The sequence below is a fragment of the Neophocaena asiaeorientalis genome, unplaced genomic scaffold (assembly GCF_003031525.2).
Source record: "Neophocaena asiaeorientalis asiaeorientalis breed wild unplaced genomic scaffold, Neophocaena_asiaeorientalis_V1.1 scaffold124, whole genome shotgun sequence".
NCBI lineage: Eukaryota > Metazoa > Chordata > Mammalia > Artiodactyla > Phocoenidae > Neophocaena > Neophocaena asiaeorientalis.
The window spans coordinates 11,724,250-11,777,160 of NW_020174135.1; the positions used below are offsets into that span (position 1 = coordinate 11,724,250).

General features: G+C 41.4%; 2 protein-coding genes across 5 annotated transcripts; both read right to left on the reverse strand.

The window, feature by feature from the left end:
• Nucleotides 1-9,122: 9,122 nt before the first annotated feature.
• On the reverse strand, nt 9,123-24,881 carry LOC112406161 (serpin B8). Of its 2 annotated transcripts, XM_024754874.1 has the most exons (7): nt 24,550-24,777; nt 19,207-19,384; nt 17,798-17,935; nt 15,463-15,580; nt 13,396-13,538; nt 11,261-11,413; nt 9,123-9,649 (listed from the first exon to the last, which is right to left on the reverse strand). In XM_024754874.1, the coding sequence occupies exons 2-7, from the start codon at nt 19,372-19,374 to the stop codon at nt 9,245-9,247; spliced, it is 1,125 nt and encodes a 374-aa protein (XP_024610642.1). In that variant the 5' UTR covers nt 19,375-19,384; nt 24,550-24,777; the 3' UTR covers nt 9,123-9,244. The 2 variants fall into 2 exon arrangements, with proteins under 2 accessions (XP_024610642.1, XP_024610643.1); XM_024754875.1 differs by lacking the exon at nt 17,798-17,935 and having other exon boundaries at nt 24,550-24,881.
• A 5,794-nt stretch (nt 24,882-30,675) lies between these two features.
• Nucleotides 30,676-49,385, reverse strand: LOC112406163 (serpin B10). 3 transcript variants are annotated; one of them, XM_024754877.1, is made up of 8 exons: nt 49,307-49,385; nt 45,674-45,850; nt 43,475-43,543; nt 42,683-42,820; nt 40,698-40,815; nt 36,387-36,529; nt 33,456-33,611; nt 30,676-31,372 (listed from the first exon to the last, which is right to left on the reverse strand). In XM_024754877.1, exons 2-8 carry the CDS (start codon nt 45,839-45,841, stop codon nt 30,968-30,970), a joined length of 1,197 nt encoding a protein of 398 aa, XP_024610645.1. In that variant the 5' UTR covers nt 45,842-45,850; nt 49,307-49,385; the 3' UTR covers nt 30,676-30,967. The 3 variants fall into 3 exon arrangements, with proteins under 3 accessions (XP_024610645.1, XP_024610647.1, XP_024610646.1); XM_024754879.1 differs by having other exon boundaries at nt 45,769-45,850; nt 49,307-49,351; XM_024754878.1 differs by lacking the exon at nt 45,674-45,850 and having other exon boundaries at nt 49,307-49,361.
• Nucleotides 49,386-52,911: the final 3,526 nt, after the last annotated feature.

The window sequence follows — 52,911 nt, forward strand, 5'->3', positions numbered from 1 at the left end:
TCTTAGACTACTTAAAATAAGGGTGGCATTTAGATTATTCCCAAAATCCCTCCCTATTCAAATACTGAATCTCTCTGACTTTCCAGTAAACCCCTTCTTATTCACTTATCACCTTTAGCAGTAATAAAGCTTATTTATCCCTTCCATTCATCACTGTTAATATTTCTCTCTGATGTCTACCTGAAGGTAAGGAGATCATCCTCACTTCAGCCTCCCTTGAAAGCAGAAGTCTCAGAGATTCTGAGTTTTCTAGAACAAATCTGATTTCAGATCAGAAAAAATCTAATGTCAAACCAGAACAAACCTGATTTCAACCAGAAAAAAAACCAAAAAAACAAAACTGTTTTCCAACCTGTTGTCTCTGAAAACAGAAGTCTCAGAGATTCTGGGTTTTCTAGAACAAATCTGATTTCAGATCAGAACAAATCTAATTTCAAACCAGAACAAACCTGATTCCAACCAGAAAAAAAAAAAATCTGATTTCCAACCTGTTGTCTCTGAAAACACATTTGCATTGTGCCTTGATTTAGGATTTATGGGGAAACCGGTCTCAGTAGAGACAACTAGAAAGCTTTGTTTAAGTACCTTCTGTAAAGCTTTGTGACCCATTGGATACACAAGGCCTCTCCCAGCTGAAGGACTTTCTGGCCAGCTTCAGTCACCAGCTGTGCTTCTCAGGAAGGATAACCAGGTCAGCTGGCCCCAAACCCAGGACTCCCAGGCCTTACCTGGAAGAGGCTTAGAGGGTCTGTGAGTATAAATAATCTTACTTCGAAACGGCAGCCCTAAAGCAACGTGAGCCACTGAGCCCTGCGGCAGCTTTTTCCTCCAAATCTTGGTCCTCTAATCAAATGTCTCTCTCTTTATGAAGAAGAGAAGAGATTGCCTGGAGACCTTGGCTAACCCTTAGCAGGCGTGCCTAAAGCCCTGTCTCTAACACAGTCAGCAGCCCTGAAGAACCATTAGCAAAAGCCTTCATTCTAATGAGAGAAACTTCAAAGGCCCCAGATGAGGGAAGAAGTGATCCTGGGAAATGTTGAAACGGCAAATAGCAATATTGCCGCTGACAAAAGATGAAGATGAAACAAATGTTAGAACAGAAAACATGGTTTTATTTTGCCGGGCTCTCACTGGAAACTATCATCAAAGTCTTTAACTGAAATGAAAAAAATGTCGATATAACAAGCCCACTAGAGCCAACTCGGATTTCTAACAACAAAAGTCATCTCTGAAATAACAAAGCTTACAAATTAATGAAAAATCTCAATGCAGAAAGTCAGGCGTATGGCCCCAAATAGCCTTGTGCTACACATTCGTTAGGCAACATTAGGGCTGGAGGCCACTGAGGGGTCAGCTGGGTAAACCCCTTCGTGTTACAAAAGAGGAGACTTGGAACACAAAAAAAGTGAAGTACCTTGTTCGAGGTCTTAGAACTAGTTAGTGACTTCTGAATTGTTAGCAACTGCCTTCTCTACATCCGTGAGACCAATCACTTCTCCCTTCAAATCCGACTTTGCCCAGTTATTGAGGCAGCCCTAATCAGGGCTGAAGTTCAAGTTCACCAGCTGCTGGGGCCTAGTATTTGTCCTCCTGTCTTAGGTCCATTCTGTGTTACGCTCAGTAAGCCATAGACTTGCTGGGACCCGCCTCCCTACCACCCCACAGCTGCTGAGCCAGAGGTCCGTGTGCAGACCTATGCCCTCTGCAGTCAGGTCTGTCTGACGTATGACATGGACCACAGGGACCATGACTGTAAATTCCGAAAAAATATTGGGCAAAAAGGATGGAGGGCTGGCGAAGGCATGGTGCATCCTGGAAATTGAAACCCACAGAGTTAAATATTAGGGATAAGGGAAAAGATAGAAAACCCAAAAGATGAAATAAATGATTTTTTTTCTAACGCTGCTTAGTATGAGAGGTCCCGAGGATCAGTCAATAGGTGAAACATTCAAACAATTCAGTCTTTTAGAATCTGCAAAAGATTTGCAGCTGTGTAGCTTAATCTGCCTTTCAGATATACAGATAGCACATTTTTCAAGAATAAGTAAACTTTTAAAAAGTATATATATAGTAAAAGTCATGGAGCCTATAGAGATGAACCTTCAGATCAAAAGGGAAAAAGCAGCATGGAAAATACTCAGAGAACGACAATCTAAGAACAATCTCTTATAGAATCTAAAGATAATGTATGGAATCTGACACATGCAATAGAAATCAAGTCAATGTGTTGCTTATGAAATGTGATTCTTCTCTCACTATCCAGGAGAGAAGAGTCTGGTATGAAAAGTGAGAGAGCTGGCATAAGGAAGGATTGCTGAAAGGACTCTCAACCCACACTCTCTGCTCAGGTCCCCTGAGTTCCCAGCCACTTCTCTGACCTTTCATCCATCTGACACTCTCTTCTGAGCTCCACACCCAGCTGTGAAGCTACCTTCTTGAAATAACGTACACTTTGCCCTCTGTATCCATGGGTTCCAAATCCATGGATTCAACCAACCACGGATTGAATTCCAGGAATATGGAGGGCAAACTGTAAGTACATGTTGCAAGAATCTCAATGCTAACCAGTTCAAAGTGGGACCCTTGGTTCCCATCACACCTAAAACTCCCTACCCCTGCTCCCCCTTCAGCTTTTCCCCACTGCAGGAAAAGCACCTCCTTCCATTCGTTTGTTCATCCCAAACCCTTCAGTAACTTAACTTGCCCTCACCACTCCCACACATACCCTGGTACATTCGGTACATTCTGTTTCACACTGAGACCCGTGGTTCCTTTTTAAAATGTGTCTCTAACGCATTCCCTTTTCTAAGCATATTCCTCTACTACTGTAATGTCATCAGCCCTCATCTCTTGCCAGGACTATTAAAATAATCCTCGTATTGGACGTCTTGTTTCTACTTTTGCTCTATTTTATTTTTCTCCATACAGCAGTCCAATTAATCTTTGGAAACTGCAAATTTAAGTGCTTCCTTCTTCAACTTAAAGCCCTTTAATAGGTGCCAACAGCATTAATAGTTAAATGTAAATTTTTTGTGTGACACACGCACCCTTCACGACTGACCTTGTCTCTCTTCAGCCTCCTTTGCACGCCCCCGCCCGGCTCACAACTTCCCTCCCACACTCGTACCGTTTCAGTTCTCCTTCAATAAGCATCTTTTAATATCAGGAGTTTGTATGTGCTGTTTCTTCGTCCTGGTACACCTTCCTCATTAACAGCCTGGTTACTCCCACTCAAAATTTAGATCTTAAATGGTACTTCTTCAAAGAGGTCGTCCCTCATTGCCAATCTAAGTAAGTCTCCCAGGTGACTCCCTCATGGCAGCCTTTATTTTGCTTCTTTTCCTAATACTTAGCATAGTTCATCATTATATCGTTTTGCATCCTTTTGGTTCACCTTTATGAGCTTCACTCCACAAGACGTAATGGCACAAGATGACTGTCCATAAATAGCAATCTTCTGGCATACAGTAAACATGGAACATGTGTTGCCTGCTTTCCCCCTAAATATCCTATTTTGATGACTGTATAGAAGGGGAAAAAAGAAATATACCAATGAAAATAAGAAGGATGAGAGGGAGTTCAATGGTGGGCATGAGGTTCTGGTTGATTTCTGGAAGTCATAATGTATATGGCAGGATATCAATGGATGAATCAAAGTGAAGGAACAAGCAGCTTGGCACACGTAAAGGAGAATGCTCGGGTACTGGTGGGCATCAGAATTCCCAGACAGGCTCGGGATTCTGAGTCAGCAGACCCTGAGGGAGAGAGGGCAGAAGGGAGATGGAACTCCAGTGGCTCCAACTGGCTCCATGCCTCCCATCTATCTCCCTGTTGGCAGAGTGATGGGCAATCCAGAATTGCTCCCTAGGGAAAAATAAAACTCTGAACTCTTTTGGTAAAGAAAATTTTAAAATCTGGCCAGAGAGAGAAGGTGCTTTTAATATGGAGACTAGAACCTGAGAGTAGAATTTATCCTACTCTGAAATTTGAAAGTTAAAGAAGGAGGAAAGGGAGTGGAGGCAGGTGGGGAAAGAGGTAGGCACGCCAGGCTTTTCTACCTGCACGCCCTCTGGTACAGAATGCAGGTTACACACTGCTCCATTAAAAGCAGGCTTCTCGGTTAAGCATACTTTTTGACAGAGAGGCCTATTGAATAAGAGCCCTACCTATACACATAGACAACAGTAGAGGCGACATAGACGAGCTGCCTACATCAATCCTGAAAATTATTCATTACTGGATAGGAGTCGACAATCAAAATGCACAAGGAACCTTGAAGAACATCTTTGGTTTACTATAGAGGGAACGGTACTGACACTCAGAAGAGCTGATCTGGAAGAAACAATTTAGACAAGAACGTGAACAATTCCCATTAGGTATTTTTAGCTAATTCAAGAGCTTATTACACACGCTCACACAGACACAGACACACAGACCGATACGACAGAAAGGAATGAACGAAAGGCAAGAAAATATGTTTCTGAAATTTAAAACATTATTGCCCAAAAAATCAATAGAAGGACTTGGAGAAAAAAAATCGGGAAATAGCTCAGGATTTGAAAATAGAAAAGAGAGAAAAGTTGGCTGTAGATGATCAATTCAGAGGGTCTGACACTTGATGGCCATACGTTTCGGACAGTGAGATAGGAAGGGAAGAAAGAAATAAATTGTACCACGTGTCATCAATTCTAAAATGACCTCCCCTCTAAAATGCATTATTACTTCATGTATTGCTAAGGAAATAAAAGCTGTGCCAATTGAATTATGATACAATGCTTTGTTTCACTTGAATTTTTATTTATAAATATGTAAAGAGTTCCTTTAGGTGTGTTTAGATATATATTTTGTTGTCTTCTTCATATGTAAAATGCAGTATTTTCAAAATAAATTGCAAAATAACTTAAAACCATATTCAGAATCTGGTTCTTTTAAATGTTTATGGGGCTTAAAACCGTAGATGTTCATTTTTTCATCACAGTATTCTTTATTCTGCCAGCAAGAACTCTGGTATGTGGGCATTACCAAACGTGAGCAGACAGCCCTATTGTCTGGAATTTTCTTCCAAGCTACTGACACTCCTTCTGCAAGTTTTGATGTTAGCGTGTGATAGGGAATCCTATAACACAGGGTTATAGGGTTGTCCTTTCTTAGGTCCTATAAATTATGGATTATGGTCATTGCTTTGCAAGAAAATTGGGAATTTCACTCATTCTTCCAAACCTAGATATTCACTTCTCTAACATCAAACTCCACATCACCATTTCACTTCAGTAATTTTTGGCATTTACAGTAATTTTTTATGGCCAAATAATAATATAATCTTTAAAAATTAATGGCAACTATACTCGACACACATAGCATCAACAATAACTTGAAGTGAAAAAAATAAAGACACCTATGACTAAAAACAAACATATATGGACAATGAAAATTACATCTAGACATATCTTACTTTCAGAGGTGTGAAGATGTACAAAAATGGGTCTTATTATGAAGTACAGTATACTGGTGATATTTTTTATCAGATTTCTATTATTTTTTCTATGTTCATCTGTCCAGTATTGAAAGAGGCATGTTGAAATTTAAATTTTATCTTCATTATGAATCATACCCTTTCTATATCAAAAGACAGCATTTCTCCATTTTAATTCACTTCCTTAAAGTCCACCTTTTCTGCTATTAATAGTTTGACTCCTGCTGTCCCTTTATTTAAATTTCCCTGATATATCTTTGCTCATTTGATGTCACTTTGTTTGAGGTATGCTAATTGAAAACCACATTTGACCAAACACCGTTTTTCATTTTCAATCTAAAAGATTTTTATCTTTTAATAAGGAAGTCACTTTTAGTTCCATTATTAAATTTACAATATTTAGTCTTATTTCTCTTAGCTGGTTTTAGTCCTCATTGCATCACATTATACTATGATTTCTCCATTCTTTTGTTAAATTTTTTTTATCGTGAAAGTTATCACTGATACAACACAATGGATATACATATATTTAAAGATTAATAGTAAGTTGAGTAAGCATCTAATATCCACTATCCAACTTAAGAAACAGAGTATCAGGGATAATTTTGAAGCTTCCTGTTGATCTGATTACATTCTTTCCCTGCCCTGGATTTCGTACTATCCTGTATTTTGTGTTAGCAATTCCTTTGCTTTTTCTCTATAGCTTTACTAAATAGATGTAGCTCTAAACAACACAATGACCAGTTTGCTTATTATTTAACTTTGTGCAAATGCAATTGACACTTGTTATTTTTACTCTGCATTTGTTTTATGCTGATAGCTGTGATTAATTCATTTTCCCTAATATATGGTGTTCTGTACAAATTTGTACAACCTTGTACATTGTGTTCTGTATGAAAGGTGCTGACAGTGTGAATGGTGCCCCAGAGCTGAGTAAGGGGATAACCCTGATTCTTTTGTATGAATACAACATAATTTATTCATTTTAATAATTCAGCATTTTTTCCTAGGGTTTCTTTTAGCATTTTTTCTTGCTGTGATGAAATAGTATTGCTATGAGCATTATTTCACATGTCTCTTGAACATACAGTTTCTCTAGGGTTTCTAACTAGGAGTGGACTATCTGGTAATAGTGTATACAAATACATGCATTAATAAACTGTCTTTCTCTTGCTAATTTTTTGTTAAAGAGCCTCAGCTGAAAACCTAAGGTGATGGCTAAAGTTTCCCTTCCCTACAAAAGCATAAGATGGACTGGACCACCATTGCTGACTTTGAAACTGGAAGAAAGCCACCAAAAAAGGCCCCCAGCTGACAGGCAACAAGAAAACAGGGACCTCATTCCTACCACCACGCGGAGCTCAGTGCTGCCAGTCACCTGAATGTCTCTGGAAATGGATCCTCCCTCAAAACCCCCAAAGGAGGCAGCCCTGCCGACACCCTGACCTTGACACTATAAGACCGGGGTAAGCCACTGACCTACAGAATTGCGAGACGGAGATCCTTTACTCAAGCCACTGGGATGGTGGTTAAGTGTCAGCAGTAAAAACCAGCACAGTGGCTGAGCTTGGCTTGTGATAGTTCTGTTGATCCAAATGCTTTTAAATAACCTGATCAATGTTATTTTAAATTAATTGTTTTCTCTAGTTGTGTTAGTCTTTAACTGGCAGGAGGAGGCCATGAACTGAGACGTATCACAGCGCAGTTATGGCCAAAACAGGTTTGGTGGAACGCAGACTCGTCATCAGTCTTCCAAGCAACGTATTATAGTAACTGTCCCTAGTTCATCTCTGTGTTTCCTAGCTGCTTTGCCCTTGTTGTTTATTCTAGGATGGACAGCTATGGAACAAAATTTGGCCAACTTAAGACTATGGTTTTGGGGTTGAGGGGTGGAGCTCTGCTTCAAGTGCTGTGGGGAAGGAAGGAAGCTGACACACTGAGAAACGATAAAACCAGAGATGAAGAAAGAGCCTAAGGCACTTGGGTCCATAGTTCTAGTTATTCCTCAAGCACTTTTCTTAACTTGATACTGGATAATAAATTGCTTTTTTCTAAGTTAGACAGAAATGTGTTTCTGTCATTTGCCAATGGCAAGAATCAGTGTTGAATGCTGTATTCATTTCCTGTTGATGCTGTAACAAACTGTTATAAACTTAGTGACCTAAAACACCACAGATTCACCATCTCAAAGCTCTGCTAGTCAGAAGTCTAACACAAGTCTCTGGGCTAAAACCAAGGTGCCTGCAGGGCTGCATCCCTCTCTCAGGGCTCTGTGGCAGAATCCATTTCCGTGTCCTTTCCAGCTTCTCCATCCACGTCCCTTGACGGGGCCCCTTTCCTCCATCCTCAAAAGCCAGCAACATTGAATCTCTCTCTGCTCTCCCTCCATGGTCACATCCCCCTCTGACCTCTAATTTCTATTTTAGTTTGCTTTCTTTTATGAATGAGATTGAGCATCTTGTCATGTGTTTACTGACCTTTTCTGTTTCCTCTTTTGTGAAGTATCCATTTCATGTCAGTTTTTCTACTGGATTGTTTGCCATTTTCTTACAGATTCTTTCATGGCAACATTTAACCACTAAAGGATTTATCCTATAGTGGTTAAATTTGTTAAACTATCATCTCCTGGTTTGTGCTTATATTTTTATAATCTGTATGGTGTATTTTAAACTTAAAGTACCTGTATTTTAATGTAGTTGATTTTGTCCATTGTTTACCTTAACTGTTATGCTTTTTATATATTGATTAAGAAATCCTTCTTTGGGAATTCCCTGGTGGTCCAGCGGTTAGGAATCCATGCTTTCACTGACAAGGGCGTGGGTTCAATCCCTGGTCGGGGAACTAAGATCCTGCGAGCCTTGCAGCATGGCCAAAAAAAAAAATCCTTCCTTTCCCTAAAGTCATACAATATTCTGCTATATTTTCTTGTAAAGCATATAAAATTTTCATTTCTTGTTAAGTGTTTACTATCTCAATAATTGTTTTCTTCTTTTAAATAAGGAATTTTTCCCAGCACACTGTATTGGGCTGTCATTTTCCTATTGATCTCTAATACCAATTCTTTTCTATTTCACATTTCATATATGAATAAGTATGCTTCTGGGCTCTTCTGTACTATTAATCTGTTTGTCTATCCCTGTGTAAACACCACACTGTATTACCAGGGCTTTATGACAAGCTTCAATATCTAGTAGAGCAGAGCTCTGCAACTTGATCTTTTTCTTTAGAAATGTGTTATAAATTTTGGCCTTTTGCTTATTCATATAAATTTTTAAATAAACTTGTCAAGTTCCATAGAAGCATTGCTAGAATTTGGATTAGAATTACATTACATCAATAGGACAAGTGGGGGAGAACTGACAATTTTTTAACTCAAGGTCTATTCGTGATATGAAATATGTCCATTTATTTTGGTCATCGTTAATGACTGTCTAGCACTTTATAATTTTCAGCGTAACAGTCTTGCTTATCTTTTGTTAATTATCATTCCTAAGAACATTATATTTTTAGTGCAGAATTAATTACATTTTCTAACTATTGCATTTTAGATGCATAAAAATGCAATTGACTCTTGTCTAATAATGATATTGTGTACTACTATAGCAGGTATTGCTCTTTATCAACCTATTAAATCCTCTCAACAACTCTGTGAGGGGGTCCTGTTATCATAATTACACTTTATTTTGGCATTCAAACCACCGCATCAATTTGGTCACAGGGAATTTGAAGTAAGGCAGGGTAGGCAGAGTGACGTACAACGACTGCACCTCTTTATGGAGAAGAGAACTTGCCACAGAACAAAATGCTGTTGGTTTCATGGTGCCTGATGAAGAAAAGGAAAGGGTGGTCTGCACAAAATCTTGGCTCAGTTCTGCTGCACCGGGAGTTCCTGACCACCGCGGTGGCCGCAGCTGCCTCCGTGCCCTCCTCGTTGACCTCTACAAAGCACTTGTGCACGACCTTGGACATGGGCACGTTCTTCTTGGCTGACATTCCAGAAAAGTCGGCCTTGGCTTCCTCAAAAGCATCAGTCATTCCTAAACTTCGAAGAAAAGCCTCCAAGTCATAACTCTCCTCCAGCTTTAATCTGGGAAGAAAAACTTGAACTTTATCCTTAGTCAGCTTTTCTGGATTTGTCCAGGCTCTGAACTTCTCATATGTAAGTGCCTTTTCCACCTGAAATAATGAAGAGTTAAATCTTAAAAGCTAGATGACAAGAGCCTGGTACCCATCCATCCCCCCACTCATTAACACCTCCACACACACGCGTGACCTGCAGCTAGATGGTGAGATCTAGTCCAAGACAATGTAAGGGATATTTCCTCTTATAAACACACCCGGATTTCCCCTCAAATTCTTGCATTTTCCTTGTTTTATGGACACAAGAGAAGAACAGTTAGAAAACACCTGAGACAAAGATAGGGTTTTATTTTTAACTATCTGTACCAAATTCATTTCAAGCGTTTTTTTAGTTTAGAAAATTCTCATAACCAATTGATTGTATTCATGCGAAACACTTTACCATGAGTTTGAGAACTTGTTCGACAAAAGGGAGACAAAGCATGGCTCAGAACTCTGATGGATGAAAAATGGGGAAATCAGGGATCATCTGAACGGGAAGGAAGACATGGATTCTGGGAAGGGGAGAGCAGCAATGGGGAATTCCACAGGACGATTGCTTCTGGCATCCTTGTTTGCCCTCTGCCTGCCCTGGAGTTTCAAAACCTACAAGACCCAGAACTCATTCTGTTTATCCACAGGGAAGAAATAAAGGAGGAAGAGGGGGCTTCCACTTGCGTCCCCACTTCCCTTCACCACCTGGAGTCCAGGTGAGTTCTCCTCTCCCGTGACAGCCGGGTTTGGATGTCAGCTCTATTCCTAGACTCTCCTAATTTTCTTCTCAAGTCGCCGTGACAGAGCTCATCCTTGACTTATGCCAGGACCTTCCTGATTCCATGGAGAAGCCAGGGAGATCAGGCAGGCCCTAGCCTCACAGCGGTGTGCTGGTGTGCAGGCGGTGGGCTGGAGCTGGCTTGTATCTCCGGTGAGAGTCAATTGTTAAACCCTCGGGAGCCTAAATTCAGCCACGGTGGGGGTATTTACACCACAGGAATCACTAAATATCATAATGCTTCCCCTCCACCCCAGAGAGCCAGATAACGAGCATACTATCACTCTTGTGCCTCCCACCCTACAAAGTTACTTTCCCCCATCCTGAACCCCCACTTTCCGTCACGGGAAGATGTCTTCCTCGTGTCTGAGATAAATTCCTCACCTGTACTTTAGACGCTTGCTCCTCAAGTTGGTCTATGACCAACGGCATCTGCATCACTTGGAATCTTGTTAGAAATGCACAATCTCAGGCCATAACTGCCCCCAGATCAAAGTCTGCATTTTAACAAGATCCCATTAGGTTCATACGCACATTAATGTTTGAGGAACACGGCCCAGATCCATTCTTATCCTTTTCCTGTCCTTTTGTTCAGTAATTATTGGGCTCTCAACTAGACCCTCCCTTCAAAATAAATAATAATGTTCTTATATTTTTGGAAGTCTCTCTTCTAAGCTTCATCAAAATTTGTCAATACCAGCAATTCCACTCCTAGTTGTACCCTCAACGGGAAATGCATACACATGTTCACCCAAAGACATGCAGCGGTGTTCACTTAGCACTCCTTAAAATAATCCTAAATTGGAAATTCCTCAAATGCTATCTGGTGGATGGACTTTTAAAAATGAGCTTAGCCTGGATCCATGGACACTCAGACTCATTGCCAAGGGGCTTACCACGGCGAGATCTGTGTTGTCATCAGGCAGTAAAATGAGCATGCCCAGCACCCCCTCCACGTAGGGCAGCTCCAGGACCTGGGCGTGCACCTCCTCCACATACCCCATTTTCAGTTTAGCTTGCTTGAACATCATCTGCACTGTCGTCTTCTCCTAATAAGAATACAACATGCAAATCAAATTACTGAGAAATAAGCGCAGTGCACTAAAAGGTATGTCTGGTCTGCAGAGTCCCTAGGTACATACTATTTCTATGCACTTACGCTGATTGATGTAAAGTCTTCATTGTTACACATTAGCGTGGAGTCTAACATTCTGTTGCCCCAGCAGATCAAGTATTATGAGGCGGGAGAGAATCAATTGATGGATATAGAGAGACACAAAACTATATTATTCTCAGAAGAAATTGTGGGGTTTTTTCTCTTTTGGGAAGATGGGTAGAGAAGCACTCCCAGGGACCTTTTAATTAAAAAATTATTTCTCGGGCTTCCCTGGTGGCGCAGTGGTTGAGAATCTGCCTGCCAATGCAGGGGACACGGGTTCGAGCCCTGGTCTGGGAAAATCCCACATGCCGTGGAACAACTAAGCCCGCGCACCACAGCTACTGAGCCTGCGCGTCTGGAGCCTGTGCTCCGCAACAAGAGAAGGCCGCGACAGTGAGACGCCCGCACAGCGCGATGAAGAGTGACCCCCGCTCACCGCAACTAGAGAAAGCCCTCGCACAGAAACGAAGACCCAACACAGCCAAAAATAAATTCATTAAAAAAATATATATCTAAAAAAAAAAATTATTTTTCCAAGTTAAGGGGAAATTTAACTAATATTCAGGTCTTTAGGCAGAAAGATCTGGTTGGAAAAGGTATATAGGCCAGAGGGAGTTATACTTTTTTTTTTCCCAATAAATTATTTATTTTTGGCTGCGTTGGGTCTTTGTTGCTGCGCGCGGGCTTTCTCTGGTTGCGGCGAGCGGGGGCTACTACTCTTTGTTGTAGTGCGCGGGCTTCTCATTGCGGTGGCTTCTCTTGTTGTGGAGCACGGGCTCTGGGCACGCGGGCTCAGTAGTTGTGGCTCACGGGCTTCGTTGCTCTGCAGCATGTGGGATCTTCCTGGACCAGGGCTCGAACCCATGTCTGCTGCATTGGCAGGCGGATTCTTAACCACTGCGCCACCAGGGAAGCCCCGGGAGTTATACTTCTATTCTGAAAACTTGCTCAACTAAATAACTGGCTTTATGGCCTTGCTTTTCTTGAAGGGGGAACCTTGATCAGATGTCTAGGGTCCACCATTTTTAAAGCTTGCATCAAATATATTCTAGATTTATAAATTTTTGTGTAATACGCTGTTATCAAGCGGATGGAGGTCAAATTCCAAGCTAACAGTTACTGACCCCAGCCGTTATTATATTCAAAAGTGAATGGAGAAAAGTGTTTTTAAAGTTAGGCATGTAATTCTAGAAATCAGATATACAACATGATGCTATAGTTAATAATACTGTATCAAATACTGGAAATTTGCTAAGAGGGTAGATTTCAGGTGCTGTCATCACAGAAAATACATGGTAACTATGTGAGGGAAAGATATTTTAATTAGCTTGACTGCGGTAATCATTTCACTATGTATATGTTTATCAAATCCTCACCTTGTACACCTTAAATATGTATAATTTTTATTTCTTAAGAAGTTCCAAGAATAAATAAAAACAAAGCTGGCCTGAACATTTGCTAACACTTTTTTTTCTTGTATTAGGAATTGTACAGCCATGAATTCTAAGGCAATAGATAGTCATAGTTGTCACTGACTGTTGCAAGAAAGTGTCTAAATACAACAGTGATAGTAAAATACAAACATAATTCCAAGGCTTAGAAGACAGTTTCTTTCAATCCAAATAACATGACCAGAGAGAGAAGATCGATTTGACCAAGGATCCAAAACCAAAATGATCCGTGTAACAATTATTTTAGTTTTTCTCTTTCCCATTCCAATAAGAGATATATAGGGGGCATGAAATTCCTTCAGAAATAATAAATTAAGAATCAAGACAGTGTGAAATAAATTATGTTTTTCCATTCACTCACAACGTTTCCCAGAGTATTACTTTAGAAAGTAGCTGTATATCTGCAAAATTATGCCCCTACCTTGTTGGTTTTAAAGGTCATTCCCCTCGTGTGCTTTCTGTCAAATTGCTCGTCCCACTTTCCTTTGAAATAGGTTGCATTCACGAGGACCAGCTTAGTCAGAGGACCGATTGCCCCAGCCCCCAGTATCTCTGAAATCTTTCCTGTAAAGAGTATGAGAGAAAGTTATTGCTATTGGGGGAGAATAAACATTCTTTTACAAAAGTTCTCTTGACACTGAAAGCCGAGGCTTGGTGGAGAAAAGGCTGGATCCTGTTGTTCCGGCTGCCTGAGGAATCGGGGTGATGGTGTTTCATTCTGTGCACACATACAGCGTAGTGTTTATCCTTAAACAACAGTCTTGAAGCAGGCAGGTCAACGATCATCTTGCCCTCAATTTATAGATGTAGAAATTCAGGATCAGAGTATTTGCCTGACTTTTTGCCAAGGTCACATAGGCGACCAAGTGGTTGAGCTGAGAAAATAACCCAAGAGTCTCGATTCCATCCGTAAGCTTCTCGACCTTGGCACCATAATTTCTCAGCCACGCCACTACTGGCATTTTAGGTCACATAATTCTTTGTTTGGGGGATGGTCCTATGCGTTTAGGATGTTTAGCCAGTATCGCTTCCCCCAACTATGACAACTGAAAATGTCTTCAGTTATGGCCAGATATCCCCTAGAGGTTGATTCTGGTTAAGAATCATTGCTCTGTGCCCACCTTCAAGTCTCATTTAGGTGAGAAGAGGCTTCCAAAGGATGGGGATACAGATCTGTAAATGGGAGAAGGCAGCTTCCTGGAGGGAGGGAATGGGGCAAAAGAATTAGGGGGATGCAATAAAGGGGCCCGAATTGAGTTGTCCAATGAGAGCGGAGACAAGGTGATCCCCAACCTCCCCTCCAGCTCTGCTATTCTGGGAAACCTTGGGTGGTCAACCTGGTGGAAGGAAGGGTGTGAGCAGCCGTGGAGGGGGAAGTGGGTGGTGGAGGGAGGGTGAGGTGTGGAGAAGCTTCTGGCTTCCCTAGGTGACTCAGTGCTGCTAGATCAACTGGAGAGCCAGAGACCACTACACACGTGACGTACGAAAATATCAACGTGAAAGGCTCTTCCCTTCCGATGGTCGTTGGCTGCCTGTGTGATCACGGGTACTGTGGCTGCCTGACGCGCAGTGGATGCGCCATAAGATGGAACGGATGGAATAATGAGTGCCAGGCGGGCACGTGAACAAACGAGTGACGTAACCTCCCCTCCTGCTGACGTCTCTAAATTACGTGCTGAGTACTTAGAGTTCTGAAAAGCACGTCCTTTTCCTCTGCACTCTGAGAACTGGCAGAAATGTTTCTGCTGAGACAATGTATCTGGACAGGGCACCCTGTATGCTCCACATTAGCTGCACTTCCAGGATCTGGAGCAAATTCAGAAAAGCAAACATAGCCACAGCCAAGTTCAGAGGGCAGGAGAGGGCTGTGGATGAACTAGAGCAGCTCACATCACCACCGGGAGGTGACATGAAACGTTGTCCCACCTCAGCTATAATCTACATGGAATGTCCTCCCGCCCTTAGAGCACGGCGGTGTCCTCGCAGGTAGAAGTTAAATGGGGCACCAAAGAGGAAGCATTTTTCGGGGATGTTCCATTACCTTCCAGAGGGGAGGGCATCTGAGAGACTAACATTAGGTTTAAGCATTTTTCAGAAATCACCACTTCGTAAGCCCAAGAAAAATATCAGAATTGCATCAATGGCCTGAAAGCCCAGCAAACACACATAAACAGACTACTGGTTACAGGGTCACAGTGGCCACCCGTGGAGGTCACATCCCAGGTTACAGGGTCACAGTGGCCACCCCGTGGAGGTCACATCCCAGGTTACAGGGTCACAGTGGCCACCCGTGGAGGTCACATCCCAGGTTACAGGGTCACAGTGGCCACCCGTGGAGGTCACATCCCAGGTTACAGGGTCACAGTGGCCACCCGTGGAGGTCACATCCCAGGTTAGAGTCACAGTGGCCACCCGTGGAGGTCACATCCGGCAATCTCAGCTCTGTGTCCCTCATAACACCACATCTCCTGAAATGAAAATCTCTCACCTTCAGTCTTCTCTGTCACCCAGTCATTTACGTGTTTCCTGCATTCTTCAGTGTCTTTAGAAAAGTTCAGTTCCTCCAGGTCTGCCTGATAGAACTTCTGGCAGGATTCCTTAAAAGCCTACAAATGCAAAATACCTAGTTTGGCCATATTCTACTTGTCAAAGTTTCCTAAAAGTGTGAAAACATTTCTTAACGTGTTTCTAGCACAAATGCTTGCACAGGGCACCCTGTACTTTAAGACTCATTTATGCAATTAATCAAAATGTATAGACTGCTGGCTTTGTGCCTGGTACTGTGCCAGGTGCTGGACACCAGGGTGAAGACATGACCTTGGACCTGAGGTGGCTCATAGTCTGTTGAGGGAGAAACATATACACACTATAATTACAATTTTATTTATTTATTTTTTTTGCAGTACGTGGGCCTCTCACTGCTGTGGCCTCTCGCGTTGCGGAGCACAGGCTCCGGATGCGCAGGCTCAGCGGCCATGGCTCACGGGCCCAGCTGCTCCGCGGCATGTGGGATCTTCCTAGACCGGGGCCTGAACCCGTGTCCCCTGCATCGGCAGGCAGACTCCCAACCACTGCGCCACCAGGGAAGCCCCTACAATATGTTTTGAGAATATAGACGGCGGCAGCCATGCACAAAACAGCCCGTGAATATTCCTGTCAAACGCTTAAACTCCATACTGACTTTCTGTTTGATTTTGTCTCCCCTACTAGGTGGTCTAACCCTCTTTTACTCATTTTTGTATCATCAGCACCAACCACAGTGTCCGAAACATCCTTAGGGAATGACTGGGAGGCTCCATTGTAGAACTAGATTATCAACAAATCTTACAGGTCCTCCAGGAGTGGAATCATTGTGTGTGTGTGTGTGTGTGTGTGTGTGTGTGTGTGTGTGTGTGTGTGTGTAGGGTATTAGGGAAAACAGTGACAAGGGATGAGCCATGGAATATAAGTTGGGATAAAATCAAGAAGGTTGTTATATGCAATACATTAAAACCCAAGGATAACTCACCTCATGAAAACTTGTTTTCTGATATAATGTGCCTGGCAATGGGCTCCCATCCTCCGCCCATCTCCTGTTCTCAAACATTTTAGCTTCTACAGAAGAAAGAAGATGTAGAGAGAAGAAGGACCCAAGCAACCAAGAAAACTGGAGAATAGTTCCTGTGTCCCCAGTATTCCCCAATTACAGTATTCAAAGGTCAGTCTGATATTCAAAAATGAATATCAATTAACCAGGAGATTCCTGGAATCACTAGTGCTTATCCTAGAAAACCTAACTAGCTGAGGGATCCAGAATCATCTCCAATAATATTTAAGCCCAGAGCAGGCAACCTCCACAGGGTAGCACCCAACAGCAGCTAGAACACGATTATATCTGAGTCTAACAAAATAACCCTTGGAAGTGCTGGCCAATAAGATGGCCGGACTTGTCCTGATCATTTCATTAATCTTAAGATAGCATCACTCTGCATATTATGTGGCATAATTTTTTGGACTTCACTTATTGAACAATGGCAGGCTTTTACTGGACTAGGGAACTTTGGAATTATATGTTGCAGTAAATAGGAACTACCCAGGTTCAAAACCTTATTTTTTATGAACAGATTTTAATTTTAGAAAGATTATTCTGTCAGTAGTGTGAAAAGACTAGGCTGAATTTGGAGAGACCCATTAGGAAACAATTAAAGTAATAGTGTAGAAGATGTGAGAGTCTGGACCCAGGCAATGGCGGTGGTGATTCAGAAGACGGGACAAATTTAAGAGACTTTGCAAGGCCAGCTCCACAGAAACAGCCCAACAATCAGAGATGAGACCAGGGGATGGCGAGAGTGATGTGGTCACTGAGAAGGGGATCAAGGGGGAGAGGCAGGTCTGGGTGCAGGAAGATGGACAAATTGAAATTGACATCTGGGAAGATATATCAGAGACAATACTTTTTCAAAGGACACAATTCAGAAGCAATCATAAAATTCAAAATTACATTTACAAAATATAATTCTAAACACTTTTTTTTTTTTTTTTTTTTTTTGTGGTACATGGGCCTCTCACTGTTGTGGCCTCTCCTGTTGCGGAGCACAGGCTCCGGACACGCAGGCTCAGCGGCCATGGCTCACGGGCCCAGCCGCTCCGCGGCATGTGGGATCTTCCCGGACCGGGGCACGAACCCGCGTCCCCTGCATCGGCAGGCGGACTCTCAACCACTGTGCCACCAGGGAAGCCCAAAGCACATTTTTAAGGCAGCAGAGTTACACTTTATCTCTGCTCTCCTGTAGTTTCTGTATTATTTTCAATTTCTTTTTCATCAGTGTGCGAACACTACTTACTGGCAGGAAATCACATGTCTTTTCCCCAAAGAGTCTGTTGGCAGTTCTGAGCAAGTACTGAGGGCCAGATTTGTTCAATTCCATGAGAAGTGACTGGAATCCTTGGTGAATATCTCCACCTTTGTTCAAACAAAGTGCCTGGTAATAGAAGACGAGAACGGCAACTTTTGACATGCCATTTCTCCCCCAAACAGCTATTTCCAAACAAATTTCTACACTGAAAATCACCGAGAATCCTATTTTAAAATGAGTTTTGTTTAACCGTCTAGCACAGGGTTCCTCAACCTGGCAGTATAGACTTTGGGGGCCACATACTTTGTTGGGAGGCTATCCTGCACATCCTAGGATATTTAGCTGCATTTTTGGCCTCTGCTCACTAGATGTCAGTAGCACCTCTTGGTTATGACCACCAACTCTGTCCAGACTTTGTCAACTGTTCCAAGGAGGAAAAATCGCCCCCAGGTGGAAAGCCCTGCTCTAGCAGATTTATCTATGCCAGGAAGACAGCACGTAATAACTCAGGAGGGAGACAGAACAGAACAAACAGGTAGCGGGAATGACCCACAGAAGACAAGATGAGCAGAAATGTTTCATTAGCAATTCCACAGAAGTCCTCCAGACCAGACTGTGACTTAAATGTCAGGTCAGAGTGAGAATCAAGGCTGTTCCCTTATCTCCCAACAACCCCAGTCCAAAGCCTCATTCCTCCAGGAAGCTGGAAGAAAGAGCCACCAGGGATTCAACTGTGGCCGTGGACACGCTTCTGGGAGGTGTCTGCGCACCCCACTATTAGTGGGAACGTGATGTGTATATGACAGTTTTCTGGGATACATTCACCAGACAGTCAAAGAAACTGAGACATAAATAGGGGAAGGTCTACTTTCCTAAAGTAATATCCACCACTTCATTGGTAGCTAAGGGCACATATAACCCATTTCAGATCAATCAGATAATATATTCCCTCTAAAAAACTCCAGAAGATGTAAGTCCTCATTTGTGTTGCATTCGTCTTCCATTTATGCATAATTGTACACTAGAAACAACCGATTTAACAAAAAGGTTCATTTACACAGTTGCATTTCAATTTGAAATACAATGTTAGCAAAAGTTTAAAATAGAACAAAGTGGAAATTCTTGGCCTTTTTGTGGAACAGAATTTTAGTTCACCTTTCTTATCAAAGATGCAGAAAATAATGTAGTGACTTGATTTCTCCCATGAAAACTAGCAGGAGATTCCATCTTACACAATTCACCTTTCTACCCATGTCTGCTTTCTCTCCACCACGGTGCCCCTCCCACCTCCCAGCCTCACTGGCTTCCATCAGCTGGAGTGAAGGATGAACAGACCAGCTCTATGAAAGCACAGAGGAAGCCCGCCCTTGGTCTTCCTTTGTGGTGGGCACGCATACCTGGGACATCTGCGCCGCAGTGTTTCCTTTGGCCCCCATTAAGACCATGGTCAGGGCAGAGGAGAGGCTCAGGGGAGAGAAGAACACGTTTCGCAGGTTGTCCTTTTCACCCAGCAGTTTTAATAAGTTGATAGCAAAAGTGCCATTTGCTTCACAGAGATCATCCATCAGTGAAGGTCTGTACCCAAAGCACAACACAGAAGCACATTAGCCATGCCCTCCACTAGCCACTGCGCACTAGTCACTAGTCACACCTCCACCCCAGTCTGTGGACACTGGGTATGGCCAGCAGAATGACTGCATCCCCAAACATCCATGTTGAATCTCCAAAACCTGTGACGATGTTATCTTACATGGCAATAAGGACTTGGCGGATGTGACTGAACTAAGGATCTTGAGATGGAGTCACCTGGATCATCAGGTGGGTTCAGTGTAATCACAGGCTTCTTATAAGAGGAAGGCAGGAGGGTCAGAGCCAGAGAAGGAGAAGTGAGGATGGACGCAAAGGTCAGGACGGTGTGGAGACACAGAACGCAGGCAGCCTCTGGGAGCTGCACAAGGCAAGGGAACGGACTCTGCCCTAGAGCCTCCAGACTTAAAATGTAGCTCTGCCAATATCTTACGGACTTCCGACCTCCAGAACTGTAAGATAAATCCCCCTATTACTAATAGTTCTTCAGTTTGCTGTCTCTGGCATAATTTATAAGCAATGTTCTATGAATTATAATATACTATAAATAAAAATGACATTTCTGTCACGATGTCCCATGAAAACAGCTGGATGGATTTCAACAGATTTTGGAGGGTTTTTCTGGGATGGTCTGCCCTAAAATGTGGGCTCCTGGGAAGACACGAAATTTACTTTAAATCAGAAGGACTCGAAAACAATACACCATTTTCCACCGGAGCTGTTGAAACTGGGCTGGAAGCTGTGAAGGGAGCCCCTGGGCATGGAGGTAGAACATGAAGCCCAAATCTCCAGTCATCAGATGCACACTTTGAATCAGGCACTAATTCTGGATCCAGGCTTCACTTTCCCCACCAGCTTGACTAAACTTTAGACAAGCTTCTTCCTGCCTCTGGTGCCTGACCTCTCTTTCCTTAGAGCACTTACTTTAGGCAATTTGTCATCATAAGTTCTTCCTCTGCTCCTTTGAGATGTAAACATTTTGAAAAGCCTCTTTCCTATTCTACAGCCCAAGACAATCCTTCTCAAGTCCCTAGCAGCCATCCCTTTAAAATGTAATTGTCAAGGAAGATCGTCTCCGTGGGACGGTGGGAGCAAAATCGCAGCAGGCACCTTGCTGCACGTTGTGAAAAGCTTTTGCAGCATATTAATTTTTATACTTTTAGAAAAATCTTATAAATGCTGCATTTATTTCTATTAAACCTTCTAGAAACCTGGGCTGCTAGTCAGTAAATTACTAAAGTTTATCAGCTCATCTTGTTTTCCCTGAATCTCTCTGCTGTTACAGTTGAAAACATTTTGGAAAATAAAAGCACAAATCATCACCCATAATCCCATGATGCTATAAGCTATTTTTTCTATTATGCTATCTTTTTTTCAATTGGTATGTATATTTGTAACTCAAAAATTGTAAAGCTACACAAGAAAAATATGTTCCAATTTGGAAAATTAGCAAACAAGAAAAGTACTGGAAACTCCACCTAGAGATAAGGGTCATCATGCATGCGCTCATTTTTATAAACAGATGGGCCATTCCCTGGTCCTCCTTCTTTCAGTACCCCAGTGGACTAGAAGGGCCTCCTGCAGCAGTCTTGAAAGTATATTTCATTTAGACTTGGAGCGGGTGGGTCTTCTGGGCCTCAAGGGCAGGAGGGGAAAGTGGGTGGGGAACACAACTGTTTTAACTGGAGCCTCTTCACTGTTGAATGGTTCCTTTGAAGCTTCATCCTAAGATATTTTTTTCAAGAGGAGATGTCTCTGGTTTAAAAGAAAAAAAAAGGGTGGTGGGAAAAAAAAAAAAGAAACGGTGTGAAGTTCACACTCTAAATATAAAAGCCCAAACCAGTGCACATTCTTTAAAGTTTGAAAAAGAATGTATTAAAACGTCAACCAGGGGCTTCCCTGGTGGTGCAGTGGTTGAGAGTCCGCCTGCCGATGCAGGGGACACGGGTTCGTGCCCTGGTCCGGGAGGATCCCACATGCCGCGGAACGGCTGGGCCCGTGAGCCATGGCCCCTGAGCCTGCGCGTCCGGAGCCTGTGCTCCGCAGCAGGAGAGGCCGCAGAGGTGAGAGGCCCGCGTACCACAAAAAAAAAAAAACGTCAACCAAGAAAATACAACAATGGCACAGTTTGAAAACAGTGCTCTATACTTAATAGGTCATTTAATAGAGGACACAGTGTTAAGTTCCTCACTGCCCTCACTTCAATAAGTCCCTCCAGAGCCGTCAGCTGAAGGGCTTGAACCCGAAGGCTGCAAGGGTCAGAAGACTGATGTGTCTGCAGTGGGCAAGTCCCACCGCAGAGCAAGCCTCAGCCTGCCTCCAGGCCACTTCTCACCCCACATTTCCTCACCTTACACTTGAGGATGTTTCGGAAAATAAAAACCTAGGAGCCAGGAGGGATATTCAAACTTGATAGCACTGCGCCTACCAGAAGGTGGCACCAAAGAGACTCAAAGAAGGAAAGAATCAGGTAAACTGGAGATGAAAGACAGGAATAAATTTGGATTTGATCTTACATGAACATAAGAGTTTTGACCTGTGGACTGAAATAAAAAATGCACAATGGGAGATTAAGTCGTGAGCTAAGTTTTATTCGGGAGTCTTACTGAGGACTGTAGGCTGGGAGACAGCCTCTCAGAGAGCTCTGAGGAGGTAGGGGGAGAAGCAAGATTTTAGGGAATGCACGCAGTCAGACATACATATCAGTAAAGGGTTACTGCTAGTCACGAGTACCAGATGTCTCAGTTAGTGATTTTAGTGCTTTCCTACGTAGGAGAAGTGCAAGAATCTGGGTTCATTAAAATTTTTTCCTGTGATACCTCTCTCTAAGGAGGCTGTTTTCCCAAAGCACAGAGTGTCTCATCCTGTTTTTCATCCCGAATTCTTTTCAGCGTGCACTGTAGGTCAGTGACTGCAATGGCTAACGACTTGATCCTTGTAGAACTGGATGGCGGGCAACGTTCTTTGTTTTACAGGAACCAGGGTGAAGCAGACATAAGCTTGGGCTAATGGGTGTGAGTGTGTGTGTGTGTATGTAGTTGTCCAATCTGAAAAGGCAAAGGAATGAACTGGAATATCACATCAATTTCCTCTTTACATTGTAACTGCTCTTAAATGTAAATGTCTATTCCTGGTTTCTTCCATATTGCCTCTTTCTTCATCTCATTTCCTCACCTCCATTCCTTTTCAACATCCAGGAGCTGGTCAGCCGCAGAGTACTTCCTATCAGCATCTCACCCCCAGCACTGACACACCGTCGCACACACACACCAGTGCACCTCTCAGATGCGCCCCAGTTCACACCAGTGAAAAGATTTTATTTCCAGCCAGTAAAATGGATTGGCATTAAACTCGTTTTCCTTTTACAGGTGAACAAACAAGGTCAGAACAATTAAATACTGTCCTCAGGTCTCAGAAAAAACTGACAGATTCAGCCACAAAAGCAAGCCTTCTGCTTCCAAGTTGTCCCTCGGTATCCATGGGGGATTGGTTTCAGGACCCCCGTGAATACCAAAATCCAAGGATGCTCAAGTCCCTTATATAAAATGGTATAGTATTTGCTCATAACCTACACACATCCTCTTGTATACTTTAAACCAGCTCTAGATTACTTACAATCCCTAATACAATGTAAATGCTACGTAAATAGTTGCCAGAGGGTGCAAATTCAAGTTTTCCTTTTTGGAACTTTCTAGAATTTTTTTCAAATACTTTCCATCTGCTTCTGGTTGAATGTGCAAGTGCAGAACCAGTGATAGAGGGGAGGGCCGACTGTACTCAGCATCATTCTCTCCTGGGGGCCTTGAATGCCTGTCATCTCCCTGCTCCACTCCCCCATCCCATACTCTCATCCCAAAGTGAATCTGTTCAAAGAGCACTTATGTCCAATTGTCCTTATATGATTTTGAAGAAAAAAAAAAAAACAAATGCCATAATTCCTGACTGGGAGCTCCCACCCTTGGGGAGATACACATGCATGAATGCATGGTTTCCAGCTGGCTGTGCACTCCATACCAAGAAAACCAACAAAGTGCTAAGGAAGCCCACAGTAAAGCAGAATGAATTCGCTTTAGGAGTTCAGGAGAAGGGAAACAGGACTGGTTAGGAGCTCCTGAAGGTGGTGAAAGAGGGAGGTGAATGTTAGGGCTGTGGCTGCGGGATAGGCAGGTACAAAGAATGTAGAGGAAGGCCATGGTTTGTGCGGGGGCCCAGGGCCCTGGGTGGGTGTGTCTCCTGTGAGAGAACTGATGCGTGAGGCAGGAGGGGCCCCTCACGCCAGGTTTAAAGGTTTGGACTTGAGCTATGGTATGGAAAGCCAGAAACGGTTTTCAAACAAATGCTATACCTAAGTTTTAGAAAAATATTGCGTCTCACCATTTGGTGGGTAAAAAGGCTGTAGACCCTGCCGGTAGACCACTGCCATAGACCAGGGACTGCCTAATACAGAGGAAATTTCTGCACTAAAGACTAGAAGATAAAGAATGAGAAGTTGGAGGAAGTGGAGGAGAACAAGAGGAGGGGAGGCGCAATAAGCTGGATCGCAGAGGGGACAGGGACTTGTGCTGTAGGTGGCATTGACCCAGCACCTCTGCGAACTTGCCCAAGGCTCCATGCAAACTCCGGGCGGGGAAGCAGTGGGCGCCACAGTCTTCCTGCTGACCCTGCGGTCCTCCCACTCACTCTCTCCAAAGCTCCCGCCCATCCATCTCCGGGAACCGCCGCCCAGGCTCGGGTTCCCGGCCACGCCCGCACTGCCAGCAAATGGCAGCGCAGCGGCGGCGGCAGGCCGCTTGGCCCTTCCACTCCGGAGACTACCCTCTGACCCAGGGCGGGTCTGCCCACCGCGCGCCTGTGCTCGGGTCTCGGAGCCCGGTCCTTGGAGACTCACTTTCGAGCCCCAGACAAAGCGGGCCGGGGGCCCAGGGTATGGCAGGGGCCAGGGCGACCCCAGCCCCGCAGGTCTCCTGCCCGGATACCTCCTGCCGTCGTTCCCCTAGTCCTCTCCTCCTCCTTTCCCAACCCCTGCGTCTGCCTCTGGCCTCCCTTCCTCGCCTCCTCGCCCCCTTCCTCCCTTCCTCTCTCCGCAGGAACTCTAGGCTAGAGGCGGCCGCCGTGGGAACCTGAGGGCTCGGGAGCCCTCCCAGCCCTGGTACCTGGGAGATTCCCGCTGTTGCTGCGGCCGCTGCTATTCCAGCTTGGTGGATGCTTCACGTCCGCTTTGCTTTCGGGCCGGCTTCCGGCGGTGACTCAGAGCACCGGCAGATGGCGCTGCCCTGTGCAGTCTCTGACTCCTCACTCCCAGGCTGGACTTCCGGGCGGAGGCTGAGGCTCGCGCGCACCCTCCTGCCGCGGCCTGAGAGCAGACGGCTTGGCGGGGGAGGCAAGTAACCCGTCCCCTGAGGGTGTTTGGGGAAGACTTAGCCAATTGGGGCATTGGTTTGTTTTCCTGGGTTAGTACGCGTGTACGCAAGAGCAGCTTCAGAATCGGAACTCCACTTTGAAAATTAACTAAAAGCAAAACCAGAGGTTAAAGCTTCCTAAAGCCAGTGGTTTCCAAACTGTTTTGGTAGGACGTCCCATCAAAACAATTTTTAAGCATGCGTCTCCACTATCGAATTTACATGTGCTTTATGCTAAATACTAATATATTATGCACGCTACAAAACACGTAAACAAAAAATTTTAAGATAAAAACACATAAAAACACTTTTATTAGAAGTACATTTTTGTGCTTACCAAAATTATTTTAAAATTTAATGAGATCAATGTAATTGAATATATGTTTGCCTGTTTTAATCTTAGTTTAAAGCTTTGAAATACAGTAATTTTTTTTTTTTTTTTTTGAAATACAGTAATTTGAAGACCTGGTTTAAGTTCAGTTTATTTCTAAACTTGGATTGATAGCTATCATAAGAAAAGGCTTCTCAGGAAATGGGTTGATTTAAAAATGGAATAAAGCCATCATTAGTTGTACTTACTAAACACTGACATTTGATTTTCATCCACATACTAATTATGCAAAGATTTCTGGTTAAAATCTAACTGGTAAAAATCTCTTTATCCTCTTGAAAATCATTTGTTCTTGCAAACCAAAATTTTTAAACCATCATATTTTAAATATTTTTGACAGTTTGAAGCCCACCAAATCTTTTCTCTTTCTAAGATTTTAATGAAGTTTAGAAAATTATGTTTCCAAGTTTTTAAGTGCCCAAATATGAAATTGTTAATATCTTTTTAGCAATAAAATCATATAATGGAAAATATCCCTATAGATGATCTCAAAATAATCAGTCTACACTCTTTCAAAAGCAGTTGATTTCTCATTCATAGGTAAGATGTACCTTTACCTAAAGGCAATCGACTCTTTATTTTGAAGAATACTTGCTAAATTTTGTACTACTAATTAGCCACTTAGGATCACAGAAAAGTTCACCACATTTGGAGCACCAGACTTTAAAAAAAATATGTAAGTAATTAACCTCTTTTTTAAAGTACTTTGGTATGAAATAATAAGCAAGCCTCATTGTTTTTCAAAAGCTATCAATGGTTGCTATACTGCTTATTAAAAAATATTGTAAAAGTTCTACTTTTAATGTTCTAGGTTGTTGTTTTTAATCACAGTAATACCATCTGGTAGCATGCATCCTTTGCAATACCTTGCCCACAGAAGACACGTGAGGACGCAACTCTCAAGCCTCTGCATTATGAAACAGTGGGTCTAGTGCCTGTGCACAGGTTCAAAGAGCCAAGTTGAAGTTCAAATCCAAGTAACTATCCCTGACCCAAAAGTCTGTGCAGTTCCGCTTCTAGAGGGGAACTGAGAAGGCTAATTAGGAGTCAGAGATAAATGGAGACCCCCCAGTCTAGAGCATCACAGAACAATTCTGACGAGTATCCTTGCCATCTCAGGTTTACACTGGGTCAGAGAGTTCCTACTCTGGAAAAGCTTAAAGTAACCACAGCCCTGACACATCATTAACTAAACATGAATGGGATAAAGATCATATAGGGATTAGTTCTCCTGGTCTCTGACAGATAGTGGCAAAGAGAGTATCTTTCCTCTTTACTCCCAATAATGGAGGGGTGGCCCGTGGTCCCCTTCACTGGGCCTACCATATCTCTACCCCTTCTGTTTCAAGGAAAGTAGACTTCTTTCTTCTCTAGGACATGGTTCCATTAGTCATCTCCTGTAACTTTATCTCTTTTACTTCTTTGGAGTCTTCTTATCTCATAAATATACTCAGTCTCTCCCATATTAACACAAACAAATAAACACAAAGCCCCACAACTTCCTTACTTCTATACTCTGTAGCTACTACCCTGCTTTTCCATCCTTCCATTCACAGTCAAGTTTTTTTTGATAGTTTTGTTTTTCCTGGCAACAAAGGAGATTAACAGACCGTGATTATTATTTTTTTTTACATCTTTATTGGAGTATAATTGCTTTACAATGGTGGGTTAGTTTCTGCTTTATAACAAAGTGAATCAGTTATACATACACATATGTTCCCATATCTCTTCCCTCTTGCGTCTCCCTCCCTCCTACCCTCCCTATCCCACCCCTCCAGGTGGTCACAAAGCACCGAGCTGATCTCCCTGTGCTATGCGGCTGCTTCCCACTAGCTATCTATTTGACAATTGGTAGTGTATATATGTCCATGCCTCTCTCTCACTTCGTCCCAGTTTACCCTTTCCCCTCCCCATATCCTCAAGTCCATTCTCTAGTAGGTCTGTGTCTTTATTCCTGTCTTACCCCTAGGTTCTTCATGACATTTTTTTGCTTAAATTCCATATATATGTGTTAGCATACGGTATTTGTCTTTCTCTTCCTGACTTACTTCACTCTGTATGACAGACTCTGGGTCTACCCAGCTCATTACAAATAGCTCAATTTCATTTCTTTTTATGGCTGAGTAATATTCCATTGTATATATGTGCCACATCTTCTTTATCCATTCATCTGATGATGGACACTTAGGTTGTTTCCATCTCCTGGCTATTGTAAATAGAGCTGCAATGAACATTTTGGTAATTGACACTTTTTGAATTATGGTTTTCTCAGGGTATATGCCCAGTAGTGGGATTGCTGGGTCATATGGTAGTTCTATTTGTAGTTTTTTTAAAAACCTCCATACTGTTCTTCAACAGCGGCTGTATCAATTTACATTCCCACCAACAGTGCAAGAACTTCCTAATTCAGTCTTGGCAGGTTGTGCGTATCTAAGAATTTGTCCATTTCTTCCAAGTTGTCCATTTTATTGGCATAGAGTTGCTTGTAGTAACCTTTCATAATCTTTTTTTATTTCTGCAGTGTCAGTTGTTACTTCTCCTTTTTCATTTCTAATTCTATGGATTTGAGTCTTCTCCCTTTTTTTCTTGATGAGCTGGCTAATGGTTTATCAATTTTTGTTTATCTCTCAAAGAACCAGCTTTTAGTCTTATTGATCTTTGCTATCATTTCCTTCATTTCTTTTTCATATATTTCTGATCTGATTTTTATGATACCGGCCTGGTGAGTGTCGGTCGGCCCCAATCCTCTCTGCGGGAATCTCTCCGCTTTTCCCTCCGCATGCCTGTTGCTGTGCTCTCCTCCGCGTTACCGAAGCTCCCCCCTCCGCCACCCGCAGTCTCCACCCGCGAAGGGGCTCCTAGTGTGTGGAAACGGCTCCCTCCCACTGGTGCAGGTCCCGTCCCTATCCTTTTGTCTCTGTTTATTCTTTTTTATTTTGCCCTACCCAGGTACGTGGGGGGTTTCTTGCCTTTTGGGAGGTCTGAGGTCTTCTGCCAGCGTTCAGTAGCTGTTCTGTAGGAGTTGTTCCACGTGTAGATGTATTTCTGGTGTATCTGTGGGGAGGAAGGTGATCTCCGCGTCTTACTCTTCCGCCATCTTCCCGGAAGCTCTCAACAGACCGTGATTATTATCTATTGTTCTAAGGTCTGTTAATCTTCTAAAAAGATAGGCTATATACATTTGCACTAAGGGAGGAAAACAAATATAATCAGCAAATACTTTAAGCCTCATTATTGAAAAAGCCTGATACGCATGTGCACACACAGGTACATGTGTCTCCAAGATGACTGCACTTTATTTTGCAATCATTCCTTGCACTGACATCCACTTTGAGTTCGTTTCTCCCACCAGTTTGTAAGCTCCATGACTCCAAGAGACTGGACACCAGAGTCTGTTTTTGTTCAGAAGTGTAGTCTTCCAGTAACAATAATTCTCACAAAGAAACAAAGAGCACCAGTAAGAGTAGCTACGTAGGTAAATATGTATAAAAGACAGCATAAGTTTATCCTTGTTAGTAACTTTTCCTTCTATGTGATTTAAAAGATAGCTGCATAAAGTAATAATTATGAAACTGTTCATGGGCTTATAATTCATAAAGGTGTATAGTTGTAGGACAATAATAACATAAAGAAAAGAAGAGGAAAAGGAGTGATACTGAAATAGAAAAAAAATTGGAGAAAATAAATAAATAAAATACAATAAATCCTTGGGAAAAAAAAAAAAGTGTAGTCTTCATGCCCCAAATATCAACTGATACAGTGTAGATGGTCAGCAAACATTTTTTAAATAAATGACTGCCTGAATGCATCTTACTAACCTGCAGTTTCTAGTATCATCCTTTTTACCTCTTTTGTTTGTTTGAAAAATACTGTGTTTAATATTTTCTGATTGTCAGCCTCTGACACACAGTTACTCTGGTCTTCCTTTATCTTGGCTTGTTTTCCATGCTCCCCGTTCACTTGTTACCTACTTTTCTTATGAGTCCACATGATACATAACACTTAAGGACTTTTAATTTAGTAGCACAGACACAGGGGATTTCTTTCATTGTTACTTAATGTGAGGTATTATGGATAGAGGCAAAGTGTTTTATAATGATATGATAAATTGTCATATATATTACAATTTCCTATCTTTGGAGCTAAAGCATAGAATCATTTTTTTTATTCTATTATACCAAACCAAGATTTGATGCAGAAAATACATTTTCTTATACTAGTTTATACACCATTCATGTTGGATCCATATCAGATCATATCGTTCACTTAGTAGATTAAAATGGAAAAAGCAGCCTAGAATGATAGACTCAATCTCTAAAATTAGAATAACAGTAGATGAGACTACCAATGAGCCATTGCGTAAGAGCATTTTTAATAGAAATTAGAAAAACAGCCAATTTTATGGAGATAAAGTTTTACTAAGGATATCTTCTTATAACTGACAATACACATTTATATAAATTGGAAATCTAGTCTTCTAGCTTATGATTTTTAAAAGCAAGGATGTTAATGTGACAACTTTCATACGTAGTAATTCTTTCCAATAAAATTTTTATTTTGGAATAATTTTAAATTCACAGGAAAGTTACAAAGATAAAACAGGGAATTCCCATATACTTCTGACACAGTTTCCTGTAATGCTAACTTCTAATATTACAATGGAACATTTTTTTAAAACTAAGAAGCCAACGTTGGTACATTACTATTAACTAAACTCCAGATTTCATTGGATTTCACTAGTTTTTCCATTAATGTCAACATAAGTATTTTTAAAATAGCAGAAAAGGGGGATTTAATTTTACAGTGGTAATTTATGAGCCATCAGAGTAATAGTCTTGAGAAAATTCTTGTTTGTCAATATATCACCTCTATAAAGATTTTTTTCTTCACTAAATGATGCATGTGAAAATAAGTGACAATGAAAATAGTGACCAGGTAGTTCAAGCATTTTAAGGCATTCAATTGAATAACCAAATTTCTGAAATGTAAATAAAAGTCACATTAAGATAAAATGTGTTAAACCTAAATGTCCATAGACAGATGAATGAATAAAGAAGATGTGGCATATGTATACAATGGGATATTGCTCAGCCATAAAAAGGAACAAAATTGAATTATTTGTAATGAGGTGGATGGACCTAGTATCTGTCATACAGAGTGAAGTAAGTCGGAAAGAGAAAAATACCGTATGCTAACACATATATATGGAATCTAAAAGACGTACTGATGAACCTAGTGGCAGGGCAGGAATAAAGACGCAAACGTAGAAAACGGACTTGAGGACACAGGCGGGGAAAGGGAAGCTGGGACGAAGTGAGGGAGTAGCATTTACATACATACACTACCAAATGTAAAATGGATAGCTAGTGGGAAGCAGCCGCATAGCACAGGGAGCTCAGCTCAATGCTTTGTGACAACCTAGAGGGGTGGGAGGAAGATGCAAGAGGGAGGGGATATGGGGTTATATGTATACATATAGCTGATTCACTTTGTTATACAGCAGAAACTAACACAACACTGTAAAGTATTAATACTCCAATAAAGATGTAAAAAATAATAAAACTGAATGTCAGCAAAAAAAAAAGTTAAATTTGCCATTCTCTCTAGCTATATAGGCATGATAGGATAACTAGAATATATTATTTCAAGATAATTTTGCTAATATTTATGTGTTAAAAAGAGCCAGGCTATAAACTGGTTTTTATTATAATTGTGTTTTTCCATCATATGTGTATTTTTCACACTGTAAGATGCTCTTGTTTGATGAGAGAGATGCAGGGTTTAAGGGGAGCAGAATCTCCCGTAAAATAGAATGCTATTGGTTTTGTTGTGCCTGATGAAGAAGAGGAATGGGTGGTCTGCATTGAATTCAACGGAGGGGAGTTTAATTCGAAAACTCACCTCACTCCCAGTACCAGCTGCGGCCTCTGTACCTTGTTCATTTATTTCCACAAAAGACTTATGGAAAACATTGGACAGAAATAGGTTTCTCTCCATAGACATTCCTGAGAAATCTGCTTTGCTCTGGCTAAAGGCATCGCTCATCCCCATACTGCTCAGGGTTGACTTGAGATCATAAGTCTCTTCCAGCTTGAACTTGGGAAGATGCAGCTGCACGTCACACAACTCCATCATGTCTGCGCTGGTCCACTCACTCAGCTTCTCATAGGTGATGGCTTTTTCCAGCTAGTTTGGAGCCAAGGAAGAAAGGGTCAGTAATTTCAGAGTGGAGTGAGAACTATTCGTTGAGTGAGACCTTTAGATATTATATAAATGAATTATAGTCACTCCTATTACCAAAGGTAACAAAACACACACATTTGGAAATTCTTTGTTTATAATGAGATCCTCCACACATCCTTGACATAATCATTTTGCAGATTAATAGTTCTCAGGTTATAGGTTTTCTAGATTAGACCTTGATACGAAATGGAAGTACTTCTATGATAATATGCAAGACATCAACTACACATGCAAATACATCAATATAAATATACACTTAGGTGTTGTCAACACAAAAGCATATACTCTAGGACATGTTGTATGCCAGGGCACAAAAAAAACTTTAGTTTTATTAACATAGTAGACAATTCCTTGAAAACAAAATCTGAGGTAAAATGTCTATATAATCACGCCAATATGAAACTAGTAACTATAAACTACGAAAAAATAAGGAAAGAAAAACAAAGAAAGGAAAATCCTCCAATCTTAAGAGTAATGACTTTTTTTTTTTTCTTAATCTTTTGGCCACGCTGCTTGGCATGTGGGATCTTAGCTCCCCGATCAGGGATCAAACCCACGCTCTCTGCACTGGAAGCGCAGAGTCTTAACCACTGGACCACCAGGGAAGTCCCAAGAGTAATGATATTTTAAATAGTGGTTTTGAGGGTGCTTTTTCTCTTCTTTATATTTAAAAATTTTTAAACAATAAATATATATTATATACACATATGCGTACATATATATGATAAACAGTTTGGTTTTTTAAATAGCATGTCTGTTTCAAAGCACATGCTTTTGCTACTTTAAGAATTTTCTAGATCCAAGTATTGCTCTCAGTGACATATTTGTAAATTATGTGCAGTAAGTGACAATATCTTCAGGTCAGGAACCTGCACTTCTAAAAAGAAAGGCTTATCTTTCGAGGGTGTAACTCTAATGGTTTAGTATTCACACTTGGTCTTATTTCTACTATCCTCTCCAGTTTCACAAATCTTATGACACTATTTAGAAATCTTTCTACACACTAGTAGGGTGGTGGAAACCTAAAGAATCTGGCACACAAGAAATTAGGCGCAGTGTAAAGAACGACAGAACACTTGTTGCATGAGAAACTAGTGTTCAGTTTAGACATGCAAATTGCTCAGAAATGTGGTCAGACCAAAGTCAGGCTTAAGAGAAGTTTAACAGATGAACAACTTAAATAATACTTGAAGATGCACTGATACAGACTATATCTCCTGAAGAGTGTTAACTTGATAAAAAATGTTTTTTAAAAATGTTTTAGGGGCTTCCCTGGTGGCGCAGTGGTTGAGAGTCCGCCTGCCGATGCAGGGGTTGCGGATTCGTGCCCCGGTCCGGGAAAATCCCACATGCCCCGGAGCGGCTGGGCCCGTGAGCCATGGCCGCTGAGCCTGCGCGTCCGGAGCCTGTGCTCCGCAACGGGAGAGGCCACAACAGTGAGAGGCCCGCGTACCGCAAAAAAAAAAAAAAAAGTAATCCATTTAATGTTTTTAAACATATGTCTAAGACTAGATTAATGCAAGTGATTAAAAAATTAATTAGGTAAGTCCTATCGGAAGGAGAAGAAAGACCTATATTGACTGAAAGGTTGATATGATCAATCCACACAGCTTTGTGACTGACAATAAATATCTCTATCTGTTGTTTGTGTGGTTGTTTGTGTGACTCCCCTATGCTAAAGATGTCTATAGATTACTTAACCTTCCTGAGGGATAGTAATATCAACCTGACAAAGTTTTGTAAAGCTTAAATGATGTAAAAATACAGTACCTAGGGCTCGAGGTATGTTGGTTGCCTTCCTCTGCAGAAATTAAAGAACTGGGAGATCATGTCTTTATGTTTTTCCCCGGAGGGATAAACACTAGAACCCTCTTCGTGTCAGACAGACTGATGTCTTTTTTTAAAGTTTTTCTCCATACAAATAAATGTATATGCAAAACAGACACAGACTCACAGATACAGGAAATAAACTTATTACCAAAGGGGAGAGGAAAGAAGGTAGGGATGAACAGGCTGACCCCTTTACCTGATCCAGCCCACCGATGTCTTCCGGCAGTAGTATCAGTAGGCTGAGGTCACGGTTCTCATAGAAGAGCTGAAGGCCTATGGCTTGTGGCTTTTCTATGTAAAATACTTGAAGTTTTTCTTTCATGGACATCATTTGCACTGGTTTGCTCGTAGTCTGTAGAATACATGTAGCAAAATCACTGGGGAGGTGTTCCACCAAATCCTTAATTCTTTAGCATCATTGGTTCCCAGTAGTCTGGGACACTGGCAAAGCTAGTGATCCTCTGCTAAATGCGGAATAAAATTATTCAAACCTTGTTTTCTGGAAATCTGTGTTCTACTGGATAACATCATCAATAAATGATGTGGGAGTTTCTTCCTCTGACACTGTTACGGCATCCTCTATAAATCATGGCAAGCTGGATTCTACCAAACACTTAAAAGAGTCTTGTGCAAACTATGTAAATGCCAATGATTCCGAAACTGAGTAAGGTGCATTTCACACACACACATTTGTGGTTTTTGTTTTTGTGTGAGGGTATTTTAGTATCATAAAACTGAAATTCACTAAGAGAATGAAAAGACAAGCAGTAAACTAGGAGATAAGAGTTTCAAAACACATAATTGATAAAGGACTGGTATCCAAAATTTGAAAAGACCTCTTAAAACTCAACAGTTATAAGGCAAAGAACCCAATTTTAAAAACAGGCGAAAGATCTGAACTGATACCTCACCAAAGGCAGACCTACAGCATATGAAAAGATGTTCAATCTTATGTCCTTAGGGACTTGCAAATTAAAACAGTGAAGATACCACTACTACAGATCTAATAGAATGGCTAAAAGTTCAAAACACTGATAACATAAACTTCTAGCGAGGGTGGAACTGACATTCTCAGCCAGTGAGAATGCAAAATGGAAGCCATATTGGATGACAGTACGGTGGTTTCTTACAAAGCTAAATACAGTCTTACCATGTGATCCAGCAACTGTGCTCCTGGGTAATTACCAAAATGAGTTAAAAACGTGTCCACACAAAATCTTGCATGCAAATGTTTATAACAGCTTTAATCATAATTGCTAAAAACTGGAAGCAACCGAAATGCCCGTCAGTATGGTGAATGGATAAACAAACTGCTACATCCATACAATGGAATAGTATTCTGCAACAAAGTGAAATGATCTATCAAGCCATAAAAAAGGCATGGAGGAGCTTTAAATACGTATCGCTAAGTGGAAGAAGACGGTCTGAAAAGGCTACATACTATGCAATTCTGTTTCTACGGCATTCTGAAAAAGGCAAAACTATAAAGACCGTAAAAAGATCAGTGGTTGCCAGAGATTTAGAGAGAGGGATGAATGTTTGGAGCACAGGGCATTTTTAGGACAATGAAAGTATTCTGTATGATACTGTAATGGTAGATACATGACATTATGAATTTTTAGTAAAGCCAATGGTGAAACAAAAGCAAAACCCTGCAATTCAGACATTGTAGACATATGTTATTTATCCACTCTATGTGGAGCTAAATGTCCATCACAAAATCCTACTGTTCTGCTAAGGTAGTGGCCATGTGACCAGGGCTGTTCATTCAGGATACTCTGTGATACAGTGATTGTCTCAAGGATAAGTGTATGAATGGCACCAACCGGAGTCCTCTTTGGGAGCATTCTGTTAGAGCTAGCAGCCAAGACTTTGTCTATGTAGTAGGGTTGTGAAGCTAGAATATGGGGCTGTCATAGTCCCTGGTCATATGGATAAATTCCATCTTTAGTATTAGAGAATGAAGGCAAAAAGGAGGGGTCAGGGGTGGGGCAGAGAAAATGGATTATGTTTGAGATTCAAAGATCCCACTCCCAGACTTCCCAGTTCCTCTTAGTTTCATAAGCTAATGCTAACACAATGCCCATTTTACTGGAGCTAGTTTGGAATGCTTTTCTATCACTTGCATCTGAAAATTCCTGGTGAATATATTAAGGCAAGTAACTATCCAGCACATTTCTAGTTAGCCCATTGCGTTATATGTTCAGTTCCTTCCCCATCTTTACCCCACCAATTATCTGAAAACCGCCTATTGCACACAACCATATGGTTACAGCAGTAGGTCCTCAGCAGCACTGTTTATGTGAGGTGATCCACCCCAGGACCAAAATATGTTAACAATCTTTGGCCAATCGGTTCCTTTCCTAGGAATTTGGAATGAGACCTATCAGACTGGTCTGTAGAATGGAGGAGATGTGGGTAGCCATGTTCTGCCTTTGTGGACCGGGCCGCAGAGGAAGTTAGACTTCAGGCTGAGAGAAGAATAATGGGAGAAACAGAGTTGGAAAGATAGAGAACGAATCCTGACAACATTTGAATCCTTGTTTCCACTCAAGTCCCAAGACCCAGCCACATCCAGCCCTTAGGTGTATCTGTCAGCTTCCATTAGTCTCCCTTGTTGCTGAAGTCATCAAAAACAAGTGTGCTGTGTCCTAACACAGAAGGAAACGTTAACGAAAGAAATAAGATTTTAAATTTTTATTTCTTTTTCTTATGGAAGGGTAAGAGTTTGGTACACGGTGGTACTGCCTTAATAGAACAAGAATAGAACTAGTAAGCGAAGAGTTTGGGGTTATGGTCCTGGAAGCCTTCAACTTAAGCATGGCTCTAGTCATTTAACCATGCTGCATTTCTAACCTGAGAAATAAATGTAATAACTACCTTACCTACTCTACCATAGTTGCAGCAAGGACTGAGTAATAAAATATGTGAATAGTCTATTTTCAGAGAAAAAATAATGAAAGGGGAATTTCCAGGTAGGATGGAACTGGGGTTTTTAGCACAGTCATCCCTGCCCTAGTAAGAGCCATAGTTTACAGGGGCATATAGTCAGAGAGAATAAGTTTAAAATAGAATTCCCTTTGCAATGCCGTGTAAAAATTCATACTGGTTATTAACAGGTTCCTACCTTGTTTATTCTGAAAGGCTTTTCTGTGGTATTTTGGACCAAGAATTGATGTTCCCAGATTCTTTTAAAGTAAAGGGCATTTACCAGAACCATTCTGGTTGCAGAATCCACAGCATTATCAGGTAGGAGATTCAGGATTTTTCCTAAAAGAGCAAAAGGACAGATTTCAAATGATGTAGTTACATCCCGGTGAAACGTCATACATAAAAATGATGATTATGAAATACCGTTAAATGATAACATCTTGTATCCACCAATGATCCAAGCCAGGAAGTTAGTATTAATAGAATATTATTAACAGATCCTATTTAAATTTCATCTGTTTTTCCAATAAAGTCCTTTTTTTCCTGGACCAGAAATCAATCCAAGAGCTCAAGTTGCATTTAGTTGTCATTTCCTTTTAGTCCCCTTTAGTCTTTTTCTTTCATTCCTCATTCATTCTTTGTCTTTCATGTTCCTCATTCATTCTTTGTCTTTCATGACCTTGATACTTTTGAAAAATATTTGTAGAATGCTCAATTCTCAGTTCAAGTTTGTCTGATGCTTCCTCAAGATAATATTTAGTTTATAAATTTTTGTGAGAATATTACTTTTGTGGGCTGAATTGTGTCATCCAGAAAGATATGTTAAATCCTAACCTCCGGTCCCTGTGAATGTGATCTTATTTTGAAACAGAGTCTTTGCAGATGCAGTCAAGTTCAAATGAAGTCATACTGGATTAGGGTGGGCTCTAATTCAATGACTGGTATTCTTATAAGGGGAGAGAAATTCGGACACAGACACACAGAGTGTGAAAACATGGAGACATAGGAGAGACAAAGAAGAAAGTTATGTATCAACAGAGGCAGAGATTGGAGAGATGTGTCTACAAGCCAAGGATTGCCAATGACCATCAGCAACTAGGAGACAGGCGTGGAGCGGTTTCTTCCCTGAAGCTTTCCAAGGGAGCAAGGCCCTGCTAACACCTTAACTTCAGACTTGCAGCTTCCAGAACTATGAGAGAATATATTTCTATTGGTTTAAACCACACAGTTGGTGGTAATTTGTTATGGCAGCCCTAGGATTTATGGCATATTTCTGTCATCACAGGAAGATCCGGACAGCTCTGTAATCTAGAGCAGCAGTCCCCAAAGTTTTTGGCACCAAGGACCGGTTTTGTGGAAGACAATTTTTCCACGGACCAGGGCTGGGAGTCAGGGTGTGGGGATGGCTCAGGCGGTGATGCGAGCGACGGGGAGCGACAGGCAGTGGCAGATGAAGCTTTGCTCACCTGCCCGCCACTCACCTCTTGCTGTGCATGCCGGTTGCTAACAGGCCCAGGCCCGGGGGTTGGGGACCCCTGATCTAGAGAGATGGATCCGGTCATGCTCCTCGAGTGTGTCAGCCTGTGCGGGGGAAGCACGGCAAGGATCCTTATGCAAACCGAGCTTACGCCGTGTCAGACAATAACTCTCCACTCAGCTCAGAAAGGCTTTGCTGGGGCGAAAGATAGCAGATGAGTTGCTCCCCGCCTTCCTGTCTGTAGGGTCCCCACCTGTCTTCCAGAGAACAGAGTGGGCACTAGGTAGGAATTTGAGAGCTGAGATTTAGTTCAGCTCCAGCACTATTTTTTTTTTTTTTTTTTTTACACTTTTGCTGCAACATCAGGTACACTGAATATTCTTGCTTTTATACATTTTTGAGAATTACATTTTTTTTTTTTTTGCGGTATGCAGGCCTCTCCCTGTTGTGGCCTCTCCCGTTGCAGAACACAGGCTCTGGACGCGCAGGCTCAGCGGCCATGGCTCACGGGCCTAGCCGCTCCGCGGCATGTGGGATCTTCCCGGACCGGGGCACGAACCCGCGTCCCCTGCATCGGCAGGTGGACTCTCAACCACTGCGCCAGCAGGGAAGCCCTCCAGCACTATTCTTGCCCCTACTTCTACTACATTGAGTTTGTGTTGTATATTACAATGTGCTTTTGCTTATAGAATCACATTTGGTCCTCATGTGAACTGGAACAGTGCAAGTAATTCCTTTCTGTAAATGCTAGCTAATCTGTAGTTCTCAAAACAGACTTACTTTTAGATGAATCCAAATCAAGCATAAGTTAAGGATAATGGTCACTCTTGCCTCACCATGGCTTCTGAGTCACTAGTCCAGTGAAAAAGGAACTGAGAATTTAGGGCTGCCAACTTCCTCAGTTCACTTCAATAAACATTGCTCTGAATAGCTACCCTGAGCAGGGCTGTTATCTGTTAGTGATTCAAAGCAGAAACTCAAATAAGATAGTATTACTGCCCTTGGTGTTCTTGAGTTTAGTGGGGGAGGCAGGGACTTCAACAGTTAATTTCAATAACAACGTGGTAAGTGTCAAGGTAAAGGTTCCCACAGGGGGCTTTTGGAGCAACCAAGAAGGCTCTGAGCTCAGCCTGGGAGCCAGGGGAGGACATTATGCCTGAGGGAACTCCTGAGATGTTATCCAGTGGCCATGAAGGGGCTAGGAGTGGCAGGGGAGGGGACCGTGTTTTGAACTGAAGGGACACATGAGCAAATGCATGGGGTCGTGAGGTAGCACAGGGACTTCCAGGGACTCTGTGCCACTTAGAATTCCTGAGTATCAACTTTGAGTCAGAGAATGACAAGAGTTGAAGTGGAGAGACAGACAAGACTTCACGGTCCTGTTGGACCTTCTATGTCAGTTTAGGCAGCTTGAATTCATCCTGTAGGATGTGGGGCACCATGATGGATTTTGAGTACGTGGCCCACTTGGTCGAATTCACATTTTAGGGAGGTCGTTCTGATGGCTGAATGGAGGTTGCATTTGAGGGGAGCAAGATGAGAAACAGATTATTGCATTAACACAGATAAATGATGACAAAGCCGAGAGCAGAGGAGGAAGAGATTGGAAAGGAAAGATGAACTCAGAAACACGCAGGAGGAGGCAAAGGAAAAGGGAGAATTTAGAGTATCTCTCGGACTTCTGATCTGGGCAAGTGTGTGGTAGCCACCCATCCGCCGGGATGGAGAATGAGTGCACAGAGAGGACAAGGTGTGGATAAGCTGTTCTGAATATGACTTCAGTATGTCGAGTTTGAAGTATGTGGGACCCTCTGCAAGCATATCTGGCAGGAATATACAAATGAACTCTCAAGTTTGGGGGGAGGGGGATTATCTAAACATTCCATGTTTGTTGCTGCAAAGCAAAGGCTTGATCATTAATATTCATTAGCGATTACACCTTTGGTATTTCTTTGTGAGATATAATGGACCATCAACAGACATATCGATTGAAAAGGAAGCGTGGAATATTGAAATGACTTCAGACTTCAGAGCTAAACTGACTCAGATTTCAGTCCTATTTCTGAAGCTTTCAACTATCTGATCTTGGTAACAGTTTCTCTAAAGCCTCAGCTTCCTCATTTCTAAAATAAGGATCATACTGAAAAACTGCTAAATCGCCTATGAGAATCCCTCTACTATCCCCTTTTTAGAAATAGAACGCTTAACTTTTAGGTAGCATGTGGCTACCCAGCTAAAAACTACATTTTAAAGACCTTTATTACAAACTAGGACAGGTTGGTCACCAGAGCATAAAACGGGCCATGTATCCAAATTTGGGATATGAGTGGAACTGGTGTGTGAAAGTTTCAGGGCATCCGCTTAAAAGCAAAGAGGCTTTATTTTCCCTATTTCCTGCTGACTGTAAAACTGACAAATGTAAGAATCACCTTAGACAAATATAAAAGCCATGTCTCGAGGATGGCAGAGCTAACCCACTAGTCCGGGTCTCTGGATGCCTTCATGGAACAGAATGCCTATCTACCTTGTGACTATTAGGTCAGAGATAAACTTCTATCTTATTAAGATATTGTATTTTGGGTCTCTTTGTTACAAGAGCTCAGCCCATACTCTAAGCTAATATATGACCTATTTTGAAAATCACTTAAGGTTATGTAGTACATTTACTGCCACATTTTCATTGTTCAGCAGCAGCTATTTTTCTTAAGAAACCACAAGTGCAGCAGTATTCCAAAATTCCTGTTTTGCATTTTTCTGCCTTTTATCCCTGGAGTCCTCCTTGGAATTAGTGGAATCTGATCATTTTCTTGTCTACTTGGTAAAATGGTTGTCTTATCTGTTTTAGATAAGACTTATTGCAAAAGCTATAAATCAAAAATTATGGGCATGAATAAAACAAATGTTTTGAATATTTAGAATGTGTCCACAGTTCTATTTAAGAAATGCCTATACTTATACATAACACAAATACAAAATAATAAAGCAATACTTGGAGAAAGCGCACTGCTGAGTACCTTGGAGAAGGCTTACCTTCAGTCTGGCTTTCAACCCAAGAGTTGATCTCCTTTCTGATTTGGTCAGAAGCTTCCATAAAGTTCACAGACTGTGGCTCTGAGCCAAAGTATGTTTTCATGTCTTGTAAATATTTCTGGAAGATATAGGTAAAATCTCCTTTTGTAGAATTTTTCCAGAATCAATAAACAAGTCTATTTAGATTATCCAAAAAAAAAAAAAAAAAACCCCAGCTAGATGGACAATTGCAAACTGCCACCCCATTGCTCCCCTCAATCTTTCCACACTCCAGCTTTGGTTAGAAACTAAACACCGCCCTGTGTAAACTTAGCTAGGCACGGACTAGCCATGCAGAGCGGCAGGTATGGAAGGAAGGCCCGTCTCCCACAGCTCTGGAGCCTCCACATCTTCATCTGTTTTTATTCGTCCTTGGGAAATGGGGCTGGGATGAAAAGGAGGACCATTCTAGGAATCCCAGGAGCGACTCCAGCCAAGGAGTACTGGGCTTTCTGTGGTAGAGATGGAGCCAGATTAAGAACCCTGGGTCTGGCAGCTGCCGTCTATGGACTCTAAACACCCAAGAGCCTGGGGAGGGCTTCTGAGGGAAACTATGGGCTGCCATGGAAACCGATTTCCAAGACCGGTCAAAGGTTTCGTCAGGTATTCTAAGGGAAAAAGCAGGCTTCTTCCTTCGGGCTGTTGATGCTACCCTCAGTGGCCATCATCCTAAGTGGGCTGTAACCAAGGTTGCTGCTTAGAAGGGCACCTGCCTTGAAACATAATTTATTCCCTGGGACAGCTGTGGCTTTCCTTCAGTTTATTACTTTCTGGAGGAATTGTGTGCAGTTAAAAAGTGTTGAGTTAATTCAGCTTCCAGGCAGTGGTTTGGAGATTATGAAGTCTACGTTCTGTACAATTTATAATCCAGTAAAAAGAAAACGTAAACATTCTTGAGGTACCTATTCCTTGTCTTGACTCATGGGTTCTGATCAACCTCTCTGTGCACAGCTAGGGCTTGTGGATATTTTAGAAGAGTACCATTTTGTATCTCTGCGTGCTTCTTTTTACCAAGTGCCCACCCAACTCAATCATCTCTCCTGCTAATGAATCAAACCTGAGTGCATGAGACTACCAGTAATAAAAATGCCTTTAAGACTTCACTTGGCTGCTTTTTTGCCTTTAGTAATAGCAAAGCCCAAGTTCTGAGCTCCCCGGAATTCACTGGGTACGGGCAGGGATAACACTGCTTGAAATCACAAGATAGCTTGACTTTTCCTGTTGCTGTCCCTCTCCCTACTCAATTTCCTTACTCCTTACCCACTGGGCGCCTGGGTCCTCTGGCTTTCTTCTGAAGTGTGCCAAAGGATGTGATGGACAAACATGAAAGAAGTAAATGCTTGGCTTGGTTTGGAGTTGACTCCTCTGAGGAGCCCTTGCATCTGAACTGAAGATGAACTCATGGTCTGCACTGTGGGTGTCTCAACCATCAGAGCAAAAGAGAAGTTGATTCAATTCCATGCTAAGAATCTTTCTTAAAGTGTCTGAAGTCAAGATGTGAAGTGACTTAGCTGATCGCAAAGTCAACTTTGCTCTTGAGGACACAGTCTCCTGCCACACTCCTATGACCACACCACCCTCTGCTCCTTCAGACTCACCATATTGAGTTATTCTATATCTTTTGCTCTGTTTCCCATGAAACAAATGTTGACCCAGGGATTATATAAACCACATTTCTACGAGTCTTCATGGGTTGTTCCTGGGGTGTACCCCTTTATTCTGGGCATAAAGATCTGATCACCAGATTTGGTTTGAAATATGTTATTGGTTTCCTTTACAACTTGACACATTGGTCAGACTAAATGATTGTTTATCAGAAATGCTGACCACATACTCCATATACATTAAGATTGTCCCTGGGATCCCTGGAGAAAAGTACAAAGAGTTTATTGATTGATCTCATGTGATTCTTCCCCATCAGCTTGAAATAAGATGTTTGCACTTACATTGTGAAATGGATACGTTTTCTCCCCATAGATCCTGTTGGCTGTTTTAAGTATGCAAGCATTGCTGGGATTGTTGATTTCTGAGATAAGTGTCTGGAAATTAGAACGTATTTCTTCAGCCTTGCCTACATCGAATTCCTTTAAAAGAAAGTAAATTGGTTAAATAAAAATGTTGAACAAGAACTAAGTGTATAAGAACAACTTATAGTAAATGAAATGATTTAAAGTTTACGAACAAAGGCTGAAATCGATTGTGTGGTAGATAAAAAAAATGTTCTCTTTAGTATTATTAGTGCAGGAATGTAATGGCTGTTGGGACATCATTTTCTTCACACTTAGTTTGCAGAAGTAAGAACAATGTTGAAAGTAGAGTAGTTTTGAAGGGGAGGGAAAGGAAGAGATAAGGGAAAAGAATATTACCCTTCCAAAAAGTGTAGACATTCTGCACTCTAAAAAATTTCCCAGGCTTCCCTGGTGGCGCAGTGGTTGAGAGTCCGCCTGCCGATGCAGGGGATGTGGGTTCGTGCCCCGGTCCGGGAAGATCCCACATGCCGCGGAGCGGCTGGGCCCGTGAGCCATGACCACTGAGCCTGTGCATCCAGAGCCTGTGCTCCACAACGGGAGAGGCCACAACAGTGAAAGGCCCGCGTACCACAAAAAAAAAAAAATTCCCATAATTTTAACATATATTTTAAAGAAAAGTTACCTATTAAAGTTTGCTTAATTTAGCCACTAACGTGCTAAAGTGCTCTCTCCTTAATTATCAAATGGATATTGAAATATAAGACATACCATTTCCCTTTTCTTTTCAAAACTGTCAGGACAAGGTTTGCTGTCCTGGTCTCTGCTAAACTGAAGAACCTGTAATTTCAATAAAAAGGCAATATGTGAATGCACTTTGCAGAGATGTAATCATATGAAATACACATCAGCAACTACAAGCCATTTGTTCCTATAGATACAAAACATATAATTAATGAACCAAGGGAGCGCTGATTTGACTTAAATGGTGTGTTACCTGACCTAATAAGAGTAAGTCAAGAGCTGCTTTTAAATAAATTTTTAAGTTGAATTTAAATTGCTAGTCTCTTTATTTTAATACTTTTTATGGGACGTTGAGGATAATGTTGGGAATAGCCTTAGAGGTAAAATTCTCATGTTTTCCGAGTTTCATTTTTATCTATGATTGGTTTGAAAAGAAGCCTAGGTATTCAACTGAGACCATCACTTAGATAATTTAAGCAAATGCCACCATTGCCCCAGTTATCTGGAAAATTCAGGAATTTTAGTTGCTTTTTCTACTTAAGCGCTTCAGTTTTCACTGCCTACCACCATCTGACATATGGAGATAGAGTCTTTGTCTTCACCCCAGCAATTCACGTGACAGGTCACAGGAAGGATGTGGACATTGTTTCCCCTGAGAAAACAAAGTGATAATTCCATCTCCTGCATGCATCCTGGACCCAGCTTACAGAAAGGAATAAAGTCTACTTTACCAAAGTTTGTGCTGACACATGGCGACAGACAGGAACCACTTGCCATAGGGAAAAAAAGGGGGAGGCGCCTAAGAAACTCATTAGTCTCAATTGCAAACCGAAGCTGTTAATATTTCAGTGACATTGAAATAAAACAAGGGTAAGCAACACCCAGCAATATATTTATATGGAGTGGAAGCAAATTGACATTGATCTAAGATTAAGTCTATCACATTCATAGTTAAACCTTTTAATAATGAGTCAATTATTAACTAGCTGTGAACCAGGATTTTTCTGTGAACCAAGATTTTGTTGTTGCTATTTTTAAACCACACAATAGCTTGTAAATTATGAGCATAAGGGGGATATCCTAGACCCAAACTGACAGAATATGTATTCTGCCTGTCTCATTCAGAACTGCTGGCTGTGCCCATTTCCATACTTGTCACAGAGGCCAGCTTCTTGGTGGAAATTTTGTCACTTGGCCTTTCAATCGTTGTATGATTTAGAGCTGAATTTACTCTCTTCTATTTTTATTTTTACTTAAAACACATATTTATATGTTTACACAAGCATAGATACAGATACACATATATATGGCTATTTGATATGTTTTGCTATGTAAGGCTACACACGTACACATACACTCGCTATGATTTGAGGATGCTTACATCAAATTGATAATTGCTTATACAGTAATCCTGTTTTGCTATTTTAATGCCCTTAATGGGCTCTTTAGATTCATCTAGACAACCAGGGACCAAACAAAGTAACAACCAAACAAAGCATGAGGAACAGGATTCACTTGGTTTTTCTATTTTTTTCTTCAAGAAAATCCTTCTGAGATTAGAAAGATGATGACTAATTCTATTATTTAAAGTATGAGCCATTACTTTCTTGAAATATTTTAGTAATCAAAATAAAATTGTTTTTGAACCAAACTCGATAACCTCTCCATGTACCATTTTGTATCTCTGTGTGCTTCTTTTTACCAAGTGCCCACCCAGCTCAATCATCTCTCCTACTTATGAATCAAACCTGAGTGCATGAGACTACCAGTAATAAAAATGTCTTTAAGACTTCACTTGGCTGCTTTTTTGCCTTTAGTAATGGCAAAGCCCAAGTTCTGAGCTCCCCGGAATTCACTGGGTATGGGCAGGGAAAACACTGCTTGAAATCACAAGATAGCTTGACTTTTCCTGTTGCTATTCCTCTCCCTATTCAATTTCCTTACTCCTTACCCACTGGGCACCTGGGTAAGGGAACATCATCTCTCCATTTGATTTTGCCAAAGAACACCGGTTCTTAAACGGTATTCCTAGAAAGAGTTTTCAAATTGATTCACTTTCTCAGATTTCTTTTTATAGTCTAGAAAATTTATTTAAAGTGTGTCTTTTATTTTGGAGGACGTGGTTGTAAAACGTGGGCTATTTGGATTTCAGGAGAGGAGTGAACAAAAGACAAGAAAAGCATTTCATTTTAAGGCAACAGAGGATGGTTGACCTTTCTCACTCACCCGGGACATTTGGGCTGCCGTGGTGCCTTTGGTGCCCAAATACACCATGGCCAAGGAGGTTGAGATGCCCCAGGGAGAAAAAAAGATATTTTTACCCTCAGCAGATTCAGCTAGCTTTTTGCTAAGCTCCAGAGCAAATTGGTTGACAGATTTTCCTAGAGAGTCCATTGGGAAAATCTAAGAAAAATAAAGTAAAGTTAGAGAACATGTTAATAATCCTTTCCATTTATTTAACTTTTGTAAATGGATTTGTTGGCTTACATAATTATCTTTTTTAATTACCCTTCATTGAAATGACAAAAGAATGTATTATCCAATCTGATTATATATATATATATATATCTGATTTTATATATATATATATAATATGTATATATACACTCATAAGAGCTGAATAAACTTTAGAAAAATTCCACTCCAACATTATTTTAAATATTTTAAAAATGAAGTCCAGAGAGTTTAAGAGAATTGGCTCAAATTTCAGAGTTAGTTCACATGAGAGAACAATTGGATTCTGGTCAGTTAGCGGCTCCCTGTTGAAAATGCCAGGATATAAATGGCAGAGGAATCAGCCCAGTGCCTCTTACCAACACACCACATGCCTACTGACTTTACCCAGTAAATGAGGAATAATTATACCCCTTTTCAACTTTGTACTTTTTCTCACTTATCTTTCATCCATATTTTTATACTTTTAACCTTTTTTATTCCTTCACACCCTGATGTATGATATCTTGGTTCCTTTATCCTCCTTTATTCTCTTGAAATCCAACTCTGCTCCGGATCTTCTTTCCCTCTGGAAGCCTTTTCTGAACTTTGGGGTTCACAGGAGCACGTCTTCCACCAAAGACCCATAAAATAGCTTTTGCCGCCTGCTTGGAGCTTATCATACTGCTAGTTCTGTTTGCATAGATTTATATCTTTTCAACTCTGGGATAATTTCCTTGAGAGCAAAATTTTCTTACTCAGCTTTGCGCATCCAGTGACACCCACCTCAGGACTTTGCACAAAATGAAAACTTACAAATACTTGTTTATTTCTCTTTTAGAGTGTTTATAGTTTGGGCTCTAGCCACCATTTTTTATCTATTTAAACTTGAAATCTTTCACAGTTTAGTGGAAATGCTCATAGAGAAGTAGAGAACTCAAGACTTGCTTGCCTTTATCCTCACTCACGTGAGACCCTCTGAAACCAATCTTAACAAACAAAGGAACTCAAACTTCCTCATTTTAAAAAATATTATATTCACCTTCTAAATTTCACGTCTAATTACCCTGATATTTTCATTTAAGTCTTTTTAGACTGAGTCTCTATCAAAGAAATAGTGAGTTCAATCTATTGTCATTTTATAGCCAAATAATTTCTCAAGCTGATTAAATGATTAAAAATAAACCAAATTCCTAAGCCTAGAAACTCCCATTAGTGCCAGTGTCGTATAGAACTTGGTCCTGCACTGATATCACCTGGCCCTCAGAGAAACCTAGAATGAGAACTTTAGAAACGTCAGAAGATCTCTCTAGTTCAATGGTTGAATGAAGGGAGAGGCATGTGTAGGCAAAGTTTTGGTTTCATCATGACTTGGATTAACAGTGATACTGTTGAAATCCCTCCTAGTCATAGGCTTACACTTAACCAAACAGCTTCCCAGCCTCTAAATCATCCCTAGTCATAGCTCCCACCTATTTCAGAAGCTGATGATAATCCTAGGCTAACATTATCTTATTAAAGAAGAAAAGCAAGAACCTCTACTCTTGTAGCAATTCTACGCCCTCATAAAATGTTCGAAACTTGTGTATCAGTATTTCCCTTGACAGATCCAATGCTGTCTTGTAAATAACCTCCCTCTTTTCTTTACAGCTATATTCATTCAAATGATGCTTTGCTTACTGCCTGTATATTAAGCTTTATCTTTTAAGAACTCATGAATTCTTTCATATGGAAAATGCCTGGCTCCATGGCCAAAGCATAATCACTATGAAGGGAGGAGAGGAGAAACTACCATTTTAAGGCTGAGGATTTTTATCTTTCTACTTATTATTTATGGTTATTCTAAAGTTTAGTTACTTGTAACAAATCCCTGAAAACAATAACTCTCTCTACTGAAAAAGCTAATTTCTTGTGGAAAGTTAATATCCAGGTATCTTCAATTTCATTAATTCTCTCATTAATATCATTAATATATCAGGTGTAGCCCAGACCATACAAGAAAAATAATTCCTGCCTTTAAAAAAAAAGTATAGAAGTGCTAAGCCAGCCAGTGCTGGATAAAATTATCCCGGCAGTGAAAAGTGCTTTCTGAAAGATGCAGAATTTGGGGATGAGATTCTACATGAAATAATTTATCCATACAAGGGTTCGACAGTGATCTTTTCAGAAAAGACTATAAATGTCTAGATCAGAAGCCAACTATGCCCTTTTCAGAATAAATGGCTCTTTTGCAATTTTCAGAAGGTACATGGATATATCAGTTTACATACATATAAATATACATACATATGTAAAATATGTAAAATCTCAATCTGTAAAGGGGCTTAGCTAAAGAAATATGAAAATAAGAAAAGGATAGTATCACTCGTCAATATGTCTCATCAAAGATACACATACTCTTCACAAATCAGAGTTGGAAAGAACCTTGAAATCCCTCTAATCAAATTGCTTCATTTTATCTGCTAGGAAACTGAGGCCCAGAGAGGTTAAATGTGCTGACGAACATGCACAGCTAACTAACAACAGAGCTATCGTTGCAGTCCCATTCTCTGGACTCTAAATACAAATGCTTTTGTCATTATATCTTACTGTCTTTAAGGTTTTACGGTGAAAGGGAGGGATTGGGTGACGAAAGAGGATGAACAGGAGGAGGAAGAAAGAGAGACGATGATGAGCTGGAGGAGGGAGCGGGAAGGACTCTCTTCCCCTTTTCCATTAGAGGACATCCAAGGCCTCCTGACTTTCTGATGATATTGATGATATTGTCTACTTGGTGGAGTTGTGCATATCAGAAAATGACCCCCCGAATCCGCAGCACTTCAATATTTACCTAAAGCCACTTCTGAGGGAATTAATAGTCTCGGAGGATTTATGATGAGCATGGAGTGTAAGCTTAGGGACTTAGGTTATTCCACAAAAGAGAAGAAAGCTAATGGCCCATGGAATGGTAGCCAAGACATGAAGGTGTGCGTGGGCGGGGGTGTAGAGAGTCAAATCATTAGTTCCTTACATTAGTGACTAAGCTCAAATTCACGTTGCCAAGTCCGCTCTTCTGAAGGGTTAGAAGGGTTTTGGTTCAATACTTCTGAGAATACCCTATTTCTTTTTACCTGTGTTGACAGATACGAAGGTAGCAAATCCAAAAATGTGACTGGAGAAAACTCCATTCATAGTTTCACAATTCACGGCAAAACTACCTTTCTGACGTCTTTGGAAGTGAATGCTCTCTCCCGCTTAGCCCACTTTCTAGTACCAACTTTGAATCAGCTCAGGGTTCAATCTCTCAGACCTGCACATAATTCCTGGGGGCTGGCCTTCATCTATTATTTCTGTTTTGTGGGAGTCTCGATAAATTGTTCTTTAGCTAGGTACCTCAACAAAGAAAGAAAACATAAACAAACATTTTAAAACAACTATTTACAATACCTTGTTTTCTTACACGGGAGCAGAATTGGCAACTGGTTCCTTTAGTAAGAGACCGTGGCTGAGTTAAGTGACCTTTAACTGTAGAAATAATTTTTAAAACTTCTAGCACCACCCTTTCCTTAACCCCACCCTCTGATTCATTTTCACAAGCCCATACCCTCTTCCTTTCAACTTCATCTTGGCCAGAAGCTCAAATAAAAACACAGAGATAGACAGAGTTTGCTTGAATTACTTAATCACCCACATTTTCCATGTCTGTCTGCATGTACAGACTGGAATTCTAACAAATTGTAACTCACACTTTCCCGGCTTATGTTCTCTCGAGTCTGCCAACTGGCAGCAACACGTGGTTTTCCCTGGTGGATTTATTTTTTCAACAACAGAAAGTTTTAAATTAGTGGAATAACAATGGGCAAGGAAACGGAGAATATGATTGGTGAACTGTTTACTGTTAAAGTTGCTCGTAAGGTACTAGGTGAAGCATCCAAGAAATGTTTCTGTTCTTCTCATTTGGGTGTTGGTGTAGAACCCCGAGCACAACCCCAACTTGTCCCACGTCCACTGTCCCCACCCCAGGGACACGGGGTCTGGATCGACGTTTTAGACACAGTTACTGGGTGAAATGTTACTTCATCACTTTCTGCTTCTCTTCCGTTTCTCCCTGTGAATGTTCCTCCTTATTTATCAAGAAGGGAAAACTGTCTATAACAGGATGCAGGGCATGGAGGAATGGTGAAGCGGGTGAAGAGAGAGAGACGGGAATGGAGCACAGTCCAGAAGGGACTGAGGGAAAGGAGAATTATCTTTGTTAATAACGTATTTGTGTGTTTTTTCTTCACGCAGTTTCTGTTTTTCTCTTCATGGGGCACACGTGGTAAAGTGGCTCAGAGTTTAATAGTTGAATGTGGATGTGGAACCCAGAGCAGAATGTTGCTTTGAATTTCACTGGGGGATGCGACTTGTGGCTGCAAATTCCGTGGTGCCTGCCTGACATGTGCTGAACAGATGTTATTATCCACAGGATGCCTGCAGACTATTATTAGCTGAAAGTGTCATATGGAGGCTCTAGATAGAGGGGCTGTCCATCTTGACTGCCAGTGGTCCAGAGAGTGACTTGGGCTGCATCACCGCACAGCTCTAGTTATTTATGTCACATTTAATGCATCGATATAGATTCTGGGAAACCAGCCAAGAAATTGTTTCATCTTCTCTAAAGACACAGACTAAGTTTAATTCATGCTTTCCCACAAACCTTCTTCAGATTGCTTTCCACTTACCTCTTGTTTAAAATCTTTATATATTGATATATTGTTATGTTGATAAAACTTTGGTTTTGCATTTTTTTTGCGGTAAGCGGGCCTCTCACTGCTGTGGCCCCTCCCGTCGCGGAGCACAGGCTCCGGACGCGCAGGCTCAGCGGCCTTGGCTCACGGGCACAGCCGCTCCACGGCATGTGGGATCTTCCCGGACCGGGGCACGAAATTATTTTGATACCTGTTTGGAGGGGGCAGGGAAAGAGAAAGGAGTAATGGTATCCTAAGTTAACAATATAATAATCTCAGCATAATTTTGCTTGTTTGTTGCTGTTAGTTATGGCCTGCCCTATGAATATTTAGCAATATGTACAGATATTACTAATGGGGATGGGGGAGTAGGAACTATATGAATGGGCAACGGGGGTGGGAGGGAGAGTTTTTGCTCTAGTCTTTTCATATTTGATGTTGAGATTGCATGAATTTATTAGGTATTCAAAATCTTTTAGAACCGAAAAAAGAACTCTAGGTACATCAATATTATTCAAATAGGAATCCAGAAGAAGAGAGTAGATAGGGTGGGGCTGAGAGAGTTGAGTGGATAATGGTTTTCTTATTCAGTCTGGGTTGACATAACAGAGCACTGCTGACTGGGTGGCTTAAACAACAAGCATTCATTTTTCACAGTCCTGGAGGCTGCAGGTCTGTGATCAGGTTCTTGCTGAGGGCTGTCTTCCTGGTTCACAGATGGTTGCCTACTTGTCTTTACTTGGTTGAGAGCTTTTGTTTTTTCATTTCCCTATAAGAACATTAATTACATCCCGGGGACTTACCCTCATGACTAATTCTAATACTAATTACCTCCCCAAGGCCGCACCTACAAAGACCATCACATTGGGGATTAGGTGTTCAACACATGTGTTGGGGGAACAAACATTCGGGCCATAGCAACGGCTGAGAGTTCCCCAGCAATGAGCCAAGGTACAAGTTTCCAGATGGAAAACATCTCCTGATGAACAAGATAAAATTTTAAAACAGTTTAAAATTCTCTTAATGCAATGAAATATCAAGAACATCATCAAAAACAAAAATAAAATAATTAAAACTACAAGAAGCAAGAATTATCTTGACATCAGCCTTCCCATCTGCAACTTTGGTGCTGGGAGATGAAAAAATTGTGCCCTTAAAGTGCTGAAGAATGCTTTGAACCTAGAATTCTATACTCGTGCTCTAATTCAATAATCATGGTGAAATATGAATATCTTAAGACTCACAGCAATTCAGAAAGTTACTACTTATCGCATTGCTGAGTGAATTATTAAAGTACATTTAAAATATGAATCTATAAGTAGGAGAATGCAAGGAAGAACCCCTAATTTTCAAGAACGTCTGATTTAGAGGAAACAAACCACAATTCAAGCCTTAAAGAATTATAAGAATAATTTTCTGGGACTCTATGTTTGACCAGCTGACAGTGAGACAGTTTTATTACTGACAAAGAAAAGAATCGTTATCACTAGTATGTATTAAGTACTGTACATGCTAAGCATTCTTTTAATTGCTTGTTCTGTATGAATTCATTTTACCATCACAGCAACCTTATGAGAAAAGCATTGTTTTCCCTAGTCTACACTGAAAGAAAACTGAAGCATGAAGAAGCATCATTTCCCGGCTTGTGGTTAAATAACTCCTAAGTGTTAGAACTGGGATTTGGATGCAGTTAAGTCAATGTCCTGAGGTTACCTTTTTTGCTACCATGCTCCAGTAGGTCATCCATCCCTGGCTTTCATCGTAGGGACGGTGACACCGGAATACATTTCCAGGATCCAGCCACATTTCTGTAGCCAGAATCTGCAGCCAGCTCAGCTCCCTTAAACCTCAGGTCTTCCTTCATTCTTTTTTTTTTTTTTTCTGCGGTACACTGGCCTCTCACTGCTGTGGCCCCTCCCGCCGCGGAGCACAGGCTCCGGATGCGCAGGCTCAGCGGCCATGGCTCACGGGCCCAGCCACTCCACAGCATGTGGGATCTTCCCAGACCAGGGCACGCACCCGCGTCCCCTGCATAGGCAGGCGGACCCTCAACCACTGCGCCACCAGGGAAGCCCTTCCTTTGTTCTTAGGACTTAAATTATGTTCTTCTCTGATCCACTCAAAAGCACTCAGTGCTATTTGAGGAGAACACACTTAGGCAATATTTCCCATTGTATGTTGCCCTTCTGCTCTTGAGCCAAGTTCATCTCTACCCCTCTGAACGCTCACCTCAATCAATGATTATGACCTTTATTCTATGTCTGGACCACTAGACTTGGTGTTTATTCCTGATGTCCTTGAGGTTTGAACACAGGTGTCCCC

What these genes read in the sequence shown, in the direction of transcription:
- LOC112406161 (XM_024754874.1), bottom strand. Translation starts at nt 19,374, where the DNA reads ATGGATGATCTCTGTGAAGCAAATGGCACTTTTGCTATCAACTTATTA. An exon ending in CTGCGGCGCAGATGTCCCAG is followed by an intron (nt 17,936 to 19,206) that starts GTATGCGTGCCC and finishes TTCTATTACCAG; the next exon opens with GCACTTTGTTTGAACAAAGG. An exon ending in ACAACACAGATCTCGCCGTG is followed by an intron (nt 9,650 to 11,260) that starts GTAAGCCCCTTG and finishes TCATTATTTCAG; the next exon opens with GTGGAAAAGGCACTTACATA.
- LOC112406163 (XM_024754877.1), bottom strand. Translation starts at nt 45,841, where the DNA reads ATGGACTCTCTAGGAAAATCTGTCAACCAATTTGCTCTGGAGCTTAGC. An exon ending in TTGAAAAGAAAAGGGAAATG is followed by an intron (nt 42,821 to 43,474) that starts GTATGTCTTATA and finishes TTTCTTTTAAAG; the next exon opens with GAATTCGATGTAGGCAAGGC. An exon ending in GGTTGAAAGCCAGACTGAAG is followed by an intron (nt 36,530 to 40,697) that starts GTAAGCCTTCTC and finishes TTGCTCTTTTAG; the next exon opens with GAAAAATCCTGAATCTCCTA.